The sequence below is a fragment of the Aphelocoma coerulescens genome, unplaced genomic scaffold (genome assembly GCF_041296385.1).
Source record: "Aphelocoma coerulescens isolate FSJ_1873_10779 unplaced genomic scaffold, UR_Acoe_1.0 HiC_scaffold_87, whole genome shotgun sequence".
Taxonomy (NCBI): Eukaryota; Metazoa; Chordata; class Aves; order Passeriformes; family Corvidae; genus Aphelocoma; species Aphelocoma coerulescens.
In genome coordinates, this window is record NW_027184071.1 from 72,180 (window position 1) to 144,268 (window position 72,089).

A 72,089-nucleotide genomic window follows, 5' to 3' on the forward strand; every position below is an offset into this window, starting at 1 on the left:
AGGCAGTTGCTCCCTGTTCCCATGTAAGGTAGGCACTGAGATTAATAGGCTCTCAAATTCATGCTGCTGTTGGACCACAATGTTGTAACAGCAACAGCTGAACCCATGCACTTTTACAGGAAAAACTAAATCTCGGAGATAGATTTTTCCCCAACTGCCCCAGATCATTTGTGAGGGAAGCATGTTTATTAGTGAGACAACAGCTTGAACTCTGATCTATTGATTATGATTGCAGAATTTTGACATAGTATCATAACGAAATTCTCCAAGTTTTGAGGCAATGATGCACCAAAATCAGTCTGGGGTCACAATAACCAAATGACCTAGACTGACTAGGCAGCAGGGGCTTTTCCCCCCCCCCTCTGCCAAAGTTCTTCTTTTGGATTTGACAGAAATTGAGAGCAATAATTAGCTGAAACAGGATTTTCTTGAGCTTTGCTGCAAACCTTTGTGTATATAAAACACGTTTAAAGCTGTTGGCAGATAAGTAATAAAGACAGCCAAACTTAGATTCACATAAAACTACATCATAAATCCACAAAGTCACCTGAGTGATAGTTTCAATATGCTGAGTACTGATATAGCTGAGGCTGAGCTGAAGGCTGGAATCTCTACATCTCAGCTCTCCATTTATTAATGCAGAGAACAGGAATGCAACTCTATCTTGCAGTGAAGTAGTATAGGATAGATACATTAATAAGAAAAAAAGAATAATAGAAGCCGTTCCAGTGTGATATGATGGGGCACAGCTCGGCCATATCACCTCTTTCCTTCTCTCTTGGGAAGAGGGCAAGCAGAGAGAAATATCCAGACCAGATAAGCAATGCACAACAGCTTCTCCACATACCAGGGGAGTGCTCCACCAGGCACAGTCTGCCAATTTATGGGTCTTTTTGTACTGGATGAAAGATGTGAAGGATAGAAGAAATAAATCCACCTGAGAATCTGGCCCTAGAGTATTTAGGGGTTATATTGTGTGATTGGGATTTTCATACCTCTATTGACTTCATAAAGCCAGTAGAAAATATATAGAGAGGAAAAAGGAAGAAGTAGAGTCCCCAGACCATACCATATCTCTTTGGTCTGATATTCTTTTTGTCTTTTCAATGCTTTTTCATCTGTCTACAGAAGGTGTAAGTGTATATGAGGGTCTCTGCTTTGCAGCCCAAGTGCAAGTAAACGCTCCAGTCTGTACATGTCTGAAAAAAAAAGTATTACAGGCTTTTTGCTCGACAATTCAATTTTTACTCCAGGTCTTTCTCTAAGAGAGATCATTCACTGTTGCGTAGGCAAAATGCCATATGAAACAAGTCAGGAGGGATCTTTCTCTTATAATGTCCTCTGTTTCATTACACTCTGGCAAGCAAAGCATGTTTTATGGCTTTTATTTTATTTCCTGCACCACTGTACTGATAGAGGTGAGAAAAAACTCCTCAGATAAGGAGCAGTGAACGAAAAAATAAAAAGCAAAGTGACAGTAACTTTTCCACAGGAATAAGAGGAGCAGATACTAAGAAAGTTCAGAGACAATCCTGGGGGGAGCTGTCGACTCCCTGGAGGGCAGGGAGTCCGTGACAAATGAGAGGCCTGGGCCAGCACCAACCGTGTGAGGTTCAGCTGCAGAAGGTGCTGGATTCTGCCCCTGGGGTGGGGTATCCCTGGATGTACAGACAGACTGGGGAATGGGAGGCTGCAAAGCAGTGCCAGGGAAAGGAACCTGGTGGTCCTGGTCAGTGGCTGTGCCCTGTCCTGGGGGCACCAGGCCCAGCATGGCCGGCCGGGCCAGGGAGGGATTGTCCTGCTGTGCTCTGGGCTGGGGAGGCCTCGCCTGGAACATTGTGTGCAGCTCTGGGCACCACAGTGTAAAAAAGACATTAAACTGCTGGGGACGGTGCAGAGCAGGGTCATGGGGCAGTGAAGGGCCTTGGAGAAGCTGTATGAGAAATGGATGAGGGCACTTGGTCCGTTCAGCTGGAGGAGAGGAGACTGAGGGCAGAGCTCACAGCAGCTCTGCAGCTTCCTTGTGAGGGGAAGAGGAGGGGCAGCTCTGATCTCTGCTCTGGGGTGACCAGGGACAGGACCCAGGGAATGGCCTGAAGTTGTGTCAGGGGAGGTTTAGGTTGGGTATCCGGAAAAGGTTCTTCCCCCACAGGGTGGCTGGGCACTGGATCGGGCTCCCCAGCAGGGAATGCTCACAGCACCAGTCTGAGACCAAGGAGTGTTTGGACAATGCTCCTGGGCACATGGTGTGACTCTTGGGGATGGTCCTGTGCACGGCCAGGATTTGGACTTGATGATCCTTGTGGCTCCCTTCTGACTCAGCATAATCTGTGGTTCTGTGAACATCACTTAAATATGAAAATCTTCTCTGAAATATTGAAATATTTAACGCTGAATCAGTGGTTCTTCCAGGGGCATCACCCTCTTTCCACACAGGGTGTACATGTTTGCTTTCCCTATTGATACCAGCAGCACCTTTAAAATCCTCAGGAACCAGCGTTTTCTATTATTCTGATCTTCAGTGTTTCTCCAATACCACCCAACAGCTTAAGTTTGCAGTCAGGAAATGTCCTTCATCACAAAAAGCAGGACAAGGCTGACCACCCCTCTACAGCAGAATGCTTACAGACACTGCAAGATACAAGCAGATAAAACTTTTCTTTTTCCCAAAAATTAAAAATGTTCTCCCTCTAAACAGTGCTATGCTCTTATCTGGCAATAATCTCACAAGGTTTGTTTGCAATATGACTGGATAGTTAGTACCAAAATTGTAATCAAAATTTTGGTACACATCACACACACCCATGCTAGGGAAGCCAGAAATCTGTCTGCATCAGAGGAAAGGTTCTCCTGGGAGCTCCAGCTTGTTGCCTAACTCAGGAGCTCCTTCTATTGGCAGACAAATTGAGGAGAGTTATGAGTTAGGATGGGAAAAAAATTACTAGATTAAAGGAGAGTAAAGATACTTTTTGATGAAAATTTTAAGCTTTAGATGAACTCTTATTAAACACAACTATATACATCTACTGTGAAGAACCTAGAGGAAATACTGCACTGAAATTAACTTAATTTTGTAATAAAAGAAAAAAATCTTGAACCTCACTGTTAAAACGTTCATTTTAAATAAGTGATTAGCAACTCCCTGTTAGATCCTCAGCAAATCTTGTTCTTAGAGCTGAAAAGCTATGGTTAAATATGATATGAAAATGAAAGGGCCTATGATGGTGGGTAATACCTTTTTGAGTAGTAGTATTTTTTTCATCTAGGCATCTTTTGATGATATAAAAATATTTTGCCAGTAATAAAAGAAAATTATCATTTTCTCTGTTGTCATCACTCAGAGGATTTATTTTGTCAGGCCACTAAGATTCCCAGGGTAGTCCCAAAGTAACTGCTGCTACTTATTTTAAAGTTTAAGAGTTTACCAATACTGAGGTCAGTTTTAAAGGATATTTAAGAGTCAATATTGTGCAAACTGATGCAATAACAGCAGGAATGGTAATGGAGGAGCATGGGGGAATTAGTCTAAAACTAGGCTGTTTTGTTGCCTGAAACTGAAAACTAGGTTCTCATCAAAATTACAGTAAAAGTTATGATCCTTATTTTTTAAAACAGATTTCCATTGTCAGTGAAATCTGTTTTACCATTCCAAGTAGTCTGAAAAGGTGGAAAACCACCTCCAAATTTAAACATACAAATGGTAAAGACTATTCATGAGTTTTTTTGAGGAGATTAATGAATTTTGAGGAGAACAGACAACGCTGCAATAGAACGGAGAAATATGAAAACAGAACCTGCAGCTGTTCTGTGCAAGTTAAACACAGGGGTCAGTGTGTTCTGGGAGAACCTTTTAAATCTGGGCTCACCTCTCCTCACCAGTACTAACAATTGAACAAGCTTTAATAACTGTAGAATCTTTTCAAAGTCTTCCAAAGGATATTAACTTCTTCCTCGACATCATGAAGACAAGCACCCTGTCAGAGGTCTAAGGAAAATTCATTTACACATTTCTCAAAACCTCAAACCTTCAAATAGAGACTTGATTTCATGCAAGATTTTTTCACAGTTTTGAGGAGCTGTCTAGATACCAATTAACTCACAAGGTTACTCTGGCATGTGAAAAAAGAATACAATAATAGAACTCGCAGTTACTAGCAAAGAGATACAAGATTTTAGGCTTGTCATAAAAAACGAGAACAAGTGTGACAAGTCACAGAATGAGTTGTCTCATACATCTGCTGAGTGGGAATGGAGAGTAGTAACACAAACAAATAATATCTTATAGCTCACAGACTGTCTGCTTTGTTAATGACCTGATAAATTAAATGCCAAGTAAAAATATCATAAAATAAAATAGTCTTAAGACTGTTAAGACTTCTTCTTGGACTGGAAAGGCAATTCTGCTATATATATGTGATTTAAGAAGAGCACTAACTCAAACATCACAATGATTTTTTGATAAGCAGCCTTCTGCCAGTCCATATTAAATCGACACCCTTCCAACGTCCCCTGGAAATTAAAAATAAATAATGAACAACAGAAATTGTAAGTTAGGCTGGGCATTCAAGCATATCTGGTGCAGGAATGTAATTACCTATTTGTAATTGTCATTCTGATCCCAAAGAAAATCTTCACTAAGTTGAAGAATGTGGGTTGAATGTACTTAGAACAGTAAATGCTGGCTTTGGAAAATACAAATGTATAAAATACTCTGCATTTGCATTACAGAGCAATATCTGCATTAGTTTTTAGTATTAACTTTTAAATCCAGACTCAAGGTCACTGAGTTGCACTTTTTGATCATGAACATTTTGGCAGTGAATTCAAGCATGCCAACCCTATTGCACACCTGTGTGCAATACCATAAGTTGGGATGCAGGTCTGGAACACCTGACCTGCAGTGAACTTACCTTTCCTGCTGCAATGGAACTGGGCACAAAAAATCCTACAATCCCTCCTCCCGGTAAGGCACGCCTTCAGCACCAAAGCCGTGAGACAGCATTTTGGGTGGAAAGCACCAACTGCATGAGCCAGGATTTGACCTGACCTACTCGTACACTGCTCCATTAAGAAAATATGCACTGCCACATGGAGTCTTGCTGAGGAGCCTGGCTGGAGAGAGAAACTCTGCTACTGAAATCTTCAAAAACAGAGCTGAGCGGTGCCACTTAGAACATGCCCTGTTTTTTGTGGCTGGGAGCAAGTGCATTACTGAGAGCATCAGAGAGTTTCCCAGCGAGGTTTCTGGAACTGTACATTCTCCACTGATAAGCTGGATATGGGCTGCTTTCAGGGCCCCAGACAACGTTAACAGAAGAGCAAAAAACCCTCAACATTGAGAGCTGATGTTTCATCCACGTGCCTTGGCCTAGTCCAAACCTGCTACAAGTAGGATTTCCTTTTCCACCCTAAGTCACTCACACCCTTCCTCCTTCTCCCATAATAAGGCAATTCCATTGCCTTGAAGGTTCCAAGCCTACAGAAAATTCATAGAATGTCCTGGGTTGGAATGGACCTTAAAGCCCATCCAGTGCCACCCCCTACCATGGGCAGGGACACCTTCTACTATCCCAGATTGATCCAAGCCCCAATGTCCAGCCTGGCCTTGGGCACTGCCAGGGATCCAGGGGCAGCCCCAGCTGCTCTGGGCACCCTGTGCCAGGGCCTGCCCACCCTGCCAGGGAACAATTCCTGCCCAATCTCCCATCCAGCCCTGCCCTCTGGCACTGGGAAGCCATTCCCTGGCTCCTGGCCCTCCAGCCCTTGGCAATTGTCTCTCTCCAGGTTTCCTGCAGCTCCTTCAGGCCCTGCAAGGCCCCAGTGAGGTCACCCCAGAGCTTCTCCTCTCCAGGCTGAACAATTGTCCAAATGTTGCACGTTCTGTGGAAACAGGACTCTACAGCATGTCCTTTGCTGACCACAGAACTGAGAACAGTACCCATTCAAAATAGATCCTCTCCCATGAATTTTGCCCACTAGGCATTACACTTTGTTTTGAAATGCAACTGTTTCAATGAGCAACACAGAGATCATTTGGATAGGGGCCTCAGTCATCCCAAAACACCATCTTAGACTAATGCATATCTTCAGTATCAAAATAAATGAACTGTCAGCCTTAGTGTAGGGGGATGGTTTACCTGAAATTGGAGGTGAACTCACCCTCAGTAAATACAGTAAGTTTTCTTATGAAATTGTCACTAATGCCCATAATCCAAGTTGGTGATTGCTGAATTTTTTTTAAGAATCCAGTAATGATGTGACTGTTCTGCTTGGTTTGTGATTCAGTTAAGGAATCTTCCAAGGCTGTCAGGAGATGACTGATTATCTCTCATTCCCTTCCTTAGTCAGACAACAGAATTTTCTGTACAGACAGTCCCCACCTTGGTCATCCAGGAGTTTCTGGTACAGCCAAGGGAGGTTTCCTACAGTATCTTGAGTAAAGGGCAGTGTGGGGGATTTACTACCACAATAATGCAGTACACATGGAGACTGCCCTTTTTAATTCCAAACAAGTTAATATGAGGGTTTATGTCAGTCTTCTATTTTGAATAAATCAAAACATTTTCATCCAGTAAATTATAGAATAAGTTCAGTAAATACTCAAGTTAATGAACCAGCAATTGAAAAAACCCAAACTAAATCAAACTAACACAAATAATCTGACAGATAAGAAAAATCTGCAAGACCACACTGAGACAACTCTCCTCCCCATGTCCTCTTGCCAGGATCTCTCCCCAGCAGATGTTCCACTCATATTCTCTGTTCTGTCTCCAGATCACCATGGTCCTTTCATGTAAAAATCAGATTTTTGCAGAGATCCTGGATGGCCTTTAAATCCCTGGGCACTCAGCACAAATGTGCCTGGGGGAAGAAGCCTGCATCAAGAGCTGTCTCAGGGCATGCTGGTGGCAACTCTTTCTCTGGACAGGACCTCAGACAAGACCACAAGCTTTCTGTCCAGCTCTACCTGAGATTTTATTTCACCTCTTGCTTCTTTTGGGGTTTAGCAGTGAGTTTATCTTTATACTCTTGCCATTTTCCACTGGAAGTTTCCTGTTTGGAGGAAAAGGTAGAACTTAAAAATACTGCAAATTTCCTCTTAAACAAGCCTATAATGAGCTACACCAAAAAAAAAAAAAAAAAAAAAAAGAAAAAAAGGAAATCAGAAAGCACATTATTCTTTCCTAGGTTTTGCACATGCAATTCATTCTGAAGCAGCCTTTTTCAGTGTTTGTCTGTGTGTTCTGCTCTCTTAAATTGCTGAAGAGCTGTACATCCTGGCCTTGGATGGGAAGCCCACCTGCAAGAATAAAAGGTTGGAGTGTGGTGGCCAATCCTCATGGACCTGAAGCTAAAGAAGGTGGCAATATGAAAAAAGGGGAGGAAAATTGCCACCATTGTGTTCCTTGAATGTGTTATAAATGAATGTTTTTCAGACCAGGGAGAGCATTGCTTATCTCTAAGGGGGTAGAGCAGCACGAGAGAGACACCTGCAGCAGAAAAGACTCCTGAAACAAGCCTGTACTCTAAAAGTAAGTATTTTACTGCAATCAGCAATAGCCTGAGAATTTTAACCTAATGTACCTAGCACACATTTTCAAGGCGTACTTAAAATCAGAAAGTGGAAACAATGGAAATTTTCTGAATTAATTTAAATTCCAGTCTTTGATTATGTTTAAGAAATTAACTGAGGAGCAAGCAGTGATTGCATCATACCTATAAACTATAGTTGAATTACATCATGAGCATAACACTGCAGTTAAATAAGTACTACAGAAAACCATTAACTATCAAGATCATGCTACTGCTTTTTCTCTTTCTTTTTAGAACACCACACTCAGGGGTTTTAGCACTGAACCACAGGGCTGTGAAGATGTAATGAAATAGTAGGAAATATCAGGAAAGGCTAGAATAAGCTGTAATAATAAAACCTTGATTACAGGATGTACAAAAAGGTATATCTATCAGATAACCTTTCTTCACCTAATTTGTGTAGTACTTTTTGCTACATTTGTGCTTGCAAAAGAAGTAAAAATTATCTTTATTTTAATCAAGCTTCAGTAATTCAGGCTTTCTCAGATTCCCCTTTTTCTGTAACCATGAAGACGTTTGCTTCCAGCCTTGCATTTCAGTTCATGAAAAAATCAGTGTGGGAAAGAGAGATTATATAAAGAATTGACTGTAAGTGATTTGCAGTGAACAGTTGCAAAGCTCATGAGTATTTGAGCATTTGTGTGTTTCAGAAGCCCAGGAACTGGAGAAGCCATAAGTTAAATAATTTTCTTCTTTATTTCAGCAATTGACTGGAGATTAGAGAAAAATAGCCACTAGTCTTTCATTCCACAAGCCAGCAGCAAGAATTTACCTTGTTCTGTCACTGCAGAAGGAAGGACTTAAGCTGCCATCTGAGGAAAAGTGGCAGATCCTGACCCTCAGCCACACCCTCCTTACAGCAGCAGTTTGAGGTCAATCACGTGGAATACCTCCTCTCACAATCTTACCATTCCTTTAGGTTTGAAATGTAAAATAATAAAAAAGAAAATATTTATTTTCAGGATTGCCACTGTCAGTTGGAGTGACTTTTGCTTTTGATGGCACATTCCTGTGCAAACAACCAAAACAGCTTTCTCACTCACTTTTTCTCACATATTTTATTACAGGTCAGAATTAAAACTCTAAACACTGTATCAACCTTGATCAACATTTCTTCATAAATAAACTCTGCAAAACTCCTTACCTACACCTGCTTTTTTTGAGTGAAGGAAAGAATGGGAGGGAATAGAAAGATTACTTTTCAAAACGTAAGCTCTAATGGTGTTACTCAGTAGTACAGCATAAGTACATAAGCCTAGCTTTCTCAGGAAACTGCTTTTTGTAAACTAAAAAACAACCAATATTTTATATGCACAGTTTTAACCAAAAAATATAATATTTCAGTTTTCTAAAATGTATGGGAAAAGAATACCTCGGGTCTGCTTTTCTGAACATTAATCTGTAATATTTTTAGGCTTTTATAATGTACATAGGCCAAAAAGAAATACTTCTGTACTCATTGCCTGATTTCTGACTTGGTTTTTGATTAATTCTGATTCCACTAAAATACAGTTTAGATGAATACCAACTGTTAGATGATTATTCTTTACTTGGAAACCAAAGATGAATATTAATTAACAAATGCTACTAATTACCAGGTTGCAAAGATAAACCTTATTTTCAGATAAAGATACCACTTTCTTACAGTAACATGCAAAAAGTTACTGGTGTACCAAAAGCTCACTTTCCTTTGAAGTGCAGTAATTATATAATTGGATTGTCTATGTAAGTGGAATTATTTTTTAGTAGACATTTAATACTACTTTCATGAAATTTTCCTTCAGTGGAGAATGTATTTCTTGTCCTTCAACATGTGTCTAATTAAAAGCTACGAATATGGTTTAAGCCTATCCATATTGGCGGACTTCTTTGAATTTAATTTGCTTTATCTTGCTTTATCCATGATTTTTTTCAATTTCCTTGCCTAGATTTTCCCAAGACTGATGGGCATTTCTGTGGTGGAGGAAAGCAGAAATTGTATTCCTATTCACAGAACCTTACAGTCTTTGAAGAAATGTGGGATTCTGGGATCCTCTTGCACTGAAGAAAAAGATGAAATGATTTACCTGCAGCTATGAAAAGTTTGTGGGACATTGAACAAGATGAGAAAGAAAAATTCAGCTTCTCCAGTTAAGGCAATATGGACATGTCTTGCTCATGGATTTTGTGGAAAAGCTTCAGGAAAGAGCTGAGCTCCTCAAATACCATGGAACAATTGCAAATTCAAGCCTCAAGCTTCTGCTCACACACATATCCAAATAATTGTAAAGAACTATAAGCTGACAAGAATACTTAAGAACTCAGCCCATTAAGGGGATCTAAGCATTGTAATTTCTTGAAAATTTATGCTGTCAAACAGAGACATTAGTAAACCTAGGAAATTAAGCTTTGAGGGAGTTTGGCTGGGTTTCTTAAAGTTTGGTTTGTTTTTTTTAACTTAACAAGCATTTCAAAGCCTTAGATTTTAATCTGTAGTTGTATTTGCTAGACTGTTGTTCACACCTTTTTTTGAAAGAAACTAGAAGGAGATCAAGTTTGCATGACATCTCTGATGTTTGAAAATTCCTAAGTGAACTCAAACAAAATGAGATATAATATATATTATTTTTAAAAAATCAGAGTAAAGTCGGGAAATTTATGTTATAATACATCAGTGTGTGTTTTCCTGCCTGGAATGATTTACTGAGGAGGTCAGGTTTGGGATGATCCACCAGTGACCCTTCCCAGCACGGTCATTCTTTTTCTTCACCTGAACCTAAGGCAGGACACACTACTGGGCCCATTGTCCTACACAACTGCATCTCAAAAGACAGGAGCGTGTTTTAGATCCCTCTGGCAAACGTGGTGCTTGGAGCAATACTGTGGATGCACCCAGTAACAAAATCCTGGATGGTGGTAGTTAAGTTACACTTGATAATCACAACATAAATCTTCAGTCCAGCATGCAAAACGTAGTCTATTAAATGGTGATATTCTATACCATAAAATATGATATACTTACATGACTTTCCAGATGGGATTTGTGACATTTTGCGTACAATTTGCATATGCAAATTGAAAATTTCTATGCCAGCTGTAAAGTTTAATTTTTTTGCCTATAAAACATGCAATAACACTTTGCTATACGGTTTTATGGATAGGTGTAGTATTAACAGAAAAATGTCTTTATTAAAGCCAGAAGCTAAAAACTCTTACCTGATATAAGACAGCACTGCTCAAAGCAGTCCCACTAACTACCACCATCAGCATGAACTCCATACCCAGAACATATTTCTTTTCATCTGCCAGTTTCTGTTGGGCTTTTTTGGCAGCAGTTCTGTTAAGTTACCCCTATCAAGCAAGAATCTAAAGAAATAATAATTCACATTATCACATGATAAATAATCCTGGATGAAGACAGGGGCTGGGAACAGTTGGGTCTCCAGTGCATCATAGGCCAGGAGTAATTTCCATAATTAATTCTTCCCAGATAGAGACTCAGCATATAACATTATGAGGAAGGGCTTTTAATTGAACTGGCTAACAGCTAACTTAGCTGGCTGGTTTGATGGTATCTGAAAGAAAAACATCACACAGATCTGGCAAAACTGCTCAGCCAGGGTTTTTGGAGGATTATCTCTGACAAAGTTTGATCCACCTCTAGTTTCAGTGCAGCAGCCACGTGCACTGATGCTGACAGCTTGTCACTTTTACAGCATAAGTTTGTTGTAGAAAACCTGTGCTCCTCAGCAGGAGCACACTGCTGTGAGAAACACCTGCTTTTGGGGTGTTTATCCCTAACTGTAATCTAAGTGAAAATTAGGAAGCCAAAGCTGTGCATTTTTAACAGGCATATACAGAATTTTATCTAAAACTAAAAAAAAAAAAACCAAAAATTTCTAGAGTCACAGAAACTGGGGCTAATTCTAGACAAGATTGACACAGTTTCAGCACCACGTCTTGACAAGAGATTGCAAAATGCAATTATGTAGTAAGTGCATATTAATTATGTAATAAATAGTAAATATCCCATAACAATAGTAAGAGCACTAGTAATAGGAACAGTAATTACAAGATTAGGAGCAAGACTAAGATTAGGTAATTAATAGCTATTAAAACATGAACAGCAAATGCAGTAATTACATAGTAAAACATGCACTATGAAGGCAAGGGTCAAGATTCAATGAACTCCATATTAGCTGTCTCCCACACATGGCTGAAGCCCAGATGGCTTTACTGGACTTTCAGACAGATAAAACTTTTTATCCATGAAGAGTGTAATATCAAGATCTTCATACATTGTACTTTCTTCAGCATTTAGCCCACAAATGAGTAGCAAATACTAGAGACAAATGGACTGTGCTTAGGGTGCACTTAGGGTATGGATATTTTTACAGTTTAAAGCAAAAATCATTATTATGGTATCTCCAGTCTTACTCTTTGTGTGTATCACATAAAAATATGCAGAGGTATCTGAGCAAAAAGTGTTGTAAGTATTTGTGGTACAGAGGGAAACAATTACTTCTGTGATAATAGTTCAGTTTAAGAAAAGATAAAGAGAGAAGCAATTGATGTCTGTCCTCTGAAACAAACATTCTATGTTTCCTGCTCTTTAAATAAAACTTGAGGCCAGCCTCTCAGCACTTTCCCGTCTGTGCAAAATGATGGAAGCTATTGTTTCCTCCTGAGAACTTTCTGAGAGGATTACTCATGTTGTTTTAAACCATTGTGATGCCACATCATGACACTCCGGAAGGAATGACAGGAAATCATCCTAATGCCCCCTGTGTAGTGCTTTTAAAAAATTCTGTTCATAAAGTCAGTCTGCTCTGTCATTTGCTGTAGTTTACAGCACAGTTTAGAGAGCAGTGGGTCTTTTACTGCTGTTCCTGATACTGCAAGTAAAGCCATTGGCACAGCTTTTCCAATGAACATTTGATATATTCCTTATCTACTGAAACGTTCAACTGGAAAATCAACAGGCAGATGGTAGAAGATAATATTTTAATGACAGCAGGAATTCAGCCTATATAGTTGCATGCCATTAAATTATTCAATGTTTTGTAGCTAGGCACAATAAAGCTGTAGCTATTTATGTCACAGACATAAAAAGTTTTGTACAATATACCTAAGACCAAAAATTCCACTTGTGACATTTCAGGTGCCAGTGAGCTTGTTGCTACAGGAACAGCAAACAATAGGGCAACCATAAACAAGCACATCAACCTAATTATAAACCACCACCAAAAAAAAAAAAAAAAAAAAGAAAAAAGACCACCAAAACACCAAGATGTTTTCTAAACTTGTTTTGCAAATGACAATGATAATGCAAATGTAGCTGTGAAATGGCATAATGATCTTACAGCAGCAACCCAGACTCCTCAAAATTACAATCAGAGATGCTGGGATGAAAGCTGCAAGATGCCTGCTGGTTACCTGCTAATCAGAGAACCATCAATCAAAAGCAGACTGCCTCAAGATCTTTAGCTTTTTGAGAGAGTAAATGAACACACACACAAAGGATTTATTCTCAAGAGAACTAGGACATGTTTCTGCTACAAAATTTTAATTGGGTAGCTAAAACTGTGTTTATTCAGTCAGTTTTGCTGTATTTTTTTCTCAAGTTTGCACATCAGGTGGGGTCACTTTGTTGTTGTTTTTCTGCTCGTCTTGTCTGAGATACTTCTACCTCTCTTTTACCTTTCTCAGCACATATGAATTACTTGAGTGTGGGGATTCCTATACTAGAAAAGGAAGGGGCAGGAGATTCTCACTCACATTTCCTCTCCTCTTTTCAAAGAAAACCTTGAGATTCAGAAAATTAGTATTCTGTACAAATCCTTGACTAGTAGGAATCTGGCTTACTCACAATGAATTTGACACAAGTTTCATTATGTTATTTCAAAACTATATGACATTATTACAAAATGTAGTGATTGACAGAGCCTGGTGGCAAAGAAAACAGATACAAGCTGCAAGGTTTGAAATTGCAATTAAATGAAGAAAAACTTTCTGACTCTGAGGGTGGTTAAATATTGCAGCAGTTTTTCACAGAGGCTGTGAAACACAGTCACCCTTGAAAATACTCAAATCTCGCTTGGGTGAGGCCCAAAGCAATTTGATAAATGTTAGCCCTGCTCTGCTAACAGGGATGAGATGAGCTTAGGGATCACAGGGTCCCTCCAAACACATAAACTTTTTTTTATGCCCAGTGGAATCAGTAACATGTTAGACAAATTGCTTCAGTGAACCACAAAAACCACGAAGAAGCAACAATTTTTTTAAAATGTTTTTCTTTTCCAGAAAGTTTTCTTCAGGTGTCCTCACTGCAAGCATGGACATAAGTATGAGGTGTGTGAATACTTTTGCTCATTCTCAGCAGAATTTTCCACTACTGAACAGAAAGACTTGACCATCTGTGGGGGAGAAAAAATGGCATTTGATCAAATGGTGTCATTTTGAGATTATGATTAAGAGTTGTGGCATTTGGTGTTCATTTGGTTGCACACTTCTAGATCTTTATTTTAACAAAAAAAATTCTTTTCTTTTACTTTCTACTCTCCTTGTAAACTGCATCTTTGCCATTTTCTCATTAATTTCTAGAAAACTGTTATTTATACTGTTACTTCTACTACAAAAATAGCACTACAGAATTCTTTCAATCCAGGTGTGTGATAAAATACAATTAGATTGTTCTTATTTTATGAAAAGTGTGTCTGAGGCTTTAAGGGCTCATAATGTTAATATGAGCTACTTCTTTGCTCTAAAAAATATTGCAGCTTTACTGTCTTCTTTACAAAGCACTTACACCAGTGGGAAGCAAACTTCCTCTATGGAAATAGCTGGTTTCAATGATTTGATTATTTGTAGTGTAAATCTGAAATTAAAAATTGGTCTCCATATTGCAGACAAAGTACTGAGGAACATAAAAACAGAGAAATGTCATGACTCACATAGAGAATGTTGTTGAAAAGACACCCAGCCCAATTTCTAATTTTAGAAGTAAATTGGTTTTGCTTTTGTCTACCATATCTTCCAGTAATGAATTATGCATTCTTCTATGTTAACTGTTGTGTACATTCATTTCTGTTCTTCTGCAGAGCAAAGCAACCCAAAAATTCACAGCAAACAAGAATAAGAAGAGGGAAGATGATTTATTGGCTTCAATAGAAATCATGAGGCTGTTCACACCTCAAGCACATTACTTCAGTTAATAGGAAAAAGTTCATTGTGAGGTCTTTCAACTCACAGCTCTAGAGGGTGCTGGAAAGTCTAAAGACCACCATGTACCAATAATGATGTTCCAATACTATGGAGAAGTATAAGGAAAGTAAAAAAAAAAATCTAGAAAAACCAACGATATAGAATATTTTTTTGACCTTCGGCAAAAAACACACAAACTTACTATTAATGGGAAAAAATTACTGGGAAATAGAAAGTCTTCTGTCATGAAGAGGCTATGGAGGGCTAAAAGAATTATCTAAACATCTGCATATGCTATTCCCTAGAATACTGATTCACATGTAGAAAAATGTTCAACAGAAAATAATTCTGGTGATGTTATTCTGATTTCCTTTCCCCCTTTTATTTAAATGTATGCATGAATCTCTAAAAGAATTGTAGTTTGAGCTATTGCTGAAGTTTAATGTCTTCAAGATAGATAACTACATGGAGCAGTTTAAAAAGGAGGGGAAAAAAAAACAAATATAACATTTTGAAGGACACCATAAATCCTGCAAACACACATGTGAGCAAAAGTTCCTAACCTGAATGTTGTTCACAGTCAGTAGTAAAAACCTTGTCATCTTTTTTTACCATTCCTTTCATCTGTTTTGGAACCATTCAGTGGAACCCCTCATGTTAGGTGTACCCTCCTGCACATACTTAATTCAAACATTTCAACAGGACTAGATAAAACAATTTAAGTCTCTTTGCTGACAGTTCACTCCTGTTTATTTCTCTACTACTCTGCAGTTTTAACCTAAAGACGAAAGTTTATATATTCAACCATTATATTAGTCAATTCTTAAATGTAATTGAAAAAAATATATATATTCAATGGATTTAAATGCCCACATAAGTATAGAACAAAAAATGTTAATATATAAGATGAAGTAATTTGTATCATGCTTATGCATATGTGTCTGCATATATCAAAACATGTTTCCTGTTAAGGCCCTTATCACATACGATATTTCAATTGCAATCTTCACATTTAGGATTTTTCACTTTTTTCACATATTCTTTTGACCTCTCCTGTGCATCACTCTCCTGGCAACCAGAGTGTTTGCATGGTAAAAATAGCAAGAGCTCTCTCATAGAGGTCGCTACTGTATCAGAGAGAATATCAGGTATTTCTTGATGTTCAGCAAGACATCATTTGACATCATTATTAAAGGCACCCAGAAGGGCAAGACATTTTTATTACTTTGCATGGCATGACACCATTTGAAGAAATGTATGTACAAGGGCAAATGGAACTGCTTCAGATTGCACCTGGAACTAGGCAACCACAGAAACAAAATCTGGGGGAAAAAAAATTCTAAAATTTGACAGAAGAAAAGAAGTTCAGTCAGAAATTCATAGGTATCCCATGATCTGAGAATCTGAGTGGTTTTTGCAAGAGAGCAATGACTATGGTACTTCATCAGCTATAGGAAGTGATTTAGCAGTCTTAGTATATGTTGAAAATCCCAATAAAAATCACAGTTAAATTGGGAGGAACATGGATCTACACAATATGAGATAAAGACACAGCAGAAAAGCAAACAATTTTGCCAGAAATATTATTAAGGTAAAACAAGCAAAGACATTTACCTTTAGGTTCAATTTTTTGAGCTCTTTCTGCACAAAAAGTCAGGTCTTTATTTATTCCATTACCTGTTTTTTTTTGTTTTGGTTTGTTTTTTTTTTTTTTTGTAAATCTACCATGCTAATTACAGAAAATTCTGGTATTATTGGGTATTTATAATCTCCCGGTAACACCTTCTAATCTCTCCATTTCCCTAGATAACAACCTCATGGCTCTGCAGACTTTATTCTTTTAATCACTTCCCACATAATAACACTGCAGTACATGACTAAATACAACCTTTGAGAAATACCTGGATGCAAATATTCCTCACTCACACCTTGTCTCTCTCCCACATTACATTCCCTTCCAATACTTCCTTGCCAGCTCCTCTCCTGTTTTGAGCACACAGGACATTCCAGCCCAGTGAGAGCTTCTCTGTTGAAATGTTCTCCAACATTTAACAGCTTTCAAAGAAACAAGCAAATTTGACCTGTTTCCAAAATTTCCATGTGTTGTAATCTTTGCAATCAGTCCTGTCTTGTTTACGCCTTTTCTATGATTTGCTTGACTTGATCATGAGTCAGCTTTATGAAGCTGCAAAATTTTTTACAGTGTGCTGATTTTTGACTTTTTTCCTTACTCTTACTGTTGTTAATGGCTGTTCTTTCTTCCACTGACTTCTCAACATGTTCAATGATCTATCTGCATTTTAATTTTGCCAATTTTAATGCCATTGGTATGATAAATCCAAGGAAAAAAAAGTGAAAGAAATAAGTTCTAGAACTACATCTCCTTTAAAAGTATCACTTGACCTTGAATACAAAACAAACAAACAAATAAAACACCTCTTTTAATTTTTGTGTTCCCAGGGGAAAGAAGGGCTTGAGCAAAGTAGCCTTTTATCACCACAGAAATAATTTTGCACACAATACCGTCGGCTGATTTTAATCGGGATTTCTCCATGGCCTTCACAAGGAAATTGCTCTCCTCCAATGGGCTAATGACTTCCTCATTTCAGCTGCTAACGGATTTTTCCTCCTCGACCTTGGGGACATCCCCAGCTTTGTGGACCTCTCCATGTCCCAGCAGCTGGGACCACCACTGTACCTATGTTTTTGAGATGTTTACCACAGCACAGTTCCAGTAATCTAATTTCATCTCTCTTGTGTCACCTGCTCCCCACCAGCATGTCTTCTACTTTGCAAACAACTTGTATCTTAATTATCACTTTTTATCCCTCTTTTTTTAATCACTTATTACTTTCATCACACTGACTACTGGATATTTGCATGCTCTGAGCATTACCACTCTGTTTATTTGGACACATCTTTTCGTGTTGCAAGTAAATAAAAATGTTAGCATGCCACGTAAATTTACTGTTAATAAATACAGAGGGACCACCGGCACTAAATAATGTGGTTTACGTTATGTTTTGGGGTTGTTTGGTTTTTGTTTTATTTTCTGTTCAGAAAAATCTAAGCATCATTACAACTCATTCACTCTCTAACCACACTGTGTTAAAATCATAAGCTTAAAGCTCTGTTTAGACAGTTAAGCTGAAGGAACTAAATCTCAGCACTGAAATCTTAGAATTTGTAGTAAAAAATCCCCAAACTACATCCGGCTCTTGAATACATTTTTTCTTTCAGTAGTACTGTGAATAAAAAGCATTTACATTTTAGGTTAAATTTGGACAAATGTTAAAGTTCCCAAGCATTTAATAAGCAAGAATAATCACATAAGAATGGGTATAAAGCAAATAATTCTGGATACCTGTCCCATTCCGCTATATAAAGGGAGTTGGGGACAACTCTTCTTGATAGATTTTTTTGGACGAAAATAAAGCTCAAATGCGGCAATATTGTATCTGAGGACTGTTTATAGCTAGAAAATAGTAAGTGTTCCTACCAAAGGGGGAAAAGAGAGATAACAAAAGGGAGAAAAGAGAGTAGACAGGGAAAAGAGAGATAAACAGGAAGAAATAGAAGACAGGGACAGTGTTACCACAAGAAACTCCGTGAGGTTTGTCGGCGTCAGCTCAGCAGAGGGAGCGTGCATGCTGTGAACTGCGGTGCGTCTGCATAGCTCCCATGGTGGGCTGGGTGTGATTTCCAAACAGCAGTAGGCTGCGTGTTCCTTCCGTTGGCGGGGAACCGGCTGGGTACAAGTGGCAGAGGCCGCGGGCTCGGCCAGGTGCAAGCAGGCTTGTGCTGCAGACGATGGCTGTGGCTGTGGGCTCGTCCGGGTACGGCAGGCAAGACACCATGGTCGCTACTGATGCCATGATGATTTTTTGCCTTTTCTTTTATATACCTTTTATATACCTTTTAATATACCTTTTAGGTATCCTTAGTGCTTCTAGCATGCATACTTGTAATTCCTTAAACTCGATAACTTAACATAGTCCTAATATTCTCTTGAGCCAGGAGACCAAACATCCTGGAGGCCTCACAGTCGGGGCCAGAAAGTTCTACGCTATCCTGAAGAACCAAGGTCCTCTCTAGAACACATCCTGTAAACTAAGATAGGCCTGTCCAGGGGGGATTTCCTTGGGATGGGGGGACATCATGCTATACATTTAAGCTTCTCATTGGGGAATCTTTGATAGATATGCTAATTTGCAAGGTCTATAAATAGTATATGTGATCTATCATGTGAGCTCATTTCAAGGGATGCATTTTGTGTGCATTTTCGGGGTGCATTTCGGTGTTCATTTCGGTGCATTCCACCTGGACAAAGTCATGCACCTTAAAGGATCCTTAAATAAGCACCGAGGTAAAAACCCCTTTTTCTTTAAACCATGTTTGGTTCTTAATTTTAAGACCAGAGAAACGCAACACTACGGGCTAGTGCTATATCAGGTTGGTGTTGGCAGGCAGTGCAGGCAGCACAGCAGCAGCAGTGATCATGGCTGGGTACAAGCAGCGGCAGCTGCAGCTGGCAAACACAGCAGAGGTGGCTGGCTAGTTGTGGCGGCGCCCGCTCCATTGGGGAGGCAGCAGAGCATGAAGTCATTGAGGTGACAAGCTTGTTCACAGGAACTGTGAAGTAAAGCAAAGCAAGTATCGGCAGGGAAACAGGACTACAGAGAGGAAAAAGTGGAGGGGGGAGGAGGCTGGGCTGGCCCTGCAGGCAAGCCCCTGCTCCCTCCAAAAAGGTCCAAAAGCAAATGACTCCTGTTGTGCTGAATCGTCCCAAACTGGGCCAAGAGACACTTCCCAGACAAAGTCCAAGAAGCGGGTGTTTGCTTTCTTCAGCGCGCTGGGTGTGCAGGGATCACTCCTCCTAACACCCACCCCAGGCACACGGCACATCACAATATGTGGCTCCATTTCATCCATAGTAATTGTTTTCCCTAGAAAAGGTGTGGTTGTGCAAACCATTTCTCAGAATTTGTTATTATCGTTAGCACACGCAGGCGTAGTGCTTCCTGGTGGTCGCGCTGAGGAAGGCTCGGTGGTTGTTTCAATGAAGGCCGAATGCTTTCCTCGTGGTTTCACCTTTCTCCTCTAGGCATGCACAGTCTCTTGTTAGCAGTTTCAGCAGTTTCTTCACTGGTTTTAGCAAGCTCTGTCCCTCATTTTTGCAATCTTTGCTCCTTATCTCTTGCCAAGTTATTTGCTAACTTCTGCATTGGTTACAATGTATCTTATTCTTGCCCAAGTATGCCAAAGTATGCCCAGTACAATGATTTTAACCCTTTCAGTGTCACAATTAACTGCTTTCATGTGCTAAGGCTCCTCCCGCAGCCCAGTTTCCCAGACATCGGGGTGTCTGTTTCACCCGCAAGTGGTGGGTCGCTCACAGCCCGATCTTTCTCTGCTTTCTCTGCCCTGGTTCGCTGCCAGGTGAAGCCTCTGCAGGACAGGGCTGCCAGCACATGTGCAGCCTTTATAGGAATAACATATGCTGAGGCATTAATAAAAATCTGATTGGTCTGTCTCAATACCATAGGAGTGTGAGCAGCAGACCCACAATAGTAGGTCAGTGAGATTGGGGGAGTTTTCACGGAAGAATTACAAGAAACAGAGGCTTGTGACTGTGGGTGTCAGTCCCTGGAGGGAGGCAGACGATGGCTGTAGTGCTACAGGACTGGTAGGTGCAAAATTACTCATCTCTTTCCTTTCCTAAGTGCCAGTGGCACTTTTATTATCAAGACCTTGTAGCTACTCCCTGGCTGTGACCAATTTCCTACATTCATAAAACCCTGTCTGATTAACAATTAGATGCCACCTTTGGACAGCAGCCCACAGTACTTGGAGAAAAACAGTGCTCCCTAAAAGTGAAGGAGGAACAGGCTGGCAAAACCTGAATGAACTATTTATGGGGATTATCTGAGTGGATGACAACCCTGTCTATGAATGGATGACAGCAGCCTGCTCAGGAGATGTAGGTGCCTAATTCCAACGTAAGAGTCTGCTGAGCCAGAGGGATGTGGGCACCTGAATACCAATCAAAATTCAGCATCCCCAGAGACAGAGAGGCTTTACCTCTGCTTGTGTGCCTCATATCACAAAACATTCACAAACAGGTGCAAGCTGTTCGACTTGTTATTATTTCAGTTTTTCCTTAGTTAGCAAAAATTACCATGTCTCTATTGAAAATTCATATTTTGCTTATTTTTCTTGTTATGGTAATAGGTTATACTAGTTTTTATTTTCTGAATAAGGATTTCAGGTCATGCCAGAATAAAACAAAAAGCTAATAATAAATACTATGCTCTCATATGGAATTTAAGCAGAATTGCACATATTAACTTGTCAAAAAATATAGTAGAACATGTGGCTTGCCTGCCCACAATTTTCAATGTGTTTTAATATCATGATTTAATATTGACTCTTTTTTGCAAAGGGTCAATATTTGAAAGTTTTTGCAAAATACTGCAAACTTGAAACGTGTCTTACCAACAGTTTGAATGTTTATACTTCCAAAGAAATCCTTTTCTGAACATTTGTCCTTAGTAAAAGATATGATGAACGTGGAAAACTATGCCTAAATATGGCTAATGTGTAATTAAAAGTTGTAGGAACCCAGAGTGCAGAGAATATTTCTCTGCCTGTTTTGAAGGGTTCTACCCCTCTGGACAGCACTGATTTTGACCTTCGTCCTTGGAGAAATCTGCCCACTCTCTGGGAAGAATTAGAATCTACACTGGTGTGAACTAGGTGATAGAATATTATGTAAGATTGTCACAGGGTGAAAAATTTAGAGGTTTTGGGTTTGTTAATGTAGTAAACAGATAAAAGTAAAAAATATCAAAATGGAGAATTGTTGTTGTTCTCCAAACCTTCTTCTTCTTCTTCTTCTTCTTCTTCTTCTTCTTCTTCTTCTTCTTCTTCTTCTTCTTCTTCTTCTTCTTCTTCTTCTTCTTCTTCTTCTTCTTCTTTCTTCTTCTTCTTCTTCTTCTTCTTCTCCATATTCTGCAGTAAAAGTAGTTTGGGATGATTGGACAAAGAATTCCGCAGTTCCTGGTTGTGTTACCAGATAATTGGTAGAAAAGTAAAAATAATGTACATTTTTAGTAACCACTGGTTAATTTACCTTTAAAAAGGCCGTGTAATCTTGATAATTCAGCTTTCTCCTGCATTCCCTGCTTTGTGCTATGTCTGGGTCACGCTGGTAGCTCTATTTCTCTGATAAGACTAAATAAACAACTATCAAGAAGCACCAAAGACTGAGAGTCTCGTTTGTCTCTTGAACTCCTGGCAAGGACTTTAAAAACTCTCTCCCAACCAGGAGAGGCTTAATTATGGCGCAATCAGTGTCAGAAGTCAATCAGAATTCATTTTCAATAAATAACTTTACAATCTTTGGAAATTTCCTTTTCTTTATGAACCTATGAATAGTTAAAGATCATTTACTCTGCATGTAAGGGAAGTGGGATGGGGTGAAGTGGGTTTGTGGTTTGCACATCTTTACAGAAATCAGAAATCACCATAAAGAAGTATTGTAACATCAAGTATTCTGACCTAGATCAGTGAGAGCAACAGGTAAATGCTTTTCTAAGAAACCAGATCCAATGTAAGCAGGGAGTGCTGGTTTTAACATTCAAAAGTAAAAAATAGCATGTGGACTAACCAAAACCATTTACTACAACTTACATACATTCTATGAATCATAACGTAGTATTTACTTGTAATATTCATAAGTTATTTGTGAATGTCTGGTTATCAAAACCCTTTGATTCCTAGGAACTCAATTAAAACCTCATGATACTTTGAAAATTAAGAAGTTCCTTAACTGTGGTAATTATTTTGAGGGCGTAGGGTAAACAAATAACCATTTCAAAGGTAGACAGGATGCAGTCAAAATTGTCTGTGGTGTTTAGCTGTTTTGCTATGCCCAGATGAGTTAAAAATTTAGTATATGCCTTTTCCTCGTCACGTTAAATCATTTGACTGGTCAGCTGCATAAACTAACATCATTTGACATCATATTCAGAAAAAAAAGTACAGAGAAATGCATGCTATGAAATGCTCATATTTCAGTTTATTTATATGGTCAGTGCTTGGAGTTTTTTTCAAGGCTGGATGAGACAAATCCAGCTGATCTGATTCAGTGCTGGCAGTGGTCCCACCCATGTGACAATCTTCTCTTGTGACTACTGAACTCAGTGAGGCAAATCAGTCTGAATGTGGGTTGTTAGGCTGAATCAGGGACTTTAAGTTCTTTTTACAGATAATGAACTTGAGTAACATAAATCCCCTACATCTTACTTATCTGTTTCAAATGAAAGAGGTTGTCACGCAGCAAGGTCTACTCAAATCCATCTCACCAAGCATTAAACTATATTACTAAATAAAATTGGAATCTGTAAAACAGTTACTGTACAGCCAGGATATTGTACTAAAATCAGACATAATGCCTTCATGCAAACAGCTGCACGTGCTGAAGAAAAACAGATTATCAAGAGTAACTAGAATGGTACCTCATATATTAACCTTTTCTAATATTCTTTATAGGTGCTTTGATGATCATTATGTGGGACAGGTGTCTGAAGAAAGTCTTATTTGTGTTACACTTATCATCCAATTTCATTTCAACCCTCATCGTATCAGTGTAATATATATATTTGTACTGAGGCAATTTTTTTCCAGCGTTCAGAAGGAAACGTCAAGTTTCCTACACTCTCCTATACCTTTGAAAGCCCCACATAAATGCAGATTTGAAGAATAGCTGGTACCAAAGAGAATTTTTTTGCATAAAATCCTGCTGTGCCTTTTTATTCAGCGTTCACATAAGTGCTTCAAAGTTTAGAGGGAGCATATTTCTTAACTGGAATCTCTTTGAAAGTGATCATAATTTCCTCTATTACAAGAAATGAGGCACATACTCAGTCTAACAGAGACTGTGTCAGCAGGTAGAGTTGACTTGGACACTCCTTTGAAAATTCTTTAAAATTTGCCTCTGCTCACATAGCCATGACCAAAAGAGGATGCCACATGCACTTAAAGAGAACAGAAAGAAATTAAATAGTTTTATCCACAATGAAAAATACCATCAACACCAAAATTACAGAGATGGTCACATGAAATGATGTGACATTCAAATGCTTCTCTCAAAAAGTTTCTGCATTTCTTTATCTAAATAGAATGTCACACTGCAAAAATCAATGCTTCTCTAATGCCTTCCCTGCTGCAGTCATGACTTTAAAAGGATATTTATTGCAAAGGCAGATGCTACTGATGATGACTACCATTATTTCCCCATTTCATAGTTCAATTGCATACGCTCATAAAGCATTGTGACTCAAGTCTCAAGCAGCCCTGTAATTTCCCCAAAATTACTGTGAATTTGGGGCAGGGCTGCTTAGAGTGAATTGGTATCATTCACACAAATATACTGATATTATTGATACTGTCTTTGCTCTCCTCTTAGATGTATTAGTTCCAGTCACTTGTTTCTGCCAACTGTAGTCCCTCAAAATACCCTTCTCTAAATTGGAGAGAGAAGGATTTAATGAGTGGGCTGTTAGATGGATAAGAAAGAAAGTGGATGGATGGTCACATGTACAGGGTAGGGGTCAACAGCTCAGAGTCACGATGGACATCAGTGACCAGTGGTGTCCCTCAGGGGTCCATACTGGGACCAGTGTGATTTAATATCTGAACCAATGACACAGACAGAGGGATTGTGGCACCCTCAGCAGGTTTGCAGGTGACACCAAGCTGAAGGGGCGGTGACAGGATGGCATCCAGAGGATCCTGGACATTCCCAGAAGTGGCCCATGGGGATCTCATGAGGTTGAACCAGGCCAGGTCAGGGCAGTCCTTGGCTGGATCCAGGCTGGGGCTGAGCACATGGAGCAGCCCTGGGAGAAGCCCTGGGGGTGCCTTGGGTGAGAGTTGGGACCCCAAGCCCTCTGTGCTGGAACCCCAAACCCCTCAGTGCTGGGACCCCAAACCCCCTGATCTGAGACCCCAAACCCTCTGTGCTGGGACCCCAAACCCCCTGGGCTGGGACCCCAAACCCCTGAGCTGGAACCCCAAACCCTCTGAGCTGGGACCCCAAACCCCCTGAGCTGGGACCCCAAACCCCCTGGGCTGGGACCCCAAACCCCCTGGGCTGGGCTGGGCCCCAGCGTGGGCAGTAGGGCAGGGGGGATTCTGCCCCTCTGCCCCTCAGCTGAGCCCCCACCTGCAGAGCTGCCCCAGCCCTGGGCCCAGCTCAGGAAGGAGCTGGAGCTGCTGCAGCCAGGCCAGGGGAGGCACCAGGATGAGCAGAGGGATGGAGCAGCTCTGCTGGGAGGAAAGGCTGCCAGAGCTGGGCTTGTTCAGCCTGCAGAGGAGAAGCTCTGGGGTGACCTCACTGGGGCCTTGCAGGGCCTGAAGGAGCTGCAGGAAACCTGGAGAGAGACAATTGCCAAGGGCTGGAGGGCCAGGAGCCAGGGAATGGCTTCCCAGTGCCAGAGGGCAGGGCTGGATGGGAGATTGGGCAGGAATTGTTCCCTGGCAGGGTGGGCAGGCCCTGGCACAGGGTGCCCAGAGCAGCTGGGGCTGCCCCTGGATCCCTGGAGTGTCCAAGGCCAGGCTGGACATTGGGGCTGGGAGCAGCCTGGGACAGTGGGAGGTGTCCCTGCCCGTGGCAGGGGTGGAACAACACGAGCTTTGGGATCCCTTCCAGCCCAAACCACGCTGTGATTCTGTGGTGCTACTCTAACTGCTGCTCACAATGGCTCTGATCCTTTAATGCTTGACATGCCATGCTAAGGCCTTAAAGCAAGTACATCTCCTGTATTATCCCTCTAACTTCCAAAAGTTCTTTGAAAGAGAGGTGCAGACATCTGTCCTAAAAATGTAGCAACAAATAGAGATTTTAAAGTTATATAAAATAACTCTGACAATGTACAATATTATTAGCGAGATCACCTTCCCTGTGTTTTCAGATTGATAAATCGCTGTGTCAGGAGTAGGAGACAGGATGCATATGCTGGAGGTAAACAGTGAAAAAGGACTTAGAATGCTCATTAATTAATATGCACATATTCTCTGCAATTTCCGTAAATGATAGACAGGAACGTTGATGCACTGCAACACAGTGTAAAAATAATAAATAACCTACTGCCACCTGCTGCTCGTGAGTCGGAGCTGTTGTGGGGTCACTTGGGTTTGGTCTACTTTTGTCTCATATTTGGAGGAAACAGCAGATTCCTGTTGCAAACATGTTTCCACAGCATCTGAAAAAGCCCTGTATAAAGCTGTTCAGCACCAGAATTTTTTTTTAAATTTCCTTATCAAAAATTTATTATTAAAAATTAATAAATTATTAATTTGTTGATGATTTATTGTTCAAAATTTTTAGAAAGTTACTTTTCCCACAGGGTATCAACCACTGTCTGGGAAAAATCATGATTGCACAACAAATGCTGTTGTTGTTGTTTCCAAGTTTTTGAAAACTTGTGCTAAACTTTGGTAATCATTTATTTATAAGACACAAATGCTGGAGTAGCTCTGTATAAAAAGAACTATTTGTATTGTGAATTTTACCGACTTTTTTTTATTCTTTGAAAATCACTTGATATGATCTTTTTTTATCTCTATAGCTAAAAATTTGTTAGCTTAATTAGTTTTTTTTTTCCATAGAAATATATATGTGGATTATTTGAGACAAATATTCAACACGTTGTTTATTCATTTGCATGATTAAATGGAGCAGTGTGGTCAAAAAATGTCCTTGGAAAAATGAAATCATCAATTATGTTATAATTATGGTACAATTAATCCTGTTTATCTTTTAAAAAAAACCAACATTAAAACTTTGTGCTCTGCATGGTTTCTATCTACTACATTTTTAATTACAGAATTCTTCCATAGGAGCACAGATAACTCTATTATTAAAACCTTTTTTGCCAACTAATCTTATTAATTACATTCCTGAGGATAGTCCATAAGTGTGATGGAGCAAGCACTACGATTTTCTTCAGTGAGTGGATTCTGAACTGCTTTCTGACCAGAGTATTTGACAGCCTTGTGTAGCCACACTTTATCCTCATGTTCTTCTCCATGGTGTTAATTAACACAGTGTCACCTTTCTGAAGAGATATTATTAAGTGCAGGCTGCCTTTTGCTGTGAGATGATGTCAGCAAAGTAATTGTTCACATATCTAAGGCTTTTATTTGCTCTAGTACAAAATAACTGCACAAGCCATTGTATTTATATAGGAAAAAAATAGAATAATCTAATAGAACAGTCTAGAACAACCCTACATAGTTCGGGTGCGTATTTCAAATGGATTTTTGAAAGTGTCCAATGTTGTCCAAGCCCTGATACCACTGGCCTCAATACCTCAATTACAATGAGAAAAATGTTAGGTCAATGCCACATGTCTTCTTATAATCCAGTAGGAGGTTTTCGTTCTGACAGTGTGTGAAAATGCTGCCTCTAAAACAATATAGGGAGTCTACTCTGGAAAAAAAGGTTGTTTGCATTTGTGCTGGCCTAGTTTTCAACAGATGTGACTGCTGTCTGATAATAAAAGTCAAAGCTGATGGAAAGGATCTTTTTAAAAAAAGATATCATGACGTTATGAACACCAGAAATGTTTTGAAGGAAGTTGTTTACCTAAATTCTTTGGACGATCTGGGGAAAAAATAGTGCTTTGATTTCCTGAGTAGGAAATGCTCAAATTTTAAAGTGGATTATCTAACTATGATGAAGGAAGGCATTAGAGATAAGGTACATTATTTTAGGACTAATATTTTGATTAAAAACCAGAAAGTGATATGCTAATGGCCTTGTCATATATCAGAAAGTGATATGCTAACATGTCCTTGTACCCAGCATTTCTCAAAGAATTCCTAAAATTAAGGTATTTTGTGTATAACATGTCTTTGTATTCTATGTATAATATTGTCTACAAACCTACTCAGTATTTAGAGACTCTCCCTCTAAAAAGGAATCAGAAAATAACAGATTATGAAATGCACTTTATTTTCTGAATCAGCATCAAATATTTCTAAACTTATTGCTGTCCAGTGACAGCAGAGCATGAATGTAATAATTTTGGATAAGTATTTTGTGTATAGTCCTCAATACTTCTTGAACCTCCTTCTCCTACTCCAAAGCCTGAAATTATTGTGCCATTTGGAAAACAGAACAAAAATCTTAATTACATAGCTTTGTAACTGTTTATTAGTTATGGTCCATAATTTAATGTTGACAGAGGTCTTATCTGAAACATGAAAAATTGGTTCCTCAAGAGGTACATCACAATCCAACATATCTTTCCTCCTATCCTTGCATTCAAAATCAGCAGTGCATGCCACATTTTGTTCAGCCTTTGTAGTGGTGTGAGTTAAGGACAAAAAAATTCCCAAAAGACAAAGCTAAGCACATATTTAGTTTTCAGAACTAATACTTGATTATTTGCGACTTGAACTCTTCCTAATATCTCTGGTCAACAATAATGGGTTAAAAAAAAAATCCCATAATATTGAGTTAATTAATTTTCCTCTCATTTTACCTGATGACACAGCAGTCACTTCAAAATAACAAACAGACATCCTTTATTTCAGAACTTGATAAGAGTTCTGCTATTGGAGGAAGAATTAAAGTGGGCAAAGTCTATCCAAAATAACCAAGAGGGCTGCTATAATTTTACTGGGAAAAAAAAAAAAAATACGATGTGATTTTTAAATCTACCTCAGGTATTTGGAAATTCCTGGATGCTGGATTTTCACGATCCTTGGGAACTAATTCTCTCAGATAAGTGTAAGGAAAATTTTCAACTTCTACAAGTATCAGAAGCTAGATTCTGTGAGAATATGAAGACTACAATCCAGAGAAAATACTATATCTGGGTCACTCTTCTTGTTGTGAAAGAAGAAAAAAAAAAAAAGGCAACAACAAAAAAACCCAAACCAGACTCCTTAAAGAATGCAAGTGAAACAGCTCTGGAAAGCATTTCAACTGGAGAGAAATTTTATGAACACTCATATCCACTCAAGGAGAGTTTAATCATGTGTTTAAGTACCTAAGGTCCATTTTTTTGTAAAGTATATGGATAGAAAATGACTATTTAAATCAATGTCCAGGAGCCTTGAAAACTCTCACTAAGGAAAAATTTGCAAAAAAAGCTTCTTAGAAGTTTTCTTTACCCTTTTCTTTCTCCTGAACCACGATGGCTACCATACAAATGAAGTTTGCACCAAAATCAATTAATTAATTAATTAATTAAAGGAAAAGAAAAGAAATTATGTGTTTTCTTTGATTTTGCACTATGATTTTGTTTAATTCCAGGGTTGGGATTCTAAATTTCTTATGCTTGGCACTGGATTTCTGTTCATTTTATTAGTTTATGTAAGTCCTCTTGTCATCAGAATCCATGATTTGAAACAGGATTTTGAAAGGCTTTCGTAGTCTGTGGGAAATACATCCCATACTGAAACATGGGAAGTACTCAGTGCTTTTGAAAACTGAAATTGCAGACAGAATGAAACCTATCAGTGAAAAGCAATTTATTGGAGGTCTAACAAAAAGAATATATATTACAAAACTTGAAGCCAAAACCAGTGGAGGAATAGAAAGGCTTGTTCATCATCTACCTGTGAATAATTTTGTATTTGACCAAAAAAAACAACAAACAAACCCTTGAACACTGGTCTTGGTTGGAGGTTTAGGGGAAAAGAAGATCAAACTGAAAGGGATGTAATAATGTTGTTAGGATGCCCAAGGGAATTACATCACAGGGTACAGGAGATAGGTGATTATTTTCTTGTCCTAAATTGTGAAATAAGTAACAAATCAGACAAAAGTCCTCACCACAGGTGCCTCAGAAGGCAAAAGGTAAGAGAAGTTTGAGATAAGCTCCAGAGCAATATTTTGCCAAATATTTGGAGAAGGCCAACAGGAAATCAATTTATGGTGCTATTTAAGCTGGTAAGTGGCTAACTGTTCCCAAAAAGCCAACAATTTTTTAAGGAGGACTGGTGGAAAATTCCCCTGTATTCAGTAACAGAAACAAACACTTTTATGGCAGATTATACAGCATGGCAAGTGATTGAATTCCATGCTTCAAGACATTTTTCAAACTCTATCTTTTTACAGAGTGTATTTTACAGTTCAGTTTACGACAATATTTTAGATTTACTCACTGGCCCACTGTCAAACTCCTTGCCATCCACTTCACTGTCAAACCAAAGACAAATATGAGAGAAACAGAGTCCAAGTCCTGACAACCAAAGTGGGCTTCACAAGACCTGGCCCTCAATTCATTCCATTAATTAACCTTGAAAAAAATCAGTGAATCTCTTTCTCCAGTACAGGGCAATGTTAATTTATTGCAAAGTGTCTCGTTGAGAGAAGTGCTAATGAAACACACTGGATATAATTTTAACAGCTATTGTTATTGTTATAACGACTCAGCATTTCATCTGAAGGGCATATTTTTATTAAATAAGATAGGCAGACAGCAAATGTCAAAGTCGTATAAATGCCCATGCAGGGGAAGTCAATCTTTATTCAAGGTTCTACCCTTCAAAATTAAGCAAGTAGATTAAGTCAATTAATTAGCCATCGATTCAACATGAACGTGATGAAGTCCTTTGTCAGAGCCATCTGCAGTGCCTAAATTTTAAACATGATGTATAATAAATTGAAACTAATGCAAAACAGCAGGGGTGGAATGTGGGAATTATTAAGTAGGTGTTAAGGGTTTGTCCTGCAGGAATACTCCCTCCTACTGCCTGTGAAAAAAACAGTGGCACGTGGCTCTGAAATCCTGAAGAAGGAATGCCTAATATTATTTTGAAATGTGATTTTTTTAGAGTCCTGTCACATTTCTTAGAGCAAGCTAATGAGCAAACAAGCAGTGAAGGAATCTCAGTTGCATCTTTGCATTACCTCGCCTCTGTTTTGCTATTTAAAGATTATTGTAACCCCAAAGCTGCTTGGATCAACTACTGAAGGATTTTTTTCATCTCTTGAAAACTTTGAGGTGTTCTTTTGAAGCCTGTTAGGTTGTTCAAGACTTTAATCTCAATATTGATGACCCATCTGTTTGGAGAGTTTGCAACTGTCTCACAACACTGAAACACTGAGCTTTTTTCCTACCTCATTAACTTCTGTTCACAGGCAAAGCCCAATAAAGATTAGTACCAACATATTAGGTTTCACCTCTTTTTGCCACCCCTACTTCTTTCTTTTTTTTTCCCCAAGAAATACCAATTCAGTAATCATCCGTTTTCATTCTACTTCAAAATATTTTTCCCCCAACACATTTCAACTGTCTTGGTCCAGCATGAAGTGCCTGCAACACACACCTGCTTCTCACTGCTCATTCACAAAGAGGGAATTGCAATCCATGTCTCACTCAGATTGTCATGATTTAATAGAGCTAATGGATATTAATAGTTTTGTTTTGTAATTGTAACATTATTTGCCTTGAATGTATATATTACATGATTTTGGAAATTTGGAAGCTGATGTTGGGTCACCTGATTTCACTGGTCATCCTGAAGACTCAAGAGATGGATTTAGGCTGAGATTAATTCTATCTGGGTCATATAGTTAAACTTTGGAATGGGACTATGACAAAAACTAAATGTGTCTCCATTTTTCCCTTGACTTCCTAAAGGAAAAGATGGAGAGCTCATAAAATGGTGTGGTGACCTTGGGAATACATTTCTATTACAGTTCTTGGAGTTGTTTAGGTACTGCTGTGAATTTATGAAGTGATTATACTGACTTCATGTTTTTCCTGAAGCTGAAATTCTCCAGTTGCCTGCAATGACCCCATCCTGGCTCACCCCACAGCTCAGGTAAGGCAGGCACTTCCCTTGATGGGGAATCTCAAGCACAAAAATGGGCTCTCATTTGCACTGGAACTGTGACTCAAAGTGGGATCCAACCTGCTGCAGCAGCTTAGGAAGGGTTTCTAGATGTGTGCTCAAAAATGGAGATCACACTCAACACAAGGCATTTCTAAATGACATAGGAAAAGGGAGAGACCCTGGAACCTGGGAATGTTGCACAACAGATCATCTGTTTCATTATTTTTGTGGTAAACACTTGCACTTTGCCTTAAACTCTGAATCATGATATTCTATCTTTTTTTCCTTTTTCTTTTTTTTTTTACAAGCATGGGTTCTGATGAAATACTACAGAATTCCTTCTGGAGAAATTAGCAGCACAGATTTTTCCATCTTATGATCTTTGCCTTGGCAGTAATGATGTGAATAATGCCTGAAATAATGTAAAATTTCTTTTTAATAATTACTGCATAATTAAAATATATTATATTTTATATATATATATCAAATATATTATAAATATATTAACTATAAATAATTTTTAAAGTGTCAAACCAAAGTCTAAAAGGTATTTCAGGTTTTTCTCAAGTGCTCAATACTATTCTGCTAGCCATTTTTGACTTCTTAAAACTGCAACTTTGTCAATTATTGATAAGAATAGGTGACTGAGTGAAGGCTGTTTGAAAGGTTAATGTGCTAAGCACATGATGCAAAGCAAATTGGGATCACAAAAAAAAAAAGAAAAGGATGTTCTGTGGAGTGTAGAGTGGAAAAACAACTAAAAGCCTAACTTTTATTCATCACTCAATTGTACCATTGTACAGTTACTCTCTTGGCATTCAGGAGCATTAATTCTTCCACTGTCTGAAGCACAGAAAACAGGTGACTCTTGTCCACCACACAAAGTGTAGGAGTAGGACCAGACACTGGCACTGGTCACATAAGTAAAATCATGGTGGTTGAAAACACCAGCACCACGAGACAGCTTCTTCTCAGTCACTGGTAATCAGTGGCAAAAGGAGGATTTTTGATTTGATTTAATTTTGTCTCGAGGGTGTTCCCAGTATGGTGTAGCTACACTAACTACAGAAACTACAGTCCTGTTTGGCTCTCCCTGAAGATGCACTGATGAGACAATGAGCTCCTACGAAAGGTGATTTCAAATATTCTGCTCTAAACAGCACCCTGGAGCATCTCTGCTCACTCTCTGGTTATTATGCCAGACACCAGCTGCCATGTGTGCTGCTCTTTTCTCAGAGCAGATGACAACATAATCAGTAAGACTTTGCTTGCTGTGACTCACTGAGATGAAGCATTTGGCAAAACAACATTTCTAGCACAGAATCACATGTTAATATAACCATTCCTCGTTGCTACCTGTCTTTATTAGAACCAGCCTTTGCACAGGGAGAATTGCTTTGGACAAGCTGAGGAAATACAGCAGCTTCACCATCTTTGGTTGTGTTATTATCACAACTACAGAAATCATCCTGATCTAACCATCCCTTTTGTGCAGCCCTTGTGCTCTGTGTTCTCCACTGAGGTTAAAGACAAGGGGGTTGCAAACTTATCCTTTTCTTCTCCAGCCTGGAGAGGAGAAGATTGTGTGGGGACCCAGTAGAAAACTCCCAGCATCTGAAGGGGACCTACAGGGAAGGCAGAAAGGGACCCTGCATCAGGAACTGTAGTGATAGAAAAAGGAGAAATGGGTAAAAACTGAAAGAGGGGAAATTTTTATTAGGTAGTAGGAAGAAATTCTTTACTGTGAGGGTGGTGAGACACTGGCACAGGTTGCTCTGGGACATTGTGGGTGCCACAACCCTCGCAGTGCTCAAAGCCAGGCTGGATAAGGCAGCCTGGACTAGTGAGAGCTGTCTCTGCCCATGGCAGGGGGTTGGGACTAGATGATCTTTAAGGTCTACTCCAACCCCTTAACATTCTATGATTTTATGATTCACTGTTGGGGAAATTATTCCATTTAGTACTCATCTTTGCCCTTTCTCTTAAGTAAAAACAAAGGAAAGGAAAAGAAAATACTTCGAAAAGTTATTAGTAGACCATCACTGTTGTCCTTGTCCTTTTTTAACTGTGGTTTCTTGTCAGTTTGGATTTTTTTTGGGGGGGCAGGGGAGAGTTTAATATGAAGAATATAAGAATATCATTGAATATGAAGATATCCACCATCTTTGAAGACAACAGCATTATCCTTTCATTTGGGATTCAGAGAGGGACAGGGAGCAGCAGTGACAGCAGCAGTGACAGTCCATGGTGTTTCTGTTTACAGCCAGGGTCTCAGTCCAGATGAGAACTCTGCCTCACACAGGTGTACAGGTCAGAATAAGTAACACCTTGGCCACGTTTTAACAAGGGAAAGAGAAGGGAATCCTGCTGGGAATGAAGATGGAAAGCCTCTCTGCTGTACCTGCTGACTTTCTTCTATTACTTTCTTTCAGGATCACCATGACCCCAACTGTGTGTGGAGTCCATAATGACGCTTCAGGTTCAACAGACGTTCCTGGAGGGAAATAAAATTTGCTGCCAGTTGCAGATGACACTCAGTTAATGCAGCTGGACTTTATCTCTTGCAATTTTGCTGTCTTTTTCAGCTTCTTTGCACTTCCAGCAGCCACTTCCCCATTCTGACACACATGGGGAAGACATGTTTCTTTAAATCCTGGGTTTTGTACCTTCACTGAATTAATAGCTAGTGAGAAAGCAAAATTGATTCTACCTTCTCTCTTTAAAGATTTTTCTGGGTCCTCTACCATTTATGAAACACTACTGCATTTATTGATCCATTATGTTAGTGTTAAAACCAAGAGAGAAACCAAACTAATATGGTCTCACTAAGTAAAATTGTAACTTCTGAAAATGGCGTTCTAGGCTAGAAGGACCATGGATCTCACCAAGGGGAAGATTTCTTATGTTCTTAAATCCTTTTGATTTTTATTGATTTCAAAGGAGAAGTACTGGGAGCTAGAGTGAAAACACTGCATAAGGGAATTTTTTTATTAGGGCATTAACAGTTTTATGAATCCGACAAAATTTAGTGGCTGTAATATATATTCACCTACAAACTACTGACATGCTGTTCAAATGTCTTTTCATATGCAGTATCCCTAAACCAAGATAAAACTACGGAGGTCTCTGTCTTGGAAACAGAAATAAGTTTTCCTCAAACTCCAAAAAGCAAAACAATCAAATTATCCAGGAGAGAGTTTTTCCCAAACACAACTATTTTTCCATATGAAAAACTTGACTGGGACACAGGTGATTTCTTGCATCTCTGAGTGTGTTCCCACATGGTTAAATACTTTATGAAGTGCAGCTGCCACATGGTATTCACCACAACCCTGTTACTCCAGCAAATTACATGCCCCAAGCTGGGCAGTCTCGTTGTGTGATGTCTCCCTTGAAGAGTTTTCCTGCTCCTTTGAATGAATTTCTGCAGAATTCAGCTGTTACACAGTGCTTGTATTTATGCAATATCATGTGTATTACTATAATGACTATAATGAACCCTCTACTAAACCTAAATGAATAACTGCCTTTGATCCAACTTAATGGTCATTTTGCTTTATCACAATTTGGAGAGGATTCTGTTTGGTGCTGTTGATTGTGGCCATCAACAAGAGTCAAACACTAGGAACATTTGGAAATCTGTGTGTACAAACTGTGTGACCATCTGCTTGCTTAACTGATATGAGGAGACACTAATTATATGAGAGAAGAGACAGTTTGCTGCCTGAGAAATCACAAAATGTGTGCACATCACAGATACACAAATGCAGGCTCCTGTTTCTGAGCAGCATTTGAGGCAGAATGTTTCTGAAGTGCCAGATATGCCCCAGGCCCACTGAAAGCATGAGAGGTCACTCACCACTCTCACTTCTTAAGTTCTTTGGAGTTCAATAAACACTCAACTATATTTCTTCAGCTACATTTTTCTGTATGCAGCAGCAAAAATAATAACTTTGGTTTTCTTGATGCTTTGGTGCTTGACATTCATTTACTGTAAATCCTCCCCAAAACCATAGAGAGAAGCACTCACTGGTCCATTGCCTTAGAAGACAATGTTTTATTCAGATCCCAGCAGAGGAAGCAGGTACCTCAGATATTCCTGAGTTGAAAATGGATTTAATAATCTTTAACAAATGTTTCTTCTCCAATGTTCCTTACCTCCTCTTAAACTCATGGAGTATTTATACACACACATGAATCTTTAAATATTTTCAGATTCAAAATCTCTAAGACATTTCCAGAGAGGAGGTGGTTTGCAGAGATGTTTTGCTGCATGTAACCCTTTAGATATGGATTGCTTCGGGATTGGCAAAATCAACAGTGCATGTTCACTGTTACTGTGCCAAAAGGATCAACAGCCTCTCTCCCTTTTCAGACAACAGACTGAAACACCCAAACAACTGCTGTCAGGATTTTGAGACTTCAGCTTATGGAGATATGTTGTTTTCTTATGAAGAATATTAGATTTATAAGACAGTTATCTCTGTATTAGGCAGTATCTGTGTTTTGGTTTTATGACTTCCAGATTTGATCATCGTAAGACTAGCATAAGTTTCTGAAGACAGAAATGTTTATAGTAACTTTTAGGACTTGTTTCTAGCAATCAGCATTTTAATTGATCCATTATCAGCCATTTTTAAGCATCTGATGCATTTGATGATTTGTCTGTTCTGAGTGGACTATTCTTCAGCCTCAAAGGACAGTACTGGAGCACAGATTAAAACCCAGAAATCCTTATTTCTGTAGAACACAGTGAGACTTCAGACTTTATACATACAGTATGTGTGTGTTTATACAGCCATGCAGCTTCATTAGAGCTTTCAGCAGAAAAAGAACCCAGAAGCTGTGCCTAAGCCAGGGTTGCAGCATTATATTACACTGAGCTAAGCAAAGTGGTCACCTCAGTTTGCAAAGTGTGCTGCACAATTTCTCTCCTGTAACCCAACGCAGAAAAGCACTTCTAGCTTGGCAAATTATCATTGTATTTCTGGACAAGGGATTGCTCCCATGTTGGGCAGATGTTGTAGCTTTTATAGCTCTACTGGTGAGAAACCAACAGTCAGTGTGAGATCAGGAGCAAAATGATGATGTCCTGTCTGTCTGATCCACCCACCGTGTGTTTTATTAAGAAATCCACATCTGCTGCATGCAGACTGAGAGCAATGGAATTGCAGGCATGTTCCAAAACAACCGTGGTGTTTCCTCATCGGTAGCTTAGGTGAAGACTTGAGAAGCAAAGGATGGTGATGTGGTCACCAGGGGCGGCTGCCTAAGACACCTCCCTGAAAATAAACCTCTCCCCATCCTTCATCTCACAGCCACATCCCTGACAGAGGTTCTGCCAGAACACAGTGATGTTAGGGGTCTAGCTCTGCCTGCTGTAGTTTCCAGAGTTTGCTGATCAGCCAGAAGTGCTCCTGCAGAGGAGTTTGTCAGGCAGGTGTCCACAGCCCTCAATGTGGAGGATGGATGGAGAGCTTGGAGCAGCCCATGTGTGAGAAGGCTGCATGAATTATGCAAGGCCTATCATGGCATGTGTGTGTCCATGATCTCTCCTTCACTGGTGGGGAGGAAAATGCCAGTGAGAGCAGATATCTGCTGTGAACAGGAAGTGGGAAGCCAGAGAGCTCCCAAAGCCTGGCTGCTCTGGCTGATGAAGCATGGCCCTGACGCGAGAGCACCTGGCAGAAGGACCTTTTAATTGCACGCTAAGCTGCAATTAATTGCAGGATGGCTGTAAAATGTGCATTTGGAAAATTACAGGCAACCTGAGGCTGCTCACACAACTGACTGAGTGCAGCAGGGGGGAAATGCCATGTGTTGCAGGGGAGTCCTTTGCACTGCATACAGTTTGCAGGGAAGAGGTGGTGAGCTTGTCCCAGGGGGAGGATGTCGCCAGTGCTCATTTACACAGACAGAGGATGCAGCCAGAAAATGCACCTGTGATAACAGGGTCTGACTCCAAGAAGGCAAAAGGAATAATGGGACACCATATGTCCCCCCATGCTTGTTCTGCAGAGCAAATTATCATAACAATGTAAAATGCTGGCTGACGAGGAGCTGTCTTAGTGGATAATGCAACTTCAGCAATGTATTTCTGACCTGACAGATTGCTTTGGGGCTTTTGTATTGTTTTCTTTTATTTTTCCTCTTTTTTCTTTTACCCACCTTTCTTTCTTCCTTCCTTTCTTTCTTTCTTTCTTTCTTTCTTTCTTTCTTTCTTTCTTTCTTTCTTTCTTTCTTTCTTTCTTTCTTTCTTTCTTTCTTTCTTTCTTTCTTTCTTTCTTTCTTTCTTTCTTTCTTTCTTTCTTTCTTTCTTTCTTTCTTTCTTTCTTTCTTTCTTTCTTTCTTTCTTTCTTTCTTTCTTTCTTTCTTTCTTTCTTTCTTTCTTTCTTTCTTTCTTTCTTTCTTTCTTTCTTTCTTTCTTTCTTTCTTTCTTTCTTTCTTTCTTTCTTTCTCTTCCTTCCTTCCTTCCTTCCTTCCTTCCTTCCTTCCTTCCTTCCTTCCTTCCTTCCTTCCTTCCTTCCTTCCTTCCTTCCTTCCTTCCTTCCTTCCTTCCTTCCTTCCTTCCTTCCTTCCTTCCTTCCTTCCTTCCTTCCTTCCTTCCTTCCTTCCTTCCTTCCTTCCTTCCTTCCTTCCTTCCTTCCTTCCTTCCTTCCTTCCTTCCTTCCTTCCTTCCTTCCTTCCTCCCTTCCTTCCTCCCTTCCTTCCTCCCTTCCTTCCTCCCTTCCTCCCTTCCTCCCTCCCTTCCTTCCTTCCAAATTCCTTCCAAATTCCTTCCAAATTCCTTCCAAATTCCTTCCTTCCTCCCTTCCTCCCTCCCTCCCTTCCTCCCTCCCTTCCTCCCTCCCTTCCTTCCTCCCTTCCTCCCTTCCGAAATCCTTCCTTCCCTTTTTTAAGACCACTGAGGTGAGACTTTATTAAAGGCAGTATTATATTTTTATTTATGTTTCTTTGGGACATCTGAGTTATAAAATCCAACAGTACAGCCAACAGTTTACATTCACATGGAGTGTAAAGAGCCACATGGAAATTAAAGCAAAAAAAAAATAAAATAAAAGCACTTGTCATTTGAATCCTTTCCCATCTCATTCTGAAAAATAATATTAAATAAATGCATAAAATAAACAGGGCAGGAGGGCTCAGTTTTCACCAGCTGAACAGCAAAGGGCAGCAACAGACTGGGAGGAGGGAAAACTACTGTATTAAAAATGATTATGTCTTGATTAAATGTAAGCCCTACAAGAGCTCTCTCCATGATTTTGTCACATGCAGTGTGTGTGGTTCTAAGTATCTTCTTCCTCCCTTTTTGCTGCTCTTTTCATGCCTGTTCCATCACCCATCTCCATTGGCAGTTTATATTGTACATTTCTCTCATGCTGCCCCATGGCAACAATGTGCCAGTAATAGCTCACCTTTTTCATCCACCTGATGTTCCCAAGAGACATTTGTTTTGCTGGGAAACTCCCTCTAATGTTGCAGCAGCAGCATTCTGGCTGATTTTTCTTGTGTCCTGATGATTCCCACATCCCTTGCTGGCAGGTGGCAGGGTTCCCCCACAGGCAAGATGTCCTTGAAAGCAAATAAATTGTGTTTATTTTTCTGTCTCTCTCAAAAAAAAAAATATTCATACACAAAGAGCATCTCAGATCCCTCCCAAAGTGTCCTGAGAGAATGTTTTCCTTTTAGCTTTGGTGCAAGAAAAGATGTGGGGGGGGAAAAGTTATTTCTTTACCCACATTTGCAAGTGCAAATGCAATATTCTTTAGCAGCAATCTTTGCTTTGTGGGTTTCCAGGGATGTGTCAAAATAAACTGTTTTTTTTTTTTTCATTATAAGAAAGCCATATGGATTGCACAGCAACATGAGAAAAAAGCATTCTGCCTGCACATTGTGGCACTTACACTTTGGAAATAAATAAAGAATGAAGATTTGACTATCAACACTTCCTCCTAGCCCATAAGTCTGGGGTTTTTTTCCAGTGAAAACAAGGGAACAGAGCAAGAGGGAGCAATCTCCTTTGCCCTTCCCAGCGTTGCATCACAGAGGAGACCCACAAGTCTCATTACTTTTTTTTAAAAAAAACCTATTCTACCATGAGTAGAAACAAGTCTTGTGTCCTTTTTCATGCTTTTAAGACCTTTTAAATGTCATTGGGTTGGTCGAAAAACTCACCCAGAGGCCTGGTAATGAGCACAGGGAATCATAACCTGCAAATAAGATATTTCACCTCTTGACCATAAAAGTAGCTGTATTCAAGCAGTTAAAGAAAATCACCTTTCTCTTGAGTAATGCCCACTTACAAAAGCTTTGTAGAGAGTAAGGCCCACTTCCAAAACCCTTGCTCTTGGTGCAAATATTCATTCTTGCCCCAAGGATAATGGAGGCCCTTGTTGGAGCTCTCAGCAAGAGCTTTTACCTTTTACAGAACATCTTGTGACAAGCATCTTGACTCATCACCAGCCTTTCTTTACCAGTTTTCCTGAGTTGCACTTTGCATTTTCTCAGCTGGTGACAGCAAGTGCCACAGGAGTACCAGAGGGTGGACATCAGTTTCCAGCACGCTGGCAGGATTGCATAAGCTGTTTTCTTGCTGCTGAGACAGCTGGGATGAAGCCCTCTGTGTATTTATATTTAAATACCCTCAGACTGGATTTTGAAAAATGGAGAGAGGAACTTTTCAACCCATAAAATCTGATTTATTTGCTCCTTCTGAAGGAGGAACGTTGGGATAAAAATTGCTAAAAATGGTTTAAAAACATAAATGTTCATTAAACCCATTATTTAGAGTTATCTAATTTTATTCTTTTTGTATAAAAAAATTGCCTTAAGTAGTCTATCTTGATTTAAAAGATGTGCATTCTTCACTGGCAATATTCTGATTATCAGATATTTAGACTATCTGATTCAGGAACATCTAGGACATTTCTATTTAGTTCACTTCTGTCCTTTATCTTCTGGAGTTTATTCCAAATACACAAGTAAAATGAACATTTTATCCAATCAGAGTGTTTACTGGACTATAACATGAATAGCCACAAATACTATGTGAATGAATTTCAGTTTTCAATGAACGAATTTCATTTTTCCACCCTCTCTTCTGTACTATTTTTATTTATTTTTTATTTTTATTTCTTTTTTCTTTTTTATTCATTATCTGATATTCAAGGTAGCCCATGAATCTCTTGTTTTGGTAGAATATCTGTCTTCTTTTAAAGCAGAAAATAAATATCACAAACAACTTTGAGATGTCCTACTGTTGGTAGATTATTTGCAGATATGAAGGCAATACAGGGTCTATTTTCGGGGAGGGGGGAAATTTACCAGGCAGTTAAGAAAATATACAATCTGACTTCCTTAAGTAGTAGGGACAAATTTGTTTTCTAATTTAGAGATGTACGAGTAAAGCACTTTTTCCGCATAAAAATATTACCTGATATTTATTCTGGAAATTTCCCTGTTCTGACCAAACTGAGTAATACCTTTTGGAACAAAATTACTTGTAAAAATACACCACGTGAAAGAAATAGAAGTCGTGCCAGAGGAGGCATCTCCTAAGGACACAGGAAGGATTAAGGCCCGGCACAAATGAATCACAGCATTATCTCTTTGATTCAGAAGGCCAATTTTCCTGTTTCAAGTCACCCTACTGTACTGGCTGTGAAAGTCAGCTTTTCCATGCATCTTTTTATGCTCCTACAACCTCTCTCTATTGCCTAGTTCCGTGGCATTGTTTGCAATACAATCGAACAAGACTTGTCCATTTATCCACAAAGAACCCTGTACCTTCAACAATCTCCAAAGCCCCGTGGAGGCAGTTCTTTGATGAAAGGTCTGGAGCACAAAGCTTTTTCCATGACCAAGGGGAAGCAGTCCTGGGAGTGTATTTGGAAATCTTGCTTAAATTCACATGTGGGGATTTGAGCATCAAAGGAATATGTGTTGTCGAGACAAGATAAGGCACCTTTTAACTGAAGACACACATCTCTAAAACAAAATTAGCCAAACTAGTAACTGCAAGATTCACAGTGGACCAGTGAATAAGGAAGGAATCTGCCCCTTTACCTGTGAAAATTCCGCAAAAAGGGAGTTTTAAAGCCCCAGAGACACTTTCAGGGATTTGGATATAAATCTCAAGAAGAGAGAAAAATCTTCAAGCTTTCTTTATAGATGGGCATCCAAATTCCTTCTTCAAGGGGGAAAAAAGAGCCCTTTCCTTCAGGAGGATGATGTGCAGCCCCTTTAGTACATAATACACCATTTTCACAAGGAGTAAGAAAAAATATTTTAGTTGAAGAGACAACTGTGTGACTTTTCTGACTAATATGTATTGGGTCCAAAATATGGCTGTTCTTTCACAAGGGAAAGAAGATTTTCCCAGAATATAGCCTTGTGCTTCCTCAGAAGTGGGATTTAAATCCAAACTGTCTGGACTGGGGTGGTCTAGCACCAGTCTGCTCTGTCAGTGTAGGGCTCTTCTTCTGCTTTTTGCACAGGACTGGACATGGATGGAGCATCACCATCAGAGGAACCTCTTCAAGTAAAGCAAGAAAATAAATATTTATTCACAGCTGCTGTTCAAGCATGAATTAATTAAGTGTGCAATTAGCTCCAGGACACAATATCACTGTAGGAAGAGCAGAGCCAAGTCTAAATCAATTAATCTTTTTAAGAGTGCACTACCTCTAAAACTGAAGTTAACGTTGGTGCTTGATATGCTTTTAACTCATGGAGATACACCAAATCCCAGAGCTGGCTGTGGGATCATTACAGCATTGCCCAGCAAACACAAGCACATCACAAATTCTCCTTGTGAAATTAGCCCAATAAACCTGTCCACTTTACTTAATTGAAATTACCTTTCATGGGAGAAACAGAGGAAAAAGCATCTAACAACTCTAGGCATTCTGCTATTTAAAAAAATCTTTAAAAGTCCAAGTGTGAGGCACATACCACCCATACAAACAATTGATGTATATCTTTCAAAGAGAAATAAGGGAAAGTACTGTGGAAGTGGCGGAAAAGAAATGTCAAAACAACACCAGTGCTCTCCACTTCCTGGAGATAATTCAGCTAAAATTACATATAGGAAAAAAATCTCCTATAGTTGTGTGGCAGGCACCAAAACAAAACTAATCCATTTCAGCCTGCAGACTCACTGAGAGCAATACTTTGGGATGAAGTGAGGTTGTACACAACGAACAAGGGGAAATCTTTCTAAATGACTTTTTTTTTGAATACTGGAAAGCTGTTAGCGTCTTGTTGTCTACAAAGTTCCAAATATGCAAACCATTTTACCTCACAGATGAGTCCCACTGTTTAGAAACCTTGAAGCCACAGACAGTGAATTCACTAATCACAGAATTGTGCAATATCTCAAGCTGTGAGGGACCCACAAGGGTCATCAAATCCAACTCCTTGCTCCTCACAAAGTTAAACTAAATGACTAAAAACCCTGTCCACCCTTGAACTTGGAAGGCCATGAGCCCTTCCCTGCAAAGCCTGTCCCGGGTACAGACCACTCTCAGGATGAAGAACCTTTTCCTGAACTCCTACCTGAACTTCCCTTGGTGCAACTTCATTCCATTTCCTTGTGTCCTGTTGCTGGTTACCAGAGAGGAGGTCAGCACCTGCCCCTCCACTTTTCCCCAAGAGGAAGGTGCAGACCATGATGGGGTCATACCTCACCCTTCTCTTCTCCAGTCTAAGGAAGCCTTTGTAAAATTTCACATGGTTGGTTGTTGCCTAACTCTCTACCCTATCTAATATTTGCACAAATGCTCATTTTAAGCCTCTCACAATTTTATTTCTAAATTTAACTTCTATAGTAGGAAGCATAGTAATTTTGCCTCCAGTAGCTTTAAGAGAAACATTTTTGGCTGCAGTCAGAACCTTTCTTGCTACACAAATAAGGACAGTTTTGGTGATTTTGTTCTCTTCTGCTTCCCCACGACTAACACTCATAAAAAGTAATTTTCCCTTTCATTCTTTGACAGAAAGGTACTCAAACAAAGTGAAGACAGTGCCATCAACTAGCCACTGGCAGATGTGAAGCAGGGCTCAGGACTGCGAGGAAAGCAGGAGCCAGCTCAACCTGTGGCCAAAACCACCCTGGGCTGACCAGATGTTTCACAGCCTCACCACTGAGCAAGGACGAAGCTGCAGGACAGAGGCAGCACCTCTGGGAAGGTGCAGCTGAATATGTGTTCAGATGTTTACTTTAAATTTAGTCTGCAGCAGATATATTTTACAATATGTGTTTAATTTCTTAAATACTTTCTTTATTTCCTGTAAATGGTGGAGTGTTTTTCTTCTGGTGGTTTGCATTGTTGAGGCTTTTAGAAATTATTCTGTCAGCTAGTTCCATCATGAGATGCAAATTATTGTTACCAGAGCTGCCTATAATTCAAAGGATAAAGTCAATATAAGTTCAGAAACTATGGTACAGTACAGGTCAGATCTAATAGAATGTAAATAGAGATATCTAATATGTGTCCATATCCTAATATGTTCTCATTTAAAAAAAAGATCTTTTCTTTCTGATACATGTGAAGCAACCACTCTGAGCAGGTAGGTCTGCTGTCAATCCTTAAGACTATGAAATATGTGTGGATAAGCAAAATCTGTTATAAAATGTGGCCAGAGGTATTTTTCCTTAATGCTTTTGTACACATTCTTTATTTTTCCCAGGGGGTAAATAAGGCAGAAAATCAGAAATATCCTTAATTTTTCAGAGCAACCTCCATTAAATACTAAATGAATACTAAATACCTCATTCCAAAGAAATCAAAAACTAACAGGTTGTCAGGTTCATGATCTTTAATTCTTACCCACTGCTGGAAACATTCAGTCTGAAGCTTGTTCTGCCACGGAGGAGCTTCCCATCCTCATCCTCTTCTGCCTCAGAAACCCAACCCCCTGGGACAGGTCTGCAAAAGTGGGACAATTTCAAGTTAATTTCAGAGTTGAACAGACTACACTCATGAACTTTCTGTGGCACATTACATACTCAGATAAAACCACACGTGGTCTTAGTACCAAGTACTGCTGGGGCTACTTGAAATAATTGGCTCCTGCCCTGATGAAATGAAGGAAAAAGCTTTGAAAGACAGTAGGACAGTATGTACTTAAAAGAAATAGTTGTGATCTGTCAGCAGAAATCTTCCAGAATAGTACTCGTCCATAAATTCCAGAAAAAAAATTTCATGCATAAACTAAAGGCTAGGATAAAAGAAAAAAAATTCCAAAATGCTTTGAAATTATAGACTTCAAGAGAATGGTGAAAAATATATATAACCTAAAGTCTAATAATTTCACCTATCATTAGATGTTCCATATTAAGGTGCAGTTACATCTTTAGTCTCCTCCTCCAGTTGAATAAACCAGTTTTTAAGGCCTCAGCGGTAAAACATGATTGGTGTCACCAGTATTGCCTCAATTTACCAAAGAATTCAACCAGTCCCAGTACAAGCAGTGAGTTAATTCTGTCTACCACATCTAATGAAGAATTCTTGCACTCTGGGACTGTTAAAGCCACAATAATCAGAAGAATTCCTCATTTTTATCTATATTTGGCTCTGCTGTTTGACCATGCCATAACTCCTTCTATGAAAACAGATGTAGCAACAGATATTTTCTTTTTTTTAATAAATGATGAGGCAGATCAGAAAGGAACACGCAGTCTCAAAATAGCAGAGCTGCTACTTGCAGAGGGATGTTCCTTTTGGATCAATATCCTTTTTGTCTTTAAAATTATAGAGTAGTATTATTCATAATGACAGGATAATAACCGTGCAGCCAATTTAAAGAGAGCTATATTTATACCAGATATAGGGAGGAGAAGCTAAGCACTTGGCAATATTAAAAAACACCCTGGTGGCCAGCTGTGTGACAAAAAGCATTATTATAAAACACATGCAGTAATTATAATATAACTATAGGCAACAATTTGTATTAAAGAATAGATGTGACTCTTATAGATCATGTGCTGCTAATTATCTTAAATCTTTGAGGAATACTGTGATCTGCGGCTTCACATAAAATAAACAAATTTTATAAATAACCATTCTGGCTGTAAAGGATATTTTAACTTTATGTCTGAAAAACTTTTATCAGAGTTGTTTTATTCCAGGTATTTTAACCAATATAATGAGAGTACTAAATACAACCTTGGGACTGCTCTATTCTGGTTTCATGAGACCCACCCTGGAGTACTGGATTCAGCTCTGGGATTCTCCATCTGGGAGAGACATGGATCTGTTGGAAATGGTCTGGAGGAGGGCTACAAAATCATCAGAAGGGTACAGCCCTTATCCTACGAGCAAAGTCTGAGAGAGCTGGGGTTGTTTAGTTTGGAGAAGAAGAGGTTGCAGGGAGATTTGATTTCAGCCTGTCAATGCTTATAAAAAAGTTGGGGACAGATCTATCAGTACTGCCTGTAACAGTGGGGCAAAGGGTGGGTGATGGTTTTCAGTTAAAACAAGGGCAGATTCAGATGAGATTTAAGGAAAAAGCATTTTCTGAGGGTGCTGAAACCCTTGCACGGGCTACTCAGAGAGGTGCTGTCTGCCCCACTCAAGGCTAGGCTGGGCATGGCTCTGAGCAACCTGGCTTGGTTGAAGATGTTTCTGCTCACTGCAGCAAAGACTGTGGATACAATATTGCTGCTAGCAAGAATTTTTCTTGCTTCTTTCCAGTGCCGTGAGATATTTTCTCTCTCACTGAAGATATCGGCAAAGTTCTATAAGCTGTGAACCCCTGCGACCTTGCCGAGCTTTGTTTATGGTACAGTAGGAAAATATTTTGACAATGGATGTTTTAGGATCTTAGCCAATCACCCCCAAGGGGTGGCTGATCCTTTGTCCAATTAGACTATGAAGAGAAAGGTCTATAAAAGAGTTGTAAAATAATTAAATAAATCAACCTTGCTGCACAATTCCTGCCTGCTGGATCTCTCTTCTCCTCCCTACCACTGTGGGACACGGTGATAGAAGACCTTTAAAGGTCCCTTCCAGCCCAAAGTATGCCACGATTAAGAGTAAAGTGGAAGCTGACTTAATGACATTTCTGGCCTTCCCTCAACCACCCCTTCCAAAAAGCAATTGTGCCATGAGATGATAAAGGTATTTTGCTGGAATGTATTTATAGAATTATGAAATTAACCTGTAGTTCTAGTAGCTGCCTATGAAGTGGTGTGTGACTGTGAATTCCTGGGGTATATTGCATTTACCAGTCAAAATTACCATATGAAGGCTATTCAAATGAGATACCAACTGAGGGTTAGAAAGAAATGGCTGCATATTATTCATATTGAAGAGGTCTAGGAGTTCAAACTCTGACCCATGACTCCATTATTCTAACAAAAAATAAAAAAAAAAAGTAGATTTTCCTGCATTATATTATCATTGGCATTTAGTGATGGCTTGCAGGCCAGCAGGTTTGGATGTGGGCTCACTCAGAACAGGATCAGCAGCCAGGAAGTTCTAGATATTATTATTAAAGTAGATATGCCTAGGTCATTAAATTTCAGTGTCACAAAAGACAGTACATAATAGTGCAATTGCCAGTCAAAGATATAATTTCTCATTCTACTAGTAGGACAAAAAAATCAGGTAAATTGTTCTTAAAAGAATTAATTCAAATGTTCAGGTTTAACTACTCATCAGTTTTTACTTAAGGTAAAAATTAAATAGAAAAGAAATCCACAGGTCTGCATTTTAAGATTTGTTGGTTGAAAACAGAGAAATGGTCAATGACATTATCTGAAGAGAAGGCTCAAACTCTATTTTTGCAGGTTTGTTTTTTTTTTTTTAATAATATAATCTGATGCATAAACTACACAATTTTCCTTTAATTCTCCTTTCCTAACTTCATTATGTTGCCCACTGTAAACATTCCAAATCTCTCACAACATCATAACAATTTTCATATCAACTGCTGAATGAGTTCCATTCCATGATAATGGCAATAATACTGTAATCCATTATTCTGTATTTTGGGTAGCAGGGAAATGCACTCTGTTTGCTCTTGACAGCGTATATATTTGCACTATCAACTACAATTGTCTTTGTATTGAATCAATACATGATAAAATAGGATGTATTCTACAAATTCTTTTTTCTCTAGCCAGGGCTTACTGTAAGGTATCATCTTTCATTACCTTTAGATTTCCCCAATTTACATACTGTCACCATTCAGGTGTTTGTTGTTTTATAAAAGAATAGACGTTACTCTTTCACTCTGGAAGAAGTCAGTGTTTTCAGCTTGTTCTCCACAGGAAATATTGCAAATGGAAATACATCATAAAAGAAAAGCTTAATGTTGCAAAGTACCCAAAGAATTTATGTCAGAAAACATCAGAATTTGCCAAATGAGCCTGAAAATATTTGTGAAATAGAGATGTAGACTGATGAACTGATTTGAATCTCTGCTGGTAAATGCTTGATTCAAAATCACAATGGTTTTGCTTCACTGATGTAATGAAATACAATGCCCATTTTTTATTTATTTGACAGGCCAGGGAAAATATTGGTTAGTGGGAAAATATTGGTTAGTGTGTGGCAGCACAAAGTTTGTCAAATGATAAAGGAGTGTGTAAAACAGTATGTTCTAGTTCATGTAAAGTAAGTGCTTTTATAAAAATTATAGAAAATTCTACTTGATACTAGAAAATTGCAAAACTAAAAGCAATTCTAAACAGGAATTTTTCATTACCTTCATTGTCTCTTTGGACAAAATGGATGAAATGTCCCATCTGTGTTCCCTCCCAACTTCCAGCTGGCAGGACAGTATGAGAAACAGAGAAGTCCTTGACACTGTGCAGGCTCTATTCAGCAGCAGCTGAAGCATTCCTACGTTATCAACAATCTTTAGATCACAAATCCAAAACATGACAACACAGGAGCTGCAACGAAGGAAATTTTCTCAATAAAAGCTGTTCACTCCTTCACGGATGCAAAACGTTCCATATCCAATGAACCTTGAAATAAATTCAAGGTTCCCTGCCCCACCCCCAAAAGAAGCAACTTCCTGTTGCCTTTTTCCAAATCAAACTAATATGAAGCTAAATAATTTCATTTACTGTTTAAAATTTGAGAGAGACAAAAAAAAAGGCTTCCACTATATCAATTATATTCCTAGTAGAAAAATATTTACAAGACCGATGTCAAAGACAGGGATAAAAGATGTAAATGTTAAACATATTCCTTTTACTGATAGAACAAACCCAGAGAATCAAGAATAGTCAGTTCTTCATTTTCTCTGATTTTCACAATAGGATGCCACAAAATATTGATTTTTGGTTTGTTATTCATTGAGCGTGATAAATCAAGGTTGGTTGTTTGGCATTTTTGTCTACACAAAAAGTAAAGAAAATTCAACTCTTAAAACGATCATAAATATAATACCCACTCTATGCCATATAGCTGCTCTTTTGAAATATGGAGGACATGAAACAAAATTATCTATTTGATACAAATGTACTCAATCCTCAAACTTAGAGTAATCTCAGCTGAATTTCAGTAAATATCTGTAGATAAAGTATTTCCAGAGACAGCATTAATGTTATCAACTAAAATGCAACCTTAAGTCTACAGAATTAAATATATATACCAGTCACACATCTTTAAACATGTTCCATTTCACTCAGTCACAAATTATGAGTCTTAGGACAGAAGTAACTGGATAAAATTCAGTCATTTCTCAAATGTAGAGTGAGAACAGATTACACAAACCTCCAACATAGGATGTTAAAATGTACTTAACTATATTCTTGTATCGATACTGAAGAAAAATTATCACAGCTACATAGGAATTTTAAATAAGTCATATTACACTTCAAAAATGTCTTTTTTTTTTTTTCCTGTTGACTGCAAAGAGAGTATTGATGACTAACTTTGTTTCCAAATGTACGTCACAGATGAAACAGGTGAGTGAAATAAGCTCCACCCTGGGGGCCAGGCTTGTACACCAAGAAATCTCTAACTCCATTCCTTCCACAAAACAACCTCTTTTCTGAACACAGATGTAAACAGGACCACATTCTGTTGCACTAAGCCAACACTAACAAAAACTTTGGAGCTCCCATAACCCAGGAGTTTATTATCAGCTTATAAACAGAGAAAGCCTCGAGTTATTTAAATAAATGGGCTGCCAAAGAACATTCAGGTCAGTCAAGTGAATCTACTGAGTATAAATCCTACCATGGTCCTTCTTCAGAGGGATCTTTCTGTGAACTGTGCTCAAATTTTATTTGAAACATGTATAATATCATGGATCTATTTACAAGTGATTATTTATTTGAGGCTGTTTTTTTTTCAGAACATGCAAATGGAAAATATTTCATATGTATAAGTTTATACAGACAAAGCTTCAGATCCCAACCAGAAGAAAAAGAAGTCTTCTAAAAATTTTTGTCAACTTTCTCTAAATTGCCCTTCAAAACCATAATTTCAGTTGCCATCTAGCTCAGATTCTGTTAAGTCCAGACCTGATGGGAAAATGTTAAACCTTCCATTTTTGTTGCTTTGATTTTGTTTTCTTCAGAGATACACAGAAGTTCTTGTCCTGGACAAAAATGGTCTCTTCCTAAATGTTTCAAACTAATCTGTTAGTGGGGCAAACCAACACAGAAGGGACACTGTTAAAAATGTAGTTAAAATACAAGAATCTCTAAGTGTGGATAGTAGCAGGATCCTTAAAGAAGAGTTCCTTCCTAAAACATATTGTTATCATGAGACTGGACCCATATTCATATGGTGCCTCAGTCTTTGCTCTTTGCTTTCTCAAAAAAAAAAGTTTCATTTTTCCCTTGGAATTCAGGTGCTCAAATCCGTATTTCCTGTGGAACCATCCTGTGGCTTTGGCCACCTGGATCACCACCAGCCCTGGTGGTGCTCTCTCACTCTGCAGAAAGAAATGAAAACCGAGTGGATGCCCTCAGGATGGGTGAGAGTTTATCTCTGTAAACATGTTCTTTGGAAATTCGCTCTAGGGAGGGAAAAAAAAATCAGAAGAAAATTTTACTCACCCAACCACAGGACTATAATTTATGGCCAAAATGTAGCTCTGATCTGACTTTCTCTGTAATTATTCACTTCAGTTAAGCCATTCAAAATTAATTATGCCATTTCCACAGCAGCTGTGCCATGAAGGGGTTATTTAAATTTATCCATCCTCAGGATGGAAACTAAGGTCACGTTCATGCATGATCATAACTTGATTTTCTAACTTGTCTGTAATAAGGATTTAAAATACACCATTTGTGTTCTTAGGCATTCCCCTGATTAGTACTGGTGAAAAAAAACACCTCTTGATGGGTGTCACATGACAATGATAGTATATAGCTTATATTTCTGTTAATAAATAAAAATCTACAAATAAAGTAAGTTTTAATTTCAGGTTTTAACATAGAAGAAACAATATCTTCTAAGAAAAAAAAAAAATCAGAAATCATTCTTTCAAGGTGAAATATCTAAAATTATTGCCACTGTCCAAAACAAAGGCCATTTTTCAGGTTGTTCATAAAGTGAGTTGGAAAACTGACTGAAAGCATCTCAAATGCCTGGAAACTGGCTCCACAGACCTCAACAAGGGTTTGAGGCTGTCATAGGTTAGCAAGCACAGTCCCGGAAGGGCTGTCCTTGCCAAGGGGTACTTACAGTTTCCTCTGTGACCTGACAGAACCTATCAGCTGGCCAGTTTGAATATGGACAATTCTTTGAGCCACTTAAAGTTGTGACCGCCTCTGTGATCCACACTTAAGAATAGACAAACTCCCACCAAGCTCTCTCTCGTTTCCGGCGCTGGCACAGGTGGCTGCAGGCCCCGTGCAGGGGCCAGCAGGCCCGGCCAGGCCCTGCTTGGGCCAGGATGGGCCGGGCCACGGCCAGCCTGGAGCCGTGGGCCTGTTCCAGCCATGGAACCCCCCCAGCCCTGCCGTGGGCAGCCAGAGCGGCTCGGAACCTCCCCCCCCATTGCGGCCGAGATTCAGCAAAGCGGCGCCTCTGTCCGGCAGAGATCAGGTGAGCAACAGCGATAAGGGACACAGCTGCAAGGCCTGGGTGAGATTAACCCTTTTAGTGCTGTGAAGAGCTGAAAACCTGAGGGAAGAGAGAGAGGAGAGGCTTAAAGCTGAAATTCTGTTGTGAAGCTATGATGTATCAGAGTATCCCGTTGTAATTCCATGAAGATCTGGGGGATGGAGTGTTCAACTCGTAAGTAAAAGCAAAAGCTGAGATAGGCAGATGCTGAAGCAGCTGTAATTTCATGAGAAGTTTGGACAGAGAGAGATGGACCAGATGAGGACTTTTGCTCCAAATGGGAAAGGAGAAAACCTCAGTTCCTAGAGATGCTCCCAGAGATAGTCCTAATGATGAAGATGGGGAAGACCCTTTGCTCCCAGGGAAGGAGAAGGGCCTCTGTTTTTGTTTCTGAACGGCTCAACCTTAAAATTGTACCCCAAAAAACTCCAAGAGTGGACCCCTGAAAGCAGTTGCGGGAAAAGCTGCAAGTCGGGGGAAGGGACTCACATTGCGAGCAGAGAGACTCCTCTTCCTAAATGGACTGAACAATATTTGGAAGTGGGCGGCTGTCTCGTTGTGATAATGTGTTCATAGCACGAGCAAAAAGAGACTTCTCTTTCTAAATGGACTGAACAAGGTTATTATGGAAGTGGTAAACAGACTGAACATCTCAAGGGTTGTCTTTTTACATTGTCAGTGGGAGAAGGGAGGAAGGTGGGGGAGGAGAAGAGTTCTGAAGGTGTGGTATGATTTTTTTTTCCCTTCTTTTAGGTCTGTTAATGAACTTCTCCATATTCTTTCAAGTTTGGTGCCTGCTTTGCATTTCTCCTAATTCTTATCTCACAGAAGATAAACAGCAATGAGTATTTTAGACCAAACCACTACAGAGGCACAGTGCTGCATGAAAAAAACACCAACCCAGCATCTGTGAAAAACAAGAATTTTGTTTTCATATACTGCTAAACAGCACTGTCTTGGTTTTTTTCTGGTGCTTCAAAGGAGCTGACCACTCTGTGAATAAAATCAGCCCTAAAAATTCTTCAAAAGAAATTCCTCTCAGTCTTCCTTCCTTTCATTTTCTTTTCCCAAGCAGAGGTTACTGTACAGCTCAGATAAATAAAGTCCCAAGATACAACATTAGTTTAATGTCCTCATTAATTTAGCTGAGTAAGGCATCCAGCACAGGAATATGTAAAATTTAATTCTTTCAGAGATAGTTCCATCCCTCAAAAGGCAAGTTCATGGGGGTTTTTCAAAGCACTATGAATGTCTTTGTAAACAGAAATTGAGACAGAAGTTGTACACACCAAAGTTTCTTTGAAATTTTCACAGTTAAGGGTTTTTTTTTTAAGTCCCAGGCTATAATATAGCACAAGAGTGTCTGAGGTAATGTGGTATAAGTGGTATTTTTTGAAAAATATTAGCTTCAAGTATTCCATCAAACTCTGGTGGCTATGAATTTGTCTTTTATTTAAAACCTTGCAGATTATGCCAGAGAGCACTTACCTGCCCCTCTGAATTCTTTCACAGAGAAACAAGTCAGCTTTTTTAGAAAACAGCTGAAAAAATTTCTTTCAACTACTTTTTAATTAGAAAAACAAACAAACATATAAAAAAACACCAAAAAAAACAACACAAAACAACATACACATATAATCAAGCAACTGAACTGCTTCAGTTTTTAAAGGCCTGTGGAGGAACCCTTTGTTCATAAATTGAATACCAGCAGAGAACATCAAATAGAAAATAGAACAAATTTAAGTAAACTACAGTCTTGTAAAACTACATTTTATTCATATGTATTTCACTTTTAAAAGGAAGAAGGGACTATCAAGCCCATTTAACTGGTTATAGAAATTTTACAGTTTTTTACTTTCATTGCAAACAGTTTTATTCTTGAGTCTTGTTATTCTTTTCATATTCTCTGATGTAGTTTTAACAGAGGACAAATCCTTGCTCACGTGGGATAGCCAAAGGTAACAGAAATTCACTGTGTTTTGGAATATGTGTTTTATAAATGCGGTCTTAATACTTACATTTTGGCCTCTTGCATTGCTTTTGTAATGACACAATTGACAAATAACTTTGAAAAATGCACATGCCGGTATGAGAAAATATTATGTTTACAAAGATAATTAATGGGCAGTGAAACTAAACATTTGGAAAATTGCATTCTTTGTCTACTGTTTCTGCAAAAAATTTTGCTTGCCACATCAATGCCCTCTCTGTCAATCTTTTCTTTCACTAAGTTTAAGTAGCCTGGATAGAGTAAATTGGGTATTCCAGGTCCATTATCCAAGTTAGCTCAGTCAAAGACTAAGATGTTTTATGTGCAGACACACTCTGAGTGTGAAATCAGAGAGGCTGAGGGATCTGTAATTCTACATATGAATAATTAAATTCCCAAAATAGCAAGACCCTCTGAGATAAATTCTTCTAAGGCTGAATTTTCAGACTTAAATTGGAAAGAAGAGGAAGACACATAAGAGCCTGCTACAGCAATGAAGTTAAAAACACACTTGGACATGAAGGACACCAGAAAGCAGCAATTTTGCAACCATAAAAACAGAACTTCAGGATTTGCAGTTATTCTTATTTCAATCTTGTTGATAGCTCTAGATAGTAACAACCAAAGATGTTCATTTTTCCTTATTGTTCACCTGACCTTTTCCATGAACGCTACAGTCGTAGATGTTTGGGTTTGCAACATGGATTGCAGAGAGTGTTTGACTTCCATCACTGCCAGCACTTATCTCAAACTCAGGTTTGCTGTGCAAATAGTGGGGACTACAAATTCACTTTTACAAACTTTCTGAGTCAGTTGTTTAATATTCTCTTTCGGAGAACTTCTCAGAAATAACTTTTTTTTAATAATGGCAAAAAGGATGGTAACAGATAAAAATCTTTGGAAGCTGTTTTTATTTTAAAAATAGAAGATTGTGGCACATTTCTCAATAGCTGTGTTTTCTCTCACAATGCATGACAATGGCTACACATATAATGAGTTTTTCCTACAGTTAAAATGTGTTAAACAGACTTTAGACTGCTTTTCTAACTTGAATAGACTTTTTGTAGATAATTATGTAATCTTATATGAATCAGCCTAGAAGGAAGGAGGGAAGCACTGCACTGATACAATCCAAATCACCTCCAATTAATAGCAAATAAAATAGATTAATTTTAATACTACATTATTGCAGCAAGCAGTGAGGAACACAAAACAAATAAATACAATGAATAGCTGACATCGAGGTGACAAAGATATTCATGTTTTTTGACAGCTCATAGTGTAATTAAAGATGCCATAGAATATTGGAGTCTGTAAAGACTCTAGCAGAAAGATTAATTCAAAGATTACCATATTAAGGTCAAAAATACATTTTTCAATTTTATATTATTATCAAGTACACATTAGGAAAACATGTTGTTCTTAAGAACAGTAGAATGAGCTTTAGACATAAGTCTTCAGACCTGCTAATAACAAACTCCTCTTCTTAAATTTGCTGTGTAGTGACAAGGAAAAGGAGGAAAAAAAAATTATCCAGCATATTCCCAAGAAACTACAGCCAAGAATCACATCAGAATTGGTATACAGTAAGAAACAGAGTCACCATGAAATTACAGAGGCTGATACATCCAACCCGCAGACCAGACACACCCACACATTTGCACTGACTTACAGAGGGATAATAAGACATAGCACTGCAAAGAGAGTATTTGTTGCTTGTGGTCCTTCAACAAACTTTATCTTCCCTTCACTTCCTCCTCCCTTCAAAATTTCAAATCCCACCTTGTGGAAAAACTGAGGAATTTAATGCAGGAATTGGGAAAGGCAGGACAGTAACAAAAAAACTGTGTCACTTCTTTAGCAAGCAAGATTATGCATTAGAAAAGGCAGCAATCAATATTTCCTATTTTTCTATCAGTAAAAATTATTCTCTCTAAAAAGGGGTGTTACTGTCACTGAGAAAAAAAGAAGAGTTCAGATTCCTGTGAAGAGGCACGAGTCAAACACTGCTTATTTTCCTACCAAGTCCAAATTTGCGCAAGGTAAGGTGCAGCAGCACATTCTGCACAGCAGCAGATGTTGATGAATGTGACCTCAGAGAATGTGTGAGTATCAGTGCTTCTGACAACATTGATATAATTTATATACCTCCCCAACACTAAAGTTTATAAATAGGAGCTCTGCAGGGCACAGCCCTACCCACGCACTGTCTCTGCCATGACATGGGGTAGTGCCACCACCACCCCAAAACCAGGCGTGACTTTGGAGGCATCTCTTACCCATGGCCTGAGATAAGATTTCATACAACAAAAAGAAACCTAAACCCATCCAGCCTCTACAATACCAATTTCTGCACGCCACAGAAAATATGTTTTTTTCAGGCAATCAACATAGCTTTTATTTCACAGTCTAATTAATTTTACAATAGCAGCATATTTTGCCCCATACAATAACATCCAGTTCCAGAACATGAATTTCTGAGAGATGAAGCTTAGGTTTTAAAAGTATGCAGTGGGTTTGGGAATAGTAAAACTCTGTCCAGGAGAATTACAAGACGGGAAGATAAAATTAGTTGTCCAGGTTTCTGTAAATAGTCTTAACTGACACTAAAAAGGTAATAGAAAGCTAAGAGCTCTCAACTGAAACTGCCATGCTTGTGAAGGGAATTAGTGTGGGTAAAGAAGGGGTCAAAATTGGCTTATGAGCATCATCCATATTGTGGAATGGCTTTCTTCCATCTGTACTTTATTTCTTCCTTAATAAGCAGATTTGTTTCTCCATAATAATCTTTTTCAAATGCAACCTCAGTTCCTTAGCTCTGCTTCTCAGAGTAGGGAGTTCATTTCCCTTTCTCTAAGAATACCCTGAATAAAAGTTTGACCCCTGCAAGCCTGTCCTACAGGAGCAAGATCTGAAGTCCATGTGAGCCATTCCTGAAAACTGTGTTAGAGAACTGACAGCATGCTTCAATAATCTTTGAAAAAAATCACAGGGAAAAGTAAACACAATAAATAATTTTTGGACAACACAAGGCAGCAATCTTTAGGCAACGTTTGTGAAAAGTTTGATGCCTCCATCAAGAGAAAAATTATTTTAGAATACTCTCCTCTTTGGTTCTTTCCTTCCTCCTTGTCCCTCTTTTTATTTTTTTTTTTTTTTTTTCCCCGGGAGTGATTTAAAGATTCCACTGTGTGCCATTTTTATGTGAACAGTAAATTATGTCCTGACTGAATTAAAGTTAAAAAGGCAAGCGAAATGTGCACATTTTAAATGGAACCATTTAAAATTTTTCTGTAATACTACTTCACTGCTTACTGCAGCTGGGTATAAAAATAAGGTTTATTGAAAGAATATAGACTAATATGAAGAACAATGTACAAAATAATGGAATATCAGTGTATAAAGGGATCTACTAATGTCTCAGTGATCTTCTGCTACTCTCTCACATGTGATTATCACCTTTCAGTCTTTAGATCCTCCAGAGTCTTGTACTTGAAGTCATGGACTTCAGAAGTACATGACAACTTCGAAGGAAAGATAGAACACATCAGCTGTGCATCTATACTAAAAACCAGAGGTTCAGAAACTGATAGAGATTTAAAACTGTCCCAAAACAGTCAAAATGGCCTAAAAAATTACACAAGTTTGCATGGTTTTCTTCGTTTATGTTTACATAACTTATCATCATTTGCTTACTACCTTAGAGCTGCAAGGGCTGCTTTGGAGGATTTTATGTCTGTTAGGAGTGTGGAATAGCAGGGTTTATTTGAAGTCACCACACATCCTGTAATTTAAAGACTCACCTTAAATTTATTGATGACTTTGTTGTGCAGTGAAGTCCATTACAGGGATCTGAACCTGCAATTCAAAACCCTGCCTGGCCTGTACACTCTCCTCATCTCCAAATAATGCCACGGATTACTCCTGAGCAGACTCCTTATCTTCCAAGAGAGATGAGGATTAATTAATTCAGCCCTGTCTGTAAAGCCCAGGTTAAGTGTGAGAAAATGATAAAATGACACAGAAAAAACCCTGTACTTTTCTATCATGTCACTTTGATAAACAATCCATAAAATAAACATGAAACCTTGTAAGGGTTGTGTGATACAAGAAGCAGAGAATGATTAAGGTTGGAAAAGACCTACAAAATCACTGAGTGCAACCACTGACCTCCCCACCACTGTGTTCACCTCTAAACCATGTCCCTAAGTGCCACATCCACATGGGTTTTGAGCAGTTCTGGGGATATTTAGTCCCCCCTGTTCCTAGGCAGCCTGTTTCATCATCTGACCCTTTTAGGGAAGAACTTTTTCCTAATACCAAGTTTAAACTGGTCCTGATGCAAATCGAGACCATTTCATCTTGTTCTGCTAGCCCTGCTTAAGTTTGAAATAGAAAGCCAAACAAAAACTGTGAGGGGGAAAACAGGAAATAAAAGAACAAAATAGGCATCAGCCATAGGATTGGTTTTTTGCTCTTCCTTTGCAGGAACGTTGAATAAATTTCATCATATTCTGCAGAACACACTAAGAGAAGGCTTCCTTCCTCACTTCTGTGCTTTAGACCCTGTATCACAGAGTGTGCTCTTTTAATTTTAATTCTTTTGCTCTGTAAATAACTTTGTGTAATCATAATTTTAAAAAAAAGAAAAAAAGAAAATGTCAATTTGGGAAAAACAAATAATTGTTCTATATCTCAGAGCCTTTACTGCTTCAGTCTTACTGCCCCCAAAATTAACCGAGGAGAAAAAATTACACAGATGAAATTATGTGTCTGAAGAGATTAGGTCATTTTAATAATTTTATGACATTTTATTGCAAGACATTTATTCTGGATGACTTAGGATGAATCATTAAAAATCAGTGCTGAAATTTTCTCTCCTAATTTCTAAATTACACAGCAGGTGGTGGGGATGGGGGGAACAAGGAGAACAATATTACGTATTAAATGTACTGTAAAGTTTTGCGTGCTTATGAAATGAATTGCTGCAATCTTCCTGCAAGAGTATAGTGGCAAACATAAATAATACTTTAGTAGGGTCTCTTCAGCACTTTGACCAAAAAATCAGTATGCATGTAGATCTGGGTCTTTATTTTTCTACCTTTTGCAGTTTTACTTGTTTTCAAGACCTCTTTAGAAGTATCTAAAAAGTGGCTGCCATCCTGCCTCCAACAGGAGATCAAGAAAAAGGGGAGCAGGCAGGTGCTCTGCTCCAAAAAAGACACTGCTGATGATCAGTTCCAGTCATTGGCTCCCCAACATTTCTAATGGGATTTCTTCTAGGGATGGCACCTGCAGGCACCAAAGTGGCATCTGATACACAGAAATCAGCCTAGCCCTGCCTCAGAAGTGAAGTAGCAGCAGAAAGAACCCTACAATTGCCTCAAACAGCACGTGTGTTGGCTTTGTGTGTGCATGAGAGGAGAGGCTTGCCTTTGCTTTGTTGCTAAATAGCAACATAAAAATGCCATTATCCCCATAAGAGAATAAAAAAGGCTTTTAAAGAACGGTGTAGATAAGACTCTGGCTTGGTGGGCTCTCAGGAACCACTGCACAGTGCAGTTATCATGTGCACAAGATGACCAGAAACACTATTTATCTGCTCACTTTTGCACAGCCTTTGAGTTTTTTTCAGTATTGTTTGCTTCCCAGACAGCATCCCTTGTTCAGACTACATCATCCCTTTGTAATTCCCCCAGATGCAACATGTTCCATTTCTATAATTAATAAGTGACAATTCTTAGACAAACATGCACTCTGGATGGAATAATTATTTCATTTGGAAGTGTGCTGAAGCAATTAGAGCTCACTTTCCCTGGGCAGCATGATTGTAATAGCATAGCTTGGTGTGGCAAATTAACAGCTAATTATCTTTATCCTGAAACTTTTTGGGGCAGTGTTCTGGATACATCAAAAGGCCCCTATGGTATTCCTGATTTACTGCTCCTGAGTACAATCTAGGCTTATTTTAAGGCTTTTTCCTCATATTTATAGGTTCTTCCCATTATCTTAAGCTGGGAAAGAAATACAGAAGACCCAACTAACAAGGCACAAGCTAAAAACACACAAAAATCTGTGATAACGAAAAAAAATCTATTTCCATAGAAGTATCTCCTTGTGAATGTTAATTGCCAATGAACAAGAAGAAGGATACTTTGTTTCCAAAAATAGACTGAGTTGACATTACTATGTTAATTTATCCAATTGAAAATGGTCAAATATGCATTCATGGGGTTAACAGGAAGGGCTTGTATTTCACAGCCAGTTAGGAACTTACTTCCTGTGTTCATTCTTTGTACATAAATGTCTGTCACCTAAACCTGAATTTACTTCTGAGGCTGCTTTCCTTGGGTAAACTGGGAAAAAAGAAATTCATTTGTCTGCTAGTACCATAACTGCACTACTTTACCACAAAAACAAGACTAATGAAATGGCAAACACAATGGCACTGCTGCACTGTGACTCTCATTCTCATTTCTTGTGTATTGAAAATATTTAGTTTAGAGAAAACACAGCTTCTTACTGCTGCCAGAGGAAGCTCTAGGAACCGTGGAACCCTTTCATCCTTTATTTTCTCCTAAGGCTTTTTTGTTTTGGACAACTTAATTCATATTTTTTAAAAATGAAATCAAAACCCACACATATGAGTAAAGTAAACAGCCATTAGCCACTTTTACTAAATAAATACAATATGGGATTCTTCCTGGTAGAAATTCTCAGATGTTGGATTCTGAAAGCTTCTGAAACAAAATTAATTGGTACCTGGCAAGAAATTTGCAACTGAATAGGGGCTTCTAACTCTTCTTCTATTTTATGTCATCTGGTTAATGACAGTTACTCAATCATTTCTTTCTTCTGAAAATGTGGCCACTGCAGTTCAGAAGAGATTCAGCAATCAAAGGATGTGAGTTGCTTATGGCAATTTCTGTCCCATCTGTAACTGATTTCACAAGTAAACAAAAATTCCCTCTCCAAAGGGGATGGAAAGCAGAGTGTGAGTATTTATATATTTCTATTATGCATCCTATTGCAATTTCAGTATCTGAAATTCACTGTTCTTTTACCTGCTCTCTAAGTGATTTAGTAAGTGTAAAGAGACAATATCAACCAACTTACATAACAGCACCTAATGAACTGAATTTCAACAGGTGACTGAAGCAGTCACAAAAATCCCATTAAATGCAAAATAAGAAAATTATATAGAGCTTAGAAATCCATGTTAATAGTGAATCAGTTGGGATTTACATTAATTTGGTTAAATGTCCAAACTACTTTACAGCTTTTTTTTTCCCTTTTCAGCTGGATTTCCTCCTCCTAATCCAAGAACAAGGAATATCCAAGACATTTCTAGAAGTTTCTTCCAAATCTGCCTGGTTTTTTTCTGGAAATTAAACCTGTCCTGGATTTCTGGAGCAGAGGATGCTCCTCTACCTCTGATCATCTCCACTTCAGCTGCTGCCAATCCCAGCCTGGCCAAGGCATGCTTGGACCACGTGGGAATGTTCTCTCCTAGACTCAGTGCACCTCTGATGCACCTCAGCTCTGGACCAGATCCATAAAAATCCAATCTTTCCCTTGAAAGCTGAATTTACTGAAGCTTTCCAAAGCTACTGCCCAACAATGTGCAAACCACGCTGTCCAAGACAAAAATGTGGAGTGTGACCCTTGTTCATCCCAGTCTGAGAACCAGCTGGGCAAACACCTACAAGCAAATACCACTGATCTCTTGGGAACTCAGATGAGAGATCTGACACCTACAAATAGGAGTTTTTTCCTAAGACCCAGCTTATCTTGAGCCACTTCATAAAAATGCCAAGACAGATGTTCAAGGGGCTTATCATCTTTCATAAACAGACTTAAGTATTACACGTGAATATCACTAGAGATGTTTAAAGGTCTGCATATGTGAACAAACTGTACTTTGTTCAGATGTCTAACTCAAAACTGATTCTTCGGTAACTGCTTCACATCAAAAGCTAAAGTGAAGGAATGGAAGCCACTAAAGTACACTGAAAAGCATTTTGAATGCCAGCTCTATAAAGTATATCTAATAAATAATCAAATATAAATTTCATTGATACCTAACCCTCTCCTATATATTGATGTACTTAAATCCCCATGAGGGTTGATGACAAAATACTTTTAAGATTTCTCTTTTAGAACACAGAACCATAGAACAGCTGGGGTTGGAAGGCACCTCTGGAGCTCACCCAGCCCAATGCCCAGCCCCGGGCAGGGTCCCCTGGAGCAGTGGCACAGGAACGTGTCCAGCTGGGCTGGGGATGTCTCCAGAGAGGGACACTCCAGGCCCTCCCTGGGCAGCTGTTCCAGGCCTCTGCCCCTCCATGGACACAAGCTCTTCCTCCTGCTGGGCTGGAACTGGGTGGGGTTTATTTTATGGCCACTGCTCCCCGTGCTGTCCCTGGCAGCACGGAACAGAGCCTGGCACCATCCTCTGGCAGCCCTGGAGGTGTTTGTATGGATCGATGGGATCCCCTCTCAGCCTTCCCTTCTCCGGCCTGGCCAGGCCCAGCTCCCGCAGTCTCTGCTCATCCCAGAGCTGCTCCAGAGCCCAAATCCTCGCTGTGGCCTCGCCTGGACCCTGTCCAGCAGCTGCTGGTCTCTGCTGTCCTGAGGAGCCCAGGACTGGCCCCAGCACTGCAGAGGTGCCTCAGCTGGGCAGGGCAGAGGGGCAGGATCCCCTCGCTGACCTGCTGCCCACACTCCACCCGCTGCACCCCAGCACCTTAATTCCACTTTTTTGCCACAGTGGGAATTTTTGTCTGGATGCATGAACCAGGATGTGCTGAACGACCTCACCTCCACCAGGAATTAGCTCCTTCCCGTTGCAAATTCCTCCCTTCTGTGCTTATCTCAAGTTCCTGCTGTGGTGGCTGAGATCATAGCAAGTTCCTCAGGTGGCCTGGACAGTGCACGTCAAAACATGCAGTGAGAGGGTTAAAACTGTTCATTCTGAAGAGTATCTTTTTCTCCCTACTTGTTTGTGAAAGAACATCTGTTCTTTAAAAGAAAAAGAAAAAAAAAGAGTGAATATAATTGTGATAAACACCACTAAATGTATTTCAAAAGCATTTATTATACCCTGGATTACTTCTGATGAGTTGCACCCAGACATGAGAGAATTTGTATATGGAAAAGACTAAACAACAACTAGACAAAGAAACATTCACTGTTAATTCAAATATATTTATTTATATGTATTTATGCGTATTTTTTTATTTATAAATATAATAAACCAGATGTCAGTAGTCAATGAGAGCATCCTGTTTATATCAAACCCCTTTCCTATTTTTGCTTCCTTTGCCTTATTGACTGAAACATATATAAATATTTCTTTTGGGTCTTTCCTCCCTTTTGGGTCTTTCCTCATCCTTTCTGGATGACCTGCAGCAGAGAAAAATATGCAGCTTTTTATATATATATATATAAATTAATACATATTTATATAGATATGTGTGTGTATATGTATAATATATGTATAATATATATATAATACATATATATATATATGTATATCAAGGAAAATATGTAACACTTCAACAGAAAAGTGGAAGCAATGCAACACTATTTATACACAGTAAAATTCAAATATGAGCAGAATCTTATTTATATTGTGATTTAAAACATTATTTAAAATTATATTCTGTGCAGACATAAGGACTTTGTCTATTTAAAGCCAATTAATAATTTAAGTCACACCACAAAGGTCCTTTTGACATTAGAAAACAACCTCTGAGTCATGTCACTTTAAAATCTAAAGCTCATCCAGAAGAAAAAGCAAAAATCCTTTGCGCTTTTCCTAACTCAAAAATTAATTTGAAGGAGTTTTTTTTAATGACAGTGATAATTGAAGATGATTTAATTATTTGATTAAATTCCAGTCATTTCACAGAAAATATAAAAAAAATAAATGTCCTATCAAACATGTCTTAAATACCAAACCATGGGACACTATTAAGATTCATGTTAGGGAAGAGACACAAGCATTCAAGTGTCTCTCCATGCTGCAATCTAAAGGTGTGACTTCCATCTGCGAGCATAAAATAAATTTCCTTGCTCATCTTTTGTTATGATGAAGCAGCCCAGAATGAGCAGAATAATTTGTTCAAGAGAAACGAGATTGTCAGGAGCTGGAACCAAATCTGGAGAAAATGCTCGCTGCGAGGGGAAAAGAGGCAGCCAAGCAAATTGTATTCCTGGGTGAGGACAATCCCCCAAAGGGTTGCAGAGGGTCCACCCCAACTGGAGAGGTGCTGCAGCACCAGGCTGGGTCCAGGGTCTTTGTGTCAACAGCCTCAGGAAGCAAATGGAGCAAATGTGGGGAAGCATTTCATTTTGTAACTCAATTTTTCCATCACAGCCAGTCACTCTTAATCTCTTAACCAGAATTCAAACAGGCAAATAGGACTTTTCCATATGTGCATCATTAAATCGTATAAATGAACCCCCTCAGTATAGGGATTTGGGGATTAACTGAATTTCATATTTTATCCCAAACTGTGACAGTCAGTCAAAATAAAATGTCACGTATAATGCTTACTTCAGAAAAGCACAAATTAATTGTCAAGGAAATTCTTAGCATGGGAAATTTTCTTATGTATTCATGTCATGTAAACTTCAGTTTCTAATTTTTTTGTTTCTCACCAGTTAAAAATATATTTTTATATACAATAAATATATACCCACATACAATGGGGGAATTTCATTACACATTACAAGAATTGTATTGTTGTGCCACACATTTTTAAAATTTTCTCTCAAGATTTATACTGCTGTCATGCTCTGAAAGTTACATTGAAATACAATTTTATATGGGCTCCTATAATTTATTTGCTAGCACAATTTGATTTCCACCACACACAGTTTTGTGATACTTATAATATACATACAGATAGATATGTAGAAATGTAGATATGTAGAAGTCTATTGTATTAGTTCATTTAAAATTAATACTACATTATTATTTTTAATTAATATTTATTTTTAAATAATATTGTATATAAGGTTGGAACTTTGTGTTAATGGTGCCAGAATGAGTATCTAGAGTAACTCATGACTATTAAAAATAATATAAAAATTAGTCAGTTTGAAAGCTCTTCTTGCCTGAGTTGTTATTTGTTTTAACATATATTTTTTGAGCTATAAGTTCTGTTTACTTTGGAATAAAAACACCTTTGGAACCTTTTGGCACTTTAGAAACAGAAGGACTTTCATTGCTGCCTGCTTTTGTCCTTGTGTGTCATTTTTTTCCCCTTTTGACGGAAATTGGAATGGACTCCCTAAATATTTATGACCCTGTGATCAGGCCTCCTGCTAGGACTGCATTTACCCTCTAGCACTTAATCAGGATGGACATATTTAAAACATCAAGTCTGAATCTTGGCCTTCCTGTAGTCAAAGGACATTTTTCCACGGATTTAATCAAGTCCATGGCTCCATCCTCTGGGGCAGGTTCTTCAGAAAATGCTCTTGTGTCACCTCGAGCAGCTGGTTGTTACCAAGTGTTTTTGATTCAAGAGGGTTACGAAGGACAGAGTAAACAACTCTCCAAAGAAGGGCCAGGATGACTTCTGTGTTGATTTCCAGCTGGGCCTTTATGCCTCTTTGCAACATTTTGAGTTTGGGTTTATTTTATATCATTTTTCTCAACCCGCAAAAGCATTATCCTCAATAGATTGAAAATAATCACTTCCATGTTGCTCTGCTACGCCAAATCTTTCCTTGGATGGTCATACTAAGACTGACTCTTCCTTGCCTCTTTTATTGCGTTCTTGTAATCCCACCTCCACAGAATCATGGGCTTTTACAATAAATTATGGAAAGATGAGCAATTGAGAAACGTTATTTTTTATAAATCCATTGCAAAGTATAACTCTTATGGACATTGACACATCTTCTGGTTTTATTAGCATTCTGAACTGTACCTATGAAAATTAGTACACACTGACAGAGAGAAGGAAAAAAGGTTGGAATGTCCTCTATATCAATTTTTGAATTTCAATTTAGTTTAAATTTTACTTCACATCTTTGGTTTAGACCAAAGAAAGAGGTCTCTAAATCCTGGACTAGATCTTAAACTAGACAGACTCATTTTACTCCTTTAAGTTCTGGGTGTATCAATGGGATTTGATAGATACAAGACTAAAAGAAACATCTGGAATTTTGAAAAATAACTAATTTATCACTTAACAAAGACCAATTCACAGTTCATTTCAAATTACTTCTCTATTAACTGGGTGAGGTTTTTTCTCTATTTTTTTCCCTGCCCAGAATTTCACATATAAGAACTATTTTCACTTAGACTGCATAACCAACCAGTGTATTTATAATATTTATTGTCAGCTCTGCTATGAAAAGTTGGCATCCTCAGGAAATCTCTTAGTGAAAAATTCAGGTCTCATCTGTGATGTATAAATCAACATAGTTCTGGATTTCGGGAAACTGATGTCAAGAAAAATCACAATGTGATAAGAGGTGACATAATGCATAAAAAGATGTGGATGTAAGGATAAAACCCCATAATTTGTAGCTCCTTTACAATAAGAACAACACAAACCTGATGGCAAGGCCTGTTGATCAGTGTAATTACCAGAATTATTGGCCAGCTTCATATAAGCTGGTGTTTCACTGATTCTAATCTGATGTAAATTAAATTTTTATTTATCCTGTGCAGCTCTGCTTTTTAAGGCAGACATGTCAGGTTACACAACTCATTGGCATCATGGGGTTCTGCGTGTTTAAAGTAGGCTGTTATAAATACCTCCTGATACAAAAATATATGCAGATGGATATATATGTGTATACTCCAAGAGAACAGCAACCACATTTTTTGCACACAAAGATTGTAGGCAGCAGCATTTGACCTACTTTGGCCCAAAGGTAGAAAGAGTAAGGCAAAGATATAAAGGGTTATTAATGCTCTGTGTCAGAGGAAAGTGACAAAATAAAAGCTGTGCCAATCTTAGCCTGTCCAGCACAGAACATGAACAGTATAGAACATTTTCCATACAGCAAATCTCCCTCTTGTAGTTCAGGGCAATAACTCAGCCAGGGGCATGGAGGAGGGATTTATGGGCGCCGGAAAAAAAAACTTGCAAATGCTGTAGCCAATTTATAAAGACCAAAATCTCTGTTGTGTGAGGTATTGCCCCCAGCTTCTGCACTGCTCTAAGTGTAGATATCTGTCTGCCAGTAACTGAAGAGGCTGATCACTAATTAATTAAAAGAGATGAAAGATTAAAGACCTCTGCAGAGCTTCATACTGTTTGTTTGGTGACCAAGAACAAACACAGGTTTGCTTAAACAAGAAAGATTAGGTTGCCTACCATGAAATTATCATCCTCTCTGAGCAGAGGACCAAGAGGAATCTATTTTTATATTTGTGCTAAATTCTTCAAGGGTGGAAGTATCCTGAAGCCTCATTAAAGTAAAGCCCTTAAAATAAGCATCATCATCAGATTTATTGTGAAATAAAATTTTACTATTATTTGCATACGTACAATTTTATTTACAATATTTATAGCATTTTAAATTCAGAACTTTCCCTGGAACTATTATTAACATCTTCTGCCTGGAGCTTTTTCACGAATATCTTGGTATAGTACTTTCTTTTAAATTCTGATTAGACAGCTATTAACTGAATGGAAGCAAAAGACCTATACATAATATTATTTCTCAGCATATAATATCTTCATCATAAGTCAAACAGTTAATTCAGGGGAATCAGCAAGGAACCTCTGTATAATTACTGTTCCTGGTCTCTAATTTTGATCACTCTTTTGCTTTACCACACAGAGGACTGCCACTGAGCCCTCAGGTCCTCAGGATAGATGCTCACACAAAGTTTTTGATTGATTGTTGTCAGACAGGAAGGTTGTAGAGTATCATCCTTGGAGATGTTAAAATCTGTCTGGACAGGGTCCCGAGTAACTGCATCTTGGTGTCCCTGCTCAAGCAGAGAGCTTGGGGCAGTGACCTCCAGAAGTCCCTTTAACCCTCAACTATTCTGTGATTCTGTGACATTCCTTGTGACATTGGGGAGAGCTTGGATCAAGGGTGTACTGTGACATTATGTCCTTAAAGAAAACGTTAACGTTTTCCTTGAAGGTTTTTAAATATAGAGTCTTGACAGAAAAGTATATTTCTGTACAGAGGCAAGTTCCTTATTGCAGTTTCGTTTCAATCGTTTTATCTCTGCCTATGTATTCTCCGTGACTGAATTACAAATGAGTATATTAAAATATACTCATAGTTATCAGTGTAACCAGAGCCTGAATAAGCCATATTATCCATGCTGAATTTATGGGAGGAAAAAGAAAAAAGTATCCTTCCTGTTTCATATTCTTCTTAAGGCCTAATCAAAACCCACCTCACTGAATTCAAAATAGCTCTTCCTGAAAGAAAATAGTAAAACTGTTTCTGAGAATAACCTGGAAAAAAGGAATCTTCTATCTGACTACTAATGTATGTTCTGAAGAGACACATCACCACATTAGATCTCACCATTCCCTTTCTTATCCCTAAATGCATGGCTTTCTCCATATTAATCCACTAGTAGCCTAGAAACATAAAAATTTTTTAAAGAATTAACAAATTTATGAACTGCACAAGAAGTAACTATCAACTTTTGCGTAAGTTATTTATTGCAACATTATTTGGTATTCTATTATGCTGTATTTCCCTCCTGTTTTCCTCTCTATCTTTCTTTATCTGGAATGAACTACTCCCAGTGACTTTAAACTACTCAGTTCTGAGGGCCAGAAAAATCACAGGAACTGAAAGAAAACAAAAGATAACTCTGTGTTAGGAGGCATAAGAAACTGTGAATCAAAGTATGCTTTAAAGTAAAGTAAAAACCAGCAAAACAGAGACAGTCACTACAATGAGACAGCCCACTGAAGAATAGATAACCTTATTTTTTTGTTTCCTTGCTCCAGCTATAGCTTATGGTAATGAGGATGTCAGCACAAGGGTGAAGGTTGCACAGCTCAACCAGAAAACTTCCTTCATTACGAGAGAGTTCAGCTCTACAGGACCTTGGAAATATGAATCAACACAGAACTTGGTCAGCTTAAACAAGCTACCCAGCAAAGTCAAGCATGGGAAAAATGCAGAAAATAATCACATTTTAATTAAAAATATTAAATATCAGCTTTAAATGGAAAAAGCATTTCTTCAATTGCTTCAGGTGATGGAGGAGATGTAGAGTCCTGGCTGGATCTTTAGTATTCTCTGTGGCTCTGTGAAAAGTCTCTTCATCTCACCTTAATGCCAGTCATCTATAACACAGACATTTAGATCTGAGCCTGTTATCTGGATGTCTTTTACAATTGCCTGAGAAAAACAAGCACAATTTATTTAACCTGTTTTAAAACACCTATTTTAGGATAAAATTAATTGCGCTCTTCAAGTGTTCTCCGTTGGCTGCAGCACATACATATATAATCAGACACATGCTAATATAGTTATCAAAGCACGAACTGATAAATCCCACCTTGCCACCCCTGTTTTCTCTCAGCCTTTTTCCACATTTAACCATCTAAGCTCTAAGGTTTCTGTTTGTATTCTATTATGAATAGCTGGCAACTTCTAAATTAATGGGATGGTGTCTTGAATCGATCAACAGACTACCACGACAGCATCTTTGAACTACCAAGGCCTTCTACTTTTAAAAGATCAGCATTGTTAATGCTTTTGGAAATGCTTTCCTGACCTCAGGGTCAGGATAATTTTATAAGGTCCATGCCATAAACCACTAAGCAGCTTTGCATCTTGGATTGTTGCATGAAGGGACACACTTGGTGTCTGGTGCTGTTTGCACACAACGAATGCTCACAGATTTCCCAGTCACACTGGCACCATCCAACACTAAACCTTCCTACAGCTCTTGCAACAGAGTTTTGGTTCCTCAGACCACTCTTTTCTAAAAACCTAACAAGACTCTGTTATTTTTACATGGTGTAATCTCATTTTTGTGTTAGGAAAATATAACTGGGAAAACTCTAGCCTGAATTTTGCCCAATAAAATTCCCTAAAAACAGCAACTTTGTACCTACAGCTTAGAGATCTGACTTGGCTTAGAGCAACACCATTCAGAAGGTGAGGAAATAGTCAGTATGGAAACAATTTGGAAAACCAAAACCAAAGAAACTCTTCCAATTTGCAGTTTTAATTTCAGCATTTTCTTTTATTACTTACTTTCTACAGCCGCAGGTGTGAATCAATAGAAACTATTTTGGCTTCAGAGAAACTTCCCTTTACAACCAAAAAAAAAAAAGAAAATAACTTGTCAGGTTTGCTCAGGCTGCAGTGACATGAAAGCAAGACACTGTTTTTATTAGATCCAGGTAAAATCAGAAAAGTAAAATTATTTCCATTTGCCTCAAGGGAGTGTTTACAATAATGACATTTTGCAGTTCTGCGAGAACACTGGGTTCGCACACTATGGCAATTTAAATCCCCTTGAGAGTTAGATTTTGGCCTTAAAACATATTTTATCATCTTCTCAGTAACATGATTTCATCCAGACCTTTGTTACTACTGGAGAAGTGTGACCAGAATGTTTTCTTAAGGTCTGAAGTTGTGAAAATATCCTGTTACTTGCATTGCACAACTCACTGGAAAGACCATCTTGCTTTCCAGCTTGAGTAGCCCATCCTCAGAACTCAGTCACATTCATGCTTTGCAGAAAGTTGTACTGGAATCATACAATACCAAAGGAAGTCCTAGTGCTGCCTTCTGTGGGGTTTTTTTCCACTTCCCTCCCCTGCCTGTTTATGAAAAAATCGTAACACTTATCTCCTTGAAATGACTTCATATTGGAAATAAATAGAGCCTAAATTCTGCCCTCAGGTGAGCATGAAGTTTTTGCAGACAGAAACAAGAAATTTGACTCACACCCTCTTTCTACCTCTGCAGCTCTGCAGAGAGTGCTCAGGAAAAGCAGATGCTATCTGCTTTGCAGAAGTGGTTCTGCCAGGCATAGTGACATTTACTTGTCAAGATGAAAATAATGAAAAATTAATCCCGTTGCCATTAGTGGAAAAAGGATAAAACCACTTAAACAGATGCATCCTATTAAAAAAAAAAAAAACAAAAACCAAAAAACAAACAAAAAACCCACAAGTCTTTAAAAAAGATTGCACTTGTGTTTTGGCAGAAAGGAACTCTTCAGGTACCTGGAAATATCAGGCAGACATTAGGACATGGTGTGTTTTCCTCCCTGTTTGTTTCTTCTCCCTTACTGTGAGTGTTCTGTGAAAAGAGACTTCATCTGCCCTTTTTTGGATTCTAAAGAACAGATAAACAGGAATAATTAGGTGGGAAAGAGGAGTATCTGGAGACATTAAGGATAAAGAGATTTAAAGATGCTTTGAATAAAAAAAAAAAGTAACTTCCCGTGCATTTAGAAAAGAATTTTTAAGCATGATAGACAACCTAAAAAGAAAGAGAAAAAAACAGATGTTTAAAAAAATTTAAGAATAGATGCATTTTGATTGTATTTGGAGGCTAAATGAATTACAATTAACAAAATGCCCTAAAATTTCCAACAAATGTTGACAAATTCTCCTTCAGTAAAATGGTGAATAAAAGTTTTCAGTTAAAACAGAAAATTCAGGTTGACTTGTAACAATGACAGTAACACTTTCTCCTAATGATGAGGAACTTGAGAACACAGAAGTTAAATGTAGTGCTATACAATTCAGTTTCAAAACAGGAGATAGAAAAAAAGATAAAACCCAAGAGTAAACATGTAATCTGAATTTCTGTCTAGATTTCCTTCCTGACAGAGTTGTAGACCTGTCTATAAGGATGAAAAAGCTCATCTATGTTATTTACTCCTGTCATTGTGTAAAGTGTCAGAGTACAAATATGATCTTGTTAACTGCCTTGTGTAAGAGAAGCAGAAAATATTGAAAGAGTTTCTGGGTTTCTTTATTCTGTTTTCATTTGAGGATTGTTTTTCTGTTTAAAACTTGAACTTCACCTTAAGACCTTAGAATATAGAGAATTCTTTAAAGGCATATGAATATTAGCAAATTAATTTTCATTTTAGTTGCAACAAGAAAGGTTTTTACCAGAAATCAGAGGAAGACGAACTAATACCATCAAAGAGTATTTGATCTCCTTCTTACATTTTTTTTTTTGAGGAGTTTTCTTGAAAGTTAACAGCTGGAGCCATTTAGAGCGACTTGACACTTGTGCAGTTATGCACATTTCTGTAAGAAATTCTGAAGCAGGCTATTCTGTTGTCAATTATAAACTTAATATAAATATACACATTGCAGCAGGATAACCCCAGCTATGAGGGAGGAAGGGAGTATGACAAACTTACAGGCCATGCCACCCTTTGGGTCTTCCAAAGCAGTCCTACCACGACTATCACTGACAGCAGAAAATTATCA